At 40.4% G+C, this 72,089-nt stretch overlaps 2 protein-coding genes and 1 pseudogene across 2 annotated transcripts; 1 reads left to right on the top strand and 2 right to left on the bottom strand.

Moving 5' to 3' along the window:
• Nucleotides 1-4,975: 4,975 nt before the first annotated feature.
• Nucleotides 4,976-7,127, bottom strand: LOC130723625 (uncharacterized). Its single transcript, XM_057574734.1, has 4 exons — nt 6,652-7,127; nt 6,108-6,173; nt 5,737-5,916; nt 4,976-5,628 (listed from the first exon to the last, which is right to left on the bottom strand). Exons 1-3 carry the CDS (start codon nt 6,951-6,953, stop codon nt 5,787-5,789), a joined length of 498 nt encoding a protein of 165 aa, XP_057430717.1. The 5' UTR covers nt 6,954-7,127; the 3' UTR covers nt 4,976-5,628; nt 5,737-5,786.
• A 34,897-nt stretch (nt 7,128-42,024) lies between these two features.
• On the top strand, nt 42,025-44,018 carry LOC130726390 (zinc finger CCCH domain-containing protein 29-like; annotated as a pseudogene).
• Nucleotides 44,019-47,227: 3,209 nt separating this feature from the next.
• LOC130723504 (uncharacterized) lies at nt 47,228-48,917 on the bottom strand. Its single transcript, XM_057574576.1, has 2 exons — nt 47,743-48,917; nt 47,228-47,623 (listed from the first exon to the last, which is right to left on the bottom strand). The coding sequence occupies exons 1-2, from the start codon at nt 48,689-48,691 to the stop codon at nt 47,274-47,276; spliced, it is 1,299 nt and encodes a 432-aa protein (XP_057430559.1). The 5' UTR covers nt 48,692-48,917; the 3' UTR covers nt 47,228-47,273.
• Nucleotides 48,918-72,089: the final 23,172 nt, after the last annotated feature.

Raw genomic sequence — 72,089 nt, 5'->3', positions numbered from 1 at the left:
TAATCTGTTGTAATGAGTGTAGATGTGCTTATTCTCCACCGTGTGTTTTGTGTATTAACTGTTCATAATAATATCTTTAATTTTCAGCCGTTGATTTTACTTTTGTTTTACAATCAACAACGGTTACTTTCTAAAACCACTACGCATACACGTTCTCCATCACTTGTGTATTTTTGCTTCTGTCTCCTGTTTGCAAAAAAAACCCTTATCTTCTTCAATTCTCTCTCTCGTTCATCCCTCTTCTACCCAAAACCTCCAACCTTCAACTATGGTGAGATCTGAAAGAGCTGATTCCGATGAAAGGGCTGATTCCGCCGATGGAAAAGTATTCCCAAGGATGGTAGTGGGTCTTCCAACAGGGAAGTAGGTCTTGTTCTTCGTCCCAGATCGACAGAGGGTGCTCAAGCACAAATCCTAGATGCTGAGGATGTTGTTCCTTTGTCCCAAAGGAGTTGCGCAGTTACATGGGTCTTCCCTCCAGAAGAATTTCAAGTTCTTGTTGAATGGCGTTTCGACCTAGACAACATTGCTGCTAATGGGGTCGATCTTCGTCCTGAAGTACAGGCTCAAGGCTGGGAAGGATATTTCAATAAACTACATGGTCTAGTCTATGACAAACTGGTGAAGGAATTCTGGAAGCATGCTGATTGCAATGAGTATCAGGTTGTGTCTTTTGTTCTGGGTGCAGATACAAGTCGTGGCTACAGATTTCAGATGCAAGAGTCAAAAGTCAAGACAAGTACCAAGGAGAAGGTCAACAAGGCCTTATACTCTACATGGAGACCGGGCAAAACTGATTGCAAGACAAAGGATCTTCATCCTGACCTGAGAATCTGGCACAAGATCCTCCTGAACTGCATAAATCAAAGACCAAAGGGAAGCTCTCCAGATTACATCAATTTCACTCAGAAGGTGATGCTTTTCTTCATCAAGGAGCACACCAAGGTCTGTCTGCCTTATTTTCTATTCTCCTATCTGAAGGAGTGCATCAAAAAGTCTAGGACTACTGCTTCACCAAAGTCTGCCATCAAGTACATACCTTTTGGCAGATTACTATCTGACTTCTTCATTGAGAGCACACTGATATCTGCTCTGACCAAAGCTGGATGCACAGAAGACCTAACAACAATTGTTGGTGATGTCTTCACTCCTACACCCTTGAAGAGAATGGGATTGGTAGAAACAAAAGTTGAGATTAACCCTGCTACTGCAAAGTCAAGAGGAAGAAGAATCCCTATGAAGGACTACCCTCTCTGGTCAAAGCCTGATGATCCAGAGGCTATTAGGTTCTATCTTGATGATCTAAAGCAGCAAGGCTTTGTGATTGATGTGGATGAATTCTTCAGAAATCTTCTAGACCCTCCGGACTTTGAGTCTCCCAGGAAAAGGAAGACCAAAAGAAACAAGTGGAACCCTCTGAGACACAGGATCCCTCTGATGGTGATGATAATGATGATGATGAACCACCACCTGAGAAGAAGGCAAAGAAGCTCAGAATTGCAACGCAAGTCATTCATCTGGAACCTGCAATCTCTACCAGTCACCGGATCTGCAGTCAGAGCTTCAAGTAAGTTTATTGCTCTTTCTGATGATGATGATTTAAATCTGCTTGATGCAGTTCCTGTTGCTTCCAACCCTGAACCCACACAAATTGATCAACCTACTTCACACAATTCCCCACCTAGGGCTTCATTCTTTCAACCCTCCATTGAGAAAGAACTCCTCTGGAAAATGCTTCAAACCCCCAAGTCCACTACACCAACCTCACCCATTATCCTTCCATACACACCACAAACCTCTGAACCACATGCTTCTGAGACACAAGCTCTAGAGATACCAACCACTGAAAAATCTAACTCTAAGCCTCAACCCTCTGATAGAGAAATTATCTCTCCTATTCCCTCTGTCTCTTTTCCAATAAATGTTCCATTTTCCTCTCCTTCAAATAAATCTGAAGCTTCTCGCCAATTCTTTCAACTTGCCAGAGAAAGAGTTTTAGAACTTCCTGAACATTTCTTAAATGTTCCAAGTCCAAACCGCTACTCTGGACCAAGGCCAGAACCTCTGGATGCTCCTGATTTTCCAATCCATGCAGTCCCTTTGTCTTCAGTACAACTGCCACGTCCTCCTTCTCCTCCATCTCAAAATGAAAACTCTATCTCTGACCAATCTCCGAATCCTGAGACTGAAGTTTCTCGTCCAAACTCTGAGACCAATACCTATGAACCCCAAACTGTGCAAATTGGTTCCCCTCATGGTGTTTCTGAAGCTACAAGTAGCAATCATCCCTCTTCACCTGAAACCTATCTCTCCATTGTTCCCTATACCCAACTCAGACCAAACACACTGCTTGATTGCATCAACTTATTTAATCATGAAGCATCTTTAAGGGTTCGCAATGTGCATGGTCGCACTGACCTCAGTGAGAAACCAGACTTGGTTGTTGAAGACTGGGATCGTCTTTGCACTTGGATGCTTGACCAAGCGGCCGTGATGCTGGGTTTCCTTACTGCTGAAAGGGATCAAAGAGTTGAAGCTGCTAGTCAGCGTTTCAGAAGAAGAAAAGCACTGAATGAACAAAAGTTGAGAAATCAACTTCATGCCGCTATTGAAGAAGCTAGAAAGAAGAAAGAACAAGAAGAAGAAGCTGCAAGGTTTGAAGCAGAACAGCGTGAAGCTGCAAGGTTGCAAGCTCTGGAACAAGCAGCTAAATTACAAGCTAAAGCTGAGGCTATTAGAATTCAGGCACTTGGAATTATTCCATTTACTAATGTTGCTTCCACATCTGCTCAAGTTCCTCACTCTGATCAAGCTGTTCCATCTGCTCAAGCTCAGTCAGACTCAAGACTTGATCTCATTGAACAAAGACTTGATTCTCATGAAGCTCTTCTTCAGAGTCTTAAAGATATGTGCACAGAACTTCTGAAGAGGACACCCAAGCCTTAGTCTTTAGGAACTCTCTTTTATTCTGTTTTCCTACTTACTATGTTTTCGTGTTTAACTCTGGTTCTTTTATTAAATTATCGTTTTTCTTTCCTATATGCTTGCATATTATTTTTTGGTTCATCATTACTTAGTGTTCATTCATACGCATTAATACAATTTTTTGGTTCATCAACAAACAAGTTTTTTTATTAATAACACAATTCATACATTGCATTAAAACATTTAAAACGGAGGATTTTTCCTCAATGCTCTACATTGCCTACGCATCGCTGCTTTCTCAAGCTCCAGACGATGCTGCCTATGCTCTAAGTGGACCAAGCTCCGGCGCAGCTCCTGCCTCTCAGGACCCTCAGCCATAGTCTCCAGAGCCGCCTCTTCTGCTCTGATCTCCTCATAAAGGTCCAGCTCCTTCTAGAAGAATTCTTGCATTTCCTCCACGAATCTGAGGAGGCCTCTGAGGATGTTGTCCATTTCTAGACTCAGGCTCATGCCTAGTAGCTGGTTTGTCAGACTATAGACACTCGGGTCCTCTGGATGGCGCACATTGATGAAGAGATCTTTATCAAAGGCCTTCTTCCTCAATTGCTCGACGCATGCTATGAAATATGCCATTGCAATTTTGAATTCAAGTGAAAACGAGATGTGAAGATTGTTATGCTTTAACCGCTATTTATAAGCTAAGTTCAGTCTCCAAAAGTTAATGCTGAAGCAGTTTCTCGAGGATTGTTTATTGGTAATAGACACTTACCTTTAACTCTTTGGCCGGTGGTAAACGTTCCACTCCTTCATTTAATCTTCTGCATATGCATTAATTAAATGTGTTTTCTTTGATTTTTTATTTTTCTCCATCTTCTTAAACTTAGTCCATTTCTAAGGGGGAGTACCTTGTACTTCATGCTAAGTTTTTCACACCCCATGCTTTTTGCTTATGACAAAAAGGGGGAGTATACAACCAGTTTTTGATTTCTTTTTCTTTTGGAGAATTTAAGAGTTCCATTCTTTATGACCATAGATCTGTCCGTGGGCATTTGCAAGGAATACATCACTACTACAGAAAAGGCTTTTCGCCACGGTTCTGCACGACCTTTAGCCACGGTTTAACCGTGGCGATAGCAAGCGTGGCAATTGCTCTATTGCCACGGTTCAAGGTTGAACCGTGTCATTTGGTTAGCCTATTGCCACAAGTCATCAAGTGTAACCGTGGCAATAGAGTCCACCTATGGCCACGGTTAAGTGCTTAACCGTGGCAATAGGGTGGACTCTATGGCCACGGTTCTGGGCTGAACCGTGGCAATAGGTGGTTTCTGAAAGTTCTGCTTATTAGTAGAGGTTGTAAACCGCCGCAAATATGTTCTAGAGATTTTTACAGGACCTACGCCACAAGCCTTCCTCAGCGGTTTTAACAATTGCCATTCATCATACTTAATAAAACCACTAAATACTGCACATAGAGAACTTATAAACAAAACGACATTCAAATTATGATAAACAAACGACATCCAAAGGTGCACCACCATCTATAACATCCTCTATTTTCCATATCCTAGAAGAAAACCAAAGGAATTTGACAATTTTAGCATACAGATAGTTGTAATTCTCAACAATCTAGTAAAAAGAAAGTAACAAATATTGGAGTCCAATCCTAGCATGTAGTTCTTTTCAGCTTCCATTAAACATAACTGCAAATCATGGTTGAAGGGACCATAAAGTTTACAAAACAAATGCTTGTTCAAAAACAAGTAACTAGACATGCTGCAAAGTGTAAAAAGAGAACCCCATTTAATCAAATAGTTTTAACTTTTAAGTTTACATTCAAACTTCCGAAAAATCAAGCAAATCAATATGCAAACAAACCTAGGAACACAAACAAAGGACAACTTCATTCCCCTCCCCCATTACCATGTTCTAATGAACACATTAAATGAAGGGTGCAAAGTGCAAACCTTAGTGTATGTCTGAACATGATCTCTGTTATGCGGAGACGTCGATGACCAATCAGAATCACCTGATCCCCATGGATACTTTTTTATCGAAACAAGAGAAATAATATATAAAAAGCCATGAGAGAAAGCTTCTCATGGGAATAGAAGTTTACAATCTACAGCAAAAATCATAAAAGAGCAAAGAGAGAACAACAATACAAAAAGGAAACAGGAACCATAAAACAAGCAAGGTTCAGCAATAAAAAAAACAGTAATCAAAACAGCAAGAAAGCTGCACTAATTCAAAGTTGCTGTACAGCAGGAAATGCAAGGTAAAAAACTAGCAGCACATAACAGAAAACAGAACTCCTCTCAGCACAAAAGAGCAGCAGATAACAGCCAAACAACAACACATCAGCAGGTTTCCGCAAAAGAAGATGCAGCAGCAAGAATAGCAATCACAGCACCATAACAGCACAAATAACAACAAATTTATGCAGCAGCAAAAATGCCCACCAAACAGCAACTTCAGAACAGCAACAGCAGTGGTAACTTCTTAATTCCATCAGCCAAAAACCAGCAGAAGCAATATAGCAAACTCAGGCACATGCCAGCAATGAAAACCGCATCAAATCAGCATCCAAAATTCGAGCATAGAGCACCTAATTCCTCAACAAAGACCAAATTTCACATTGGCGAAAGCAACCTGATTTGGCAAGATAATCAGCCAAATGATTTGATCCCCATGGATACTTGTAATCTGGTATTGAAAAGGAGATTAGTGACATAGTTTGAAGCACTTATAAAGCTATAGTAGTAATCCATTGAAGGCATAAAGTAACTAATAAGCTGCATAAAATTCACATACTTGATCAAGAGTCCCAATTTCGTGAAGATGGTTAAATAACTCTTTTCCTTTTAAATCATATACACTTTTTCTGTGTTGGAGCTAGATACTACACTAGGATCAGCATCTGGCTCATCTTTTACGAGGAAAGCACCAGCATAAGGGGCTTGCCGTTCCTGACTTTCCTGTAGAGCTTTCATCCTAGATGTGTAGCGAAATATTAATTAGAAATTAGAATTTAGACAACCATACTTCCACTTCAGATATAACCAGTTAAATCACAAATACAGCATGCACTGATCAGAGACTACAATTATCATATGGTAAAGCTAGAAGCATGTAACGAGCAAATAAAGAGATTTAACTCAACATTCTTGACAAAAGAACCATACCTTAACAAGGATTGGCATGTAAAATCCTGGGAAAAGTGGTTTATGATGCAATGGTAATGCCAAAACCTGTTCCAGAGGAAAGGAGAAAAAAAAACATTCACAATATATAAGTGATCAAGTAAACTGAAAATATAGCAATATAGGAGATGAGATATCATTCATAAGCTACAATTATTCTGTTTACAAAACATAAAAAAACAAATAACAAGCGCTGAAAATACTGATCGATTATATATGTTCCTAGCAAAATTTCTAAGGCTAGGGTGCGGAGACTGCATAGCATAATGCATCACAAAGATACAAAAGTAGGACAACAACATTTACAACAAGCAATGAAGAGCAGAAACCACAAGGATAATAACATCTAAGCTAAGTGAAACAATTTTGATAAAAGGTCAAAAAAAGAGGAGAAGAAAACCAACGCATGTGTTAGAATAGAAAGAAAACCCAGAAACGAAGTCGCTGTGAAAACGGCAAAACCCACCAAATTGAAGACAATAACGAAATCGAAAAAGGATGATGAAGAGGAAGCAGAGAGGCGAACCTCGAGCTTGAATACCAGAGAATCTGCCCCACTCTTTGTTGTTGCTTATGCGGATGGCGAGGATTCGAGAAGCGGGAGGGGCGCAAGAGATTGAGAAGCAGAGATTGTACCTTCACTACTACAGCTCGGCAAACCCCGGCAAACCCCCAATCCCTCGAAGCCTGCAGGTTTCCCAAGAACAGCTTGCTCTGGAGCCCGATCTTGAGCCGACCCACCGCTCGGGTGATCTTCCGGATCCCGTTACACGTAGGCCTCGTGGTAGTTGACGGTGTACCAGTGCGCGGCGCACTTGGAGGCGGCATAAGGGGATCTCAGGTGAAACGGAGGAGTTTCCGATTGGGGCGGGTTACGTTGGTGGACCCGAACATCTCAGAGGATCTGGCCTGGTAGTATCGGATGTGAGAGAGGAAGAGAGGGAACAGAGAGAAAGGTTAGGGTTTTTCTTTTCAGAAGAAATTGGAGAGTGGGAGAGAACAAACGAGAGTACTGGGGTAAGTGGAAATCTATTGCCACGGTTCCTTAAAAGAATAATAAAATATTGTCCTCTTTTGCCACGGTTCCATTTATAACCGTGGCAACTGGCCTTTTGCCACGGTTCCGTCTATAACCGTGGCAATTGAGGCGTGGCAAAAGGTCATTTCTGTAGTAGTGCATTTTCACTTCTTCTGAAGTGATCATATGCTAAATTAGTTGACTCTGATACTTTTACCTTGCTCTTGCTCTGAATATTTATGCGCTCTGATATTCACATATTATCTATGTCATAAAATCTCACTTTGAACTCTTATATTATTTAGCTTAGAATCTAGATATTACTAATGTTTTCATTAAGTCTTAGATTCAGGGGGAGCTAAGCTCAGAATCAAGCTGTGACTTGGATTCAGAATGAGCAACATAAACCATTCACCTCAGGATAAGTTTACTTCTATTCTATAAACTCTTGATGAATTCAGTTTATTGTTTAAGAATTGTTCATCAAAATACTTGGTTTTGTCATCATAAAAAAGGGAGAGATTGTAAGATCAAGTTTTGATCTAGTAGTACAACTCTATGTTTTGATGATTACATGTTAACTATTATGTATGAACAATTATGGTACTCTAACGTTGTTTTCTGAGTGTTCTAATTTCAGGCCATGACTCTGGTCTTATTTCACATAATTCAGAAGCACAATGCTCAAAGAGTAACCTCCGCAACGCTTTCACACTTACTATGTTCAATATGAACAGTAGATCAAGCTTCAGAAGATCTGAAGATAGTAAAGCTCTGATATGGATTCAGCTCACTAGAAGCTCTTAAGGATCAGAAGCTCTGAAGTATCAGAAGCTCTGAAGGTCCAGAAGCTCTGAAGGTCCAGAAGCTGAGTAGTGAAGATTCTGAAGTCCAAGAGTAAGCTGGCTCTGAAGACCAAGTACTTCTCCTCTGAGTCCAGAAGCAGAAGGTACAAAGGTCACAGGATCCAAGCTTCCTTCTGACTCTGATCACCAAGCTTCACAAGTTCCAATATGAAGCATCACTCTGATCAGAAGTCAACTAGGATAAAGGTCATGTCACTATCCAAAGTACAAAAGCAATTGTACCATTCCTGACGATCTTACTTAACTTATTCAGCCACTGCAGAACCTGGAAAAACCAGATCTGCCCTCCAACGGTAGTATTCCATGAAAACTTCCAAACCTAATTCCTTGGAGTATATAAAGAGGCTGAAGATGAAAGATGCCGCTTGAAGAAACTTTGTTGAAGCTCACGCGAAAATCAAATATTCTCTCAAAGCAATCTTTCTTCACATTGTACTAATTGTGTTTACTATTAGCTTTCTAAGAAGCATTTCTTTGTAAACCCAAACTTTCAAACAATTGTTTGATTTTCCTTAAGGAGACCAAGGTTGGTCGGATCCTTGAGAAGACTAAGAGAGTAAATATTAGTGATAGCTAAGTCAGTGTATTGTTAGTCACTTTGCAGGTAGCAAGTGCAGTTGTAACAAACTCTGACTAGTGGATTGCCTTCATTCTAAGAAGGAAGAAATCACCTTAACGGGTGGACTGGATTAGCTTGAGGGATTTATCAAGTGAACCAGGATAAAATCATTGTGTGCTTTCCTCAACTCTTATCTTAGCAATTTTATCTTTGGTGTTTGAAGAGATTTGTTAAAATCTCAAGTAAGAAAGGTTTTAGATTGAAAATGCTATTCAAACCCCCCCTTTCTATCGTTTTTCATACCTTCAGACATTACCTTCCACACCAAATTGACCAACTCTATGGGAACCACGTTCCCCTACCAAGAGGTAACATCTGATCTTTCCAATCAAGATTTTGTCAATTCCCTGTTTGATGACTCTTATGATCCACAACGTCTACACCGTTCACCACAAACTCCAAAACCAAACCCTGAAAAACAACCATCTGGACCATTGAAACCTCCCTCTCCAATCACAAACCGTGAAGAACAACAAATTGTGAATCCCACTGATCACAATTCCCCACGATTCTCTCCTCTCCTCACTCTGGATTCCTCTGATGAGGAAAGACCTGGTGGAAATCCAACCAAACCCACTTCTCAGCTATTTCAACTTTTTCCCTAATCACCTTCTAATAAGTGTCATTTTTACGTATAATTGAATTCATTTTAGACACTTATTTAACTTGTGTGCTTCAATTTATACCATTTTTTAATCCTAATTTATTAGTTTAGTAATTATTTAGGCGTAGGATAGGTTTTATGATAATATCAATTCGAATCCCAACTTTTTAATGCAGAAAGTTAAAAGTTGTCAGAGCAAAATTGGAATCCCGCATTTGTTAACCGTCAGATCGAGCTAAAATTTCGATATGTGGTTCATACAACATGGAACTTCAATTTGAACAGTTGGATCGGGAAAAGATGCATGATTTGGTGAGAAAATGTGGTTTCAAAAGTGTTCAGGCCGTCGGGCGGCCATCAGAGGCCGCCCGCGGCCATCAGAGGCTGCCCGCGGCCATCAGAGGCCGCCCAAGGTGGTTCTAGAAACCCACCTGTGAAGAAACAGGGGGCGCTGGGCGGCCATCAGAGGGCGCTGTGCGCCCAGACCACGATTTTTCACTATAAAAGCCATTTTTAAGAAGATTGGGGAACATATAGATCAGAACCCATCACTTAGAAATTCAGAGAAACACTTGAGAGACAAGGAGAGAGGCTTAGGAGGCTAGAGAAGAAGCTCCGGAGGTCGGATTCGGCGGCGAGACATCGCAACGGTTTCGGTTCTTCTCATTCTTCTTCTCTATTTGTAAAGCTATCCATGAAAATGGATAGCTAATCTCTCTTTTGTTGGGATTTGATGTAGTTGTATGATACTTATGCTCTCTATGTGATTCTCTTCAATATAAAGCAAATTTCTAGTTGTTGAATTAGTGGTCTCTTGATCTTCATGTTATATCTTAGATTGATCACCTATGGTATTTTGTTTGATTCGACTTGTGAGCGAAAGCTACAACGTTTGAGTTCGAACTAGAGTTAATCACCTAATAATCCTAATTGATAGACATAGAGTTAGGTTTGTTAGTCACTAAACACCCAAACTTCATGATAACTTTCTTTCTTAATCATGTGAGACATCAATGTTTAGGATTAGAGAGTTATTGATATCCATCATGCGAGACATCGATGACGTAGGATTGAATTGGTGTAGATGAATCATATGCTTGAACATGGTATGTATTTGAATCACTAGAATGCAAAAAGGTCAAACAACTAAGTCTAATCCCAACAATTCCCCATACTTGTTGTCTATCCGTTAGTTTATTTGCTTTCCATTTAGTTTTATATTCAAACAATCAATCAATTTCATTGTGTAATCATCATTTAAGTTTGTTAACTATTGAACGGCGTAAGTATTACACCTCCTTGTGGATACGACAAAACCCTTTACTATACTACAATTGAGTCTTGAGAGATTCAAACGTAGAGTGGTAAAAAATATTTCAACAAATTGGCGTCGTTTCCGGGGAGGTGTGCCAATACTAATTGCATTGCGATATTTTTCATTCTTGAATGATTGTGAATATAGTGTATAGTTTTTGTTTTCAGTTTAATTTTCCTTGTTGTTATTTATCTCTTGTGTTAGCTTGTGCTTTCGTTTTCATTCAATCGGCTAGTCAAAGAGAAAAGAGAAACAAGAAGCTTCTGAGTCACTAACTTCCAAACATTCAACAACCATCTATAAGAGATCAGGTAATATGGTGTGATATTTGTTTTTGAAGTACGTTAGTGATTTTGTGAAGCTTTGATTAAATCTGTGCTTTAAGGTGCTTCACAAGTTTTGATAGATATATTGAGTGAGTTTAAAGGTTTTGGAAGCAATGAAAGTGATGAATTTGGAATTTAAGGGATTGACTTGTGAAAATGCATGAAAACTACCTGAAATTTGTATCATGTGAAATTTCTTTTCAAAATCTGCAATTGAGACTTGTAACAAGTCCAAACTTTGATGTTTAGCATGCATATGGATGATTGGTTTGTATGGTTTGAGTATTTTGAAAATTTGGGATATGAGGTTGTGAGTTTCAAGTGAAAAACTGGTCCCTCCTACCCATTTTCTGCTTAAACAATGACATTATTCATTCCAATCCTTTGAACAAGCTCTATTAAGCATTTTCATGTTGATTTGTAAATGTTAGAATAGTCTTATGTTCAACTTGGTGAGTTTTGAGGTCCCCTTGTGTGATAATTCTTGAGTTAGTGCGATTCTTGATCATGAGTGGTGATTTGAGGGAATTGTGTACTATAATGTATTCTAAGGTCTTAAACAAGTTTTAAATGATGTTAATGCATTACTTTGAGGCCTAGAATGAAAGAAATGTAAGATGTTCTAATAATGAGGTATTGAGTTGTGAAAATAGTGCAAATTGAACCTTTAATGGAACCTCAAGTGACTTTTGTGCTAGATGTGTTTGAATTGTCAATTTTTAGCTATGCACAAGATTCTTAGGGTATTTGTGTGTGTTTGAACTAAGTGGCATGTGCTATAAGTGAATATATCAAATTATGGCCTATCAAGTTGTGAAAAAACATGGAAACTTGTCTTTGAAGACTTGGATTGTAAATCTTTGATGAATTATGCTTGATTGTTAAATTTTAGGGCTTGAACAAGTTTTAAATGATATATGAATGTGAGTGAATCAATTGGCATGATCGGGAAGTGTAGAACTCAAAATTGGACCTATCCAGTTGTGGTTTTTGAGTTTTTCTGAGCTTTTACACTACACAGGACGCCCAACGCCCATCTGAAAGAGCTCAGCAGCCTCAAACTCTGATGTTGACCGCTCAGCGCTATCCAGAGGCCGCTCAGCGCCACCCTCTTCTCAGCAATCCACTCTTTTATTCAAATGAGCGTAACTTCTTCATTTCTTCTCGGATTTGAGCAAATGACCACTCTATGGAAAGCTCTTGAAGTGAATTTTCATATGGACTAGGTTTTATATTGCTTCAGTAATTTTATATTCTCCTTTACCCCTTGTAATCTAACAAGTTTGTTAGTGACTGTAAGACAGATTAACAAGAGAATCATACAGTTTGGCCTGAGGACCGTCCAATTCTCTTGGAGGGTGAGAGAGATCAAAGATCTTAGTAAAGAGCTTGGGTTCAAAGCGTTCACATCATGAGGGAGTCATTTTCACTTTGTTTTTAGTTTCTTTTTAATAGTATAGTTTATATATAGCACTTGTGTCCCGATTTCCATGATTCTCTGACTGTTTCAATACTTGCATGACTATTGTGAGAATTGCTTGATATCTGCTATAAAAATGAATGATTCCATGATTGAAATTGTGCTTGCACTCATTGATGTCATGACTTGACATGATTGCATGATTTAATTGGAATTCTTGAAGCATACATGAATATTACTTGAAAATCAGGGAGGTTTAAAACTTTTAAACTTGTGAAGGAGTGTTCCTATCCACCGTGAGTTGAGAGAAAATCACTACTCCACATGGTTGATTTTGTTTGAGTCTCTAATATCATTGGTTGCACGTAATTGATAGGAAAGGATCAAGGCATGTTTTGTTATATATATATAGCTATTTAGCCAAATGGCCTACCTATTTCAATTTAAATCCATTTATTAACCCCTTTGAGCCTGAAAGTTAAATGCTTAGTGTTTTGATCTTGATTATAACCCTAAGCCTAAAAGAAAAACAATGACTTTCCTAAGCTTGATAGGCTAAGAGAGCATTCATTAGTGAGGGTTTTATGCAATTTGGGGGGAGAAGGATTCTGTGCTAAGTTTCTATGTCATTTGAATTCAATCTCTTTATAAATATTGTCAAATGTGTATATCCTTCAAAATCAAAAAGGAAAAAAAAAGAAAAAAAAAGCAAAAAGGAAAAAAAGAGAATAAAGAAGAGATTGATGATAGAAAAGGGTTAAGTTCAATTGAAAATGCTTAATGAGAGTTGGTTTAAAACAAGTTGAGTGGAGTGAATATCAGGAAAGTAAAGTGTGATTGCTCTCTTGCCTTGTTGAGTTTCTTTGCATATCCTGAAAAACCAAACTCTTCGAAGCCTAGCCTCATTACAACCCTATAAACACCTTTGTGATCCTTGATTGAACATGTAGCTTTGATGATTGTGGAGACAGGTAACAATCTTGACTTCTGTGATTTAGTGATGCATATGAGCGAAACATTGACCTTTCCTGATTTATATGTTATATCTTGGCTTGATTGAGTGGTTCCCTGATCAAGAGTAATTGATTGTATGTCTATTGAGTTTCGGGTTGAATAAGTAGTTGTATTAATGTTATGCATTCTCTTGTGGGCATCATATTTCTGTTTTCGATCATTGTTTCAATCTGTGGGAGATCTTGCAAATTGAGCTTTGAAAATGTTTTAGTCATGCTTGTTTGATTATCCTCTTTACCTTTTGTTTGAGGAGAAACAAAGTGCTAAGTTGGGGGGAGTTGATAAGTGTCATTTTTACGTATATTGGAATTCATTTTAGACACTTATTTAACTTGTGTGCTTCAATTTATACCATTTTTTAATCCTAATTTATTATTTTAGTAATTATTTAGGTTTAGGATAGGTTTTATGATAATATCAATTCTAATCCCAACTTTTTGATGCAGAAAGTTAAAAGTTGTCAGAGCGAAATTGGAATCCCGCATTCGTTAACCGTCAGATCGAGCTAAAATTTGGATATGTGGTTCATAACACATGGAACTTCAATTTAAACGGTTGGATCGGGAAAAGATGCATGATTTGGTGAGAAGTGTTCAAGCAGCCGGGCGGCCATCAGAGGGCGTCGGGCGCCCAAGGCGGTTCCAGAAACCCACCTGTGAAGAAACAGAGGGCGTTGGGCGGCCATCAGAGGACGCTGGGCGCCCAGACCACGATTTTTCACTATAAAAGCCATTTTTAAGAAGATTGGGGAACATATAGATCAGAACCCATCACTTAGAAATTCAGAGAAACACTTGAGAGACAAGGAGATAGGCTTAGGAGGCTAGAGAAGAAGCTCCGGAGGTCGGATTCGGCGGCAAGACATCGCGACGGTTTCGGTTCTACTCATTCTTCTTCTCTATTTGTAAAACTATCCATAAAAATGGATAATCTAATCTCTCTTTTGTTGGGATTTGATGTAGTTGTATGATACTTATGCTCTCTATGTGATTCTCTTCAATATAAAGCATGTTTCTAGTAGTTGAATTAGTGGTTTTCTCTTGATCTTCATGTTATATCTTAGATTGATCACCTATGGTATTTTGTTTGATTCGACTTGTGAGCGAAAGGTACAACGTTTGAGTCTTAACTAGAGTTAATCACCTAATAATCCTAATTGTTAGACATAGAGTTAGGTTTGTTAGTCACTAAACACTCAAACTCCATGATAACTTTCTTTCTTAATCATGTGAGACATCAATGTTTAGGATTAGATAGTTATTGATATCCACTCATGCGAGACATCGATGACGTAGGATTGAATTGGTGGAGATGAATCATAGGCTTGAACATGTTATGTATTTTAATCACTAGAATGCAAAAAGGTCAAACAATGAAGTATAATCCCAACAATTCCTCATACTTGTTGTCTCTCTGTTAGTTTATTTGTTTTCCATTTAGTTTTATGTTCAAAGAATCAATCAATCTCATTGTGTAATCATCATTTAAGTTTGTTAACTATTGAACGGCGTAAGTATTACACCTCCTTGTAGATACGACAAAACCCTTTACTATACTACAATTGAGTCTTGAGAGATTCAAACGTAGAGTGGTAAAAAATCTTTCAACACCTTCCACACAGACTGTGCAACCTCTCCAAAGTACTACCCAAAATACTCAAACTCCAACACCGGAAAGAATCCAGCAAATTCTGTCAAGGCCTAGTACCGTTCTCACCCTTTCTCAAGTAAGAAAGAGGTGTCTTCAGACGCTTGTGTCCTCCGCCATCAAGCGTAGGCGTACTGCAAGAATCACCAAGGCTGATTTTAAGGATTTTCAACAGAAGCTGATTAAAAGAATTGAGAAGGCCCTAAATCATTAAATTTCAGTGTCTTCGAAAAGACATTCATATGTAGGCTACAAGTTCCAACTGCAAGCTAGCAAGGTCCCATATTGGGAACAATGGAAGATTTGTACAACTGAAGGCTATGTTTGCACCATGCCATTCTCCATGCTGAACCAAATTCTACTCTAATTGTCCTCTTGGGCAATTGGATATTTGTACTACTGCCAACCAATATTCCGGAAATCATTCTGCACCCAGAAAAGCTTCATGTGGTCAAGGGGAAGGCTAAGCTTCAGGAAGAAGGTAAATGTTCAGTACCTCTGAACAAGGATTCTGCTGCTGAACAGTCCATTATCTTCACTGATAATGATGGTGAAGATGAAGATCCAGGAAATAAAGAAGAGACTGATAATGAAGTTCATCAAGAGCACCCTCTGGCAACTCAATTTGTCAGCAGAGAGGATTTCGAGATTCATCGGAATCACATCAACAATCTCTTCGATGATCTCACCTCCAAGATTGAGCAGATCCTGAATCGTTTTGGCTAATGGCCACTCCCTATCTCTCTCTCTCTTTACGCAGTTTAATTATTGAACAATTGCACTATGTTACTTCTTGCTTTGAATAGTCATGTTTAATGTTTAAGTTGTTATCTATGTTATGCATGTCTTATTCTACATGATTAGCTTAGGCTCTAGTACCGCTTCTGGATATTAATTAGACCGCTTTTCAATAATGCCAAAGGGGGAGAAACTGTATAGAAAAATAAAGGGAAGAAACGTACAATTTTTTTTTAACTTTGAATATCTCCCTTTTAAATAAAGTTATTTAACTCAGGGGGAGCAAAGAAAAGAAAGTCAATTAGAATATAAATCTCAAAATCTATCTTTTTGAAAACGTTGCTTACCTAAGGGGGAGTTTACAATTTCCATGAAGAACAGTAGTCTAATACCCTTTATTCTTTTCTATAAAACTTGTAATTATCAAAAAGGGGGAGATTGTTAAGTTCAAACGCATCATAACATTTTTAAAATCTTATTTTGATTATAACAATTTTATAGAAGAAGTTTCGCTGGAAATTAAACTCACTATAACATTTTAATTTCAGGAGAAACTCAAGAAAATGTTATATACTTCAACATTCCATCATTTCAAAAAGGAAAAAGCGTCAGAAGTTGCAAACCAGTTCTGTGAGGTGAACAAACTCTTACTCAAGATCCAAGTCTCTGATCGTTCAATGCCCATGTCATCAGTCAGATTTATCGAAGACAAATTTTGAGGGCCAAAGTTAAAGTCTAATGGCAACCAGTTGCCCAACATTCAATTCAAAAGGCAACCAATTGAATCATATTCAAACCAGATCACGTGAAGACTATTTGCTTCAGCTAAAGGCACGCTGACTAACGAGGAAAAGTACAAGTCGTCAACATCAAATTTCCAAATTGTCTCATGTCTGAAAAGTAGCCCAAAGTCTATCACCACCTACTAGCTGACAAACATCTTCTTTATGGCTAAAGGATAGACTTGCTTCTGAGTCTGCATTAAATGAAGCTGTAAGATCAAGTTTTGATCGTGTAGTACAACTCTATGTTTTGATGATTACAAGTTAACGTTTAAGTATGAACAATTATGGTACTCTAACGTGTTTTCTGAGTGTGCTCTTAACAGGCTCTGACCTTGACATAATCTCACACAAATCAGAAGCACTTTGCTTAAAGAGTAACCCTAGCAACGCTTTCGCAATCTCTATGTTCAATCTGAACAGTAGAAAAGCTTCATAAGATCTGAAGTTAATCATGCTCTGATATGGACTCAGCTCACTTGAAGTTCTGAAGATCCAGACGTTCTGATAACCCAGACACTCTAAAGGATCAGAAGCTCTGATGGTTTAAAAGACTCTGAAGATCCAGAAGCTGGAAAGTGAAGACTCTGAAGTCCAGAAGCAAACTGGCTCTCAAGACCAAGTACTTCTCCTCTGAGTTCAGAATCAAAAGATACAACGGTCAGAGGATCCATGCTTCCTTCTAACTCTGATCAACAAGCTTCACATGTTCCAACACAAAGCTTTCCTCCGATCAGAAGTCAACAAGGTTAAAGGTCGCGTCACTATCCAAAGTACAAAAGCAGTGTACTATTCTGACGACCTAACCTAACATTCTCAGCCATAGCAGAAGCTGGAAAACCCAGAACTGCCCTCCAACGGTAGCATTCCCATGCATGTTCAAACCCTAATCCTTGGAGGTATATATAGAGGCTGAAGACTGAAAGATGCCGCCTAAGAAACATACACACAAGCAATATTCAAATCTTCTTAGCAATCTTTCTTCTTCGAACTCATTGTGTTTACTATAAGCTTTTAAGAAGCAAATTCTTTGTAAACAATATTCTTTAAACAGTTGTTTAGTTTACCTTTAGGAGATCAAGGTTGATCGGATCCTAGAGAAGACTAAGAGAGTGAATCTTAGTGTGAGCTAAGTCAGTGTATTGTTAGTCACTTGTAGGTTTCAACTGCAGTTGTAACAAATCTCTGATTAGTGAATTGCCTTCATTCTAAGAAGGAAGAAATCACCTTCGCGGGTGGACTAGACTGTAACACCCCGATTTCGGTGGCGTCACTTTAGTAACCAAAAGAAATACTTAAGCGGAAAAAACGTGAATTATTTTTTTTCGACAATATAACTAAAGACAGAAAGCAATAAACTTCCCAACAAAAGATAAAAGAAACTACTATACAACTATATATACATGCCTCGCTAAATACAACCACGTCACGAGTAACCTCCAGTGACGGGTGACAGAAAGAGAGTAACGCCCGAAGGCAATATGTACAGTCCAAGGTAAAAATACTGTGTCCGCAACACTAAACCTCAAAATCTGAGAACAAGTTGGCCCAGCGGCCTAAGGAAAAGACCCCCTAAATCCAACCAGCTCTCTGTGATCTCCATAGGAAACCACACAAAAAGCTACCGGTAGGAAACTACCCTGTCCCCAAAACTGAAGCATGACGGTCAGAGCATCGACACTACTCCTACACTAATCCCTACCCGAGGAGCCCACACTAGCACTCGATCCTACATGCTAGCGCGGTCGTCATCCGAATCTGCATCCAGGACGACTAAGTCGACATACTCAACACTGCCCTCTCTGTCCACCCTAATGCGCTCCTGCACTGGCCTCTCGGGCTCGGGGCCCGGAACGAGATCCGCGACGACAGCAGCAGCAGTAGACGGACTAGACTCCGTCGAAGCCCCACCTACTGGCACCTCCTCAGAGGGGTCCTCATCATCCGAAGGGGATGGTGGCGGTGGAGGTCCTCCCAAGCCGGGTCCACAGTGTACACCTGGAGGCAGGTTGAAGCTCACTATGTGCCTCCTCATCACCCCCTCCGTCAAGCGTCCGAATCGGTCTACACGGTCCTCCATGACCCGACCGGTGTAGGTCACACGGTGGCCCTCGGGATCGACCACCCATGCACCTGGGTCGTCTTGATCAAGCATCTCGTACCTGGTCCCCCCCGAGGGGCTGACCATGGTAAACCAATCCCCCATACTCATCTGACAAATGGCGTAGTCCGCCCAAACACACACAGCAGACGCGAGGGTCAACTCCAAAGAATTATATAATTAATAAAACCAGATATAATTATAGGATAATAAATACTTGCCTCTCAGGCTTATAAGTTTTGGGATAGCTTCCTAGGGTTGCATGTATCACAATGAATATAAAGAACCATAAAAACAAGTAGCATGCCTCAAATATGATAAACAGGTACCAATCACACTCAGCAACTAAGTCAGCATGTATGTTGCATGAAATGCAATGCTGGGTAACAAAATGCATTCCGGAAGAAGGATGGACATCAACGAGGCGGCCCTAACACCAGCCACGGTGGGTACCTTCCTGCTCGCGTGTCTCTTACACCACACAAAAGTAGTCAGATCAGCAGTGAACCCGTAGGTCTGCCATTCCGTCTGCTACTGAGGACCACCGTAGTGTCCTAAATATGGAAATCCGGGTCTTATGACCATTTTGGAATCCACCGAGGTCCGGTATCACGCCGTGTATTAACCTCAAAATGAGTGCATGAATGCAAGTGATTAGCCAAACAACGTCTCCGACCTCACCCGACACGTCGCCACGTGTTCTAGATAACTTAAAGTCTCTAAAAGAATACCCTAAGGTAAATGTCGATTCTGCGACAAAATACAATTAATCATAAACAAAAGAGTGCAACCACTCACGACAACTCTTCGAGTCATCAATGCTCTCACGAAGTCTCACGCTTCTGTGGAGTCTCACACATTCACAAAGTCTCACGCTTCAGTGAAGTTTTATGCTTTCACAAGGTCTCACGCCTCAGTGAATTTACACACTTGCACGAAGTCTCACGCTTCAATGAAGTTTCATGCTGTTCACGAGGTCTCACGCCTCAGTGAAGATCCATGCTTTCCACAAGGTCTCACGCCTCAGTGGAGTATCACGCATTCACAAGGTCTCACACCTCCGTGAAGCTTCTCGGCTCATCCCTTGGATGGCTAAACAAACTGCTCCCAGAGCGAATGAGTATCAACATACCCAGAACTCGCAATCTTCTCAACACTTGGATCCGACGACACTTCTCGTTCTCCAAAACTAAACTTCAATCCAAAGCTTGCATCCGAGATTGTTATCTTTATTTAAAGGTTTAGAGGTTGTTTAATATCTTATGAATTTTCTTTGTAAAAATAGCTCCTTTTTAGTCTTATCGTATTCCCTATGAGTTTCAAAGTTCCCATAATCCCAAGTAATTCCCTGAGAAGGTCTCGATCCATTGGAGCATGACAAGGTCCGAACTCCGTTCGTCCTTTTAAAACTCTCTCAAAATCTCATAAAAATTTGGCATGACCTGCCCGTAAACCTCACTCTTCAGAATCTCAGGTACAAGTGGAATAGCATAAATAAAACAGCTCAGTCAAAAGCATAAACAGCATATTCCAACACATCCTAAGTTAACCATGTAGCACATAGCATGTGAATCATTTAGCACACAATATCATGGCATCAATTACTCAACAAGGTCGGCCGAAGCCTCAGAGAACAATTCAGACATTTAGCAATTAAGTGCATAACACATAAATCAAGTCGAACTTGTCGACACCTAAAGCATTATCTAGTAATTCAGAGAGTAGCCCTCACCGGTGGGTCTTCCAGCTTCTTCCTCAAAATGTTCTTCAAGCTCTTCTCCTTGATCTCTGGGAATCTCCTCAAACGAACCTTAAGCAAAAATCACAGAAATCAACACCAAGAGTCAGAAACTCAGCAATCAAAGAGTCCTAGGGTTACACGGTACACTACTACCTCCGTGGTACGACAATCTAACGCGTTAAGACAAGTTTTCGAAAAATCGGATTCTCCCCCCCCTTGATATAGCTCTCGGCCACTTCCTTTAATTGGGAGGGTCGATTTTTCTTCGATCAAACTTGGTTCCTAGGTTAACATAAGCCGTAACTAAGACGGTTCTAGGCTCGGAAAAATTTTCGGATCGAAAACTGATATAGGGATAGTTTTGTCATTATTTTTAGCTCAAAATTTCAAAATTGGATTTTTGAAAAACAAATTGGATGGGGACGTCCACAACGACGTTTATGACGACAAATCCTACTAGCACTAAGCCAAGTCGATAGATTAGAGCGTAAAGGTTGCGACTTTGCCGAAAAATGGGTATTTAAGGTAGAAATTGATCCCGGCGGCATTTCGTCGACATTCGACAAAATCTAATCCGCAGAACACGCTCAGGAGCATGCAGGGAAGAAGTTTAGACACTGAAATCAGCGTATTTGAACAGTTTTTCAAAAACCTCAAAATTTTGAACTCAGAAAGTCGTAGGAGAAGTGGACAGAAACGACGATTCGAAGGAGAGTATAGTTTACCTACCTCGAGGTCTTCGATTAGTGACGATCGGTGAAGCAAACGGGCAAGAAACGACGAAGATCCGGATCTCTCTCTCTCTCTAGGTGCTCGCGGGTTTGGGGAGGGGAAATGGGTATTTTTTTGCAAAAAATCTAATTTTCAAGCTATTTATAGGTTTTGGAAAAAGCGGAAAAAGATTTTTTTGCGATTCCGATTTTTCCTGCGCGTTCCTCTGCGCATTCTAAGATAGGTTCTGGCGACAGAATTCTAGAACTCAAAACAGGATTCTTGGAATTAAACCAAAAGATCCAAAATCGGCATAAGTCGGTGTAAGTCGGATTATCCCGAAAAACTACTTTTTGCAGTGATCGTCGGATGAGAAAACTTCCTTCTGAAGAAAGATTAGGAATGATGAGAGAAATAGGAGAACGCGGGTGGAATCTTCTTTGCAGCTCCGAATAGAAAAAGTCTTCATCGTCTGTCGATCTTAGGTTTTCTCGAACTATCAGGGATTCCGTTTCGGCAAACTTCCGAGAATTGGAATTTGACGTTCGTACTTTCCAGGATTTCGCATCGAAATGATTGTTTAAGGACGGAAAAGAGAAGTTCTAACATTTCTCTGAGGATTTTTGGAATTAGTTTCCATCGTGTCCTAAAGCGTAAATTAACTATTCACTAATACCTTTGACCTAGGATTAAGCGTATGTTAGTCGTGCTATAACGCTTTCGGTTTTTCGATAAATTCTTGGACTTTTCCTGAACCTTTTTCCTTCCCAAATTTATCTTAATCAAATAACTCTTTTATTTTATTCACTTATCCAAAGCGTTAAAACTTGGGCCTTACATTACTACCCTCCAAAAAGAAAGTTTCGACCTCGAAACTTAAGGGTCAGTAAAAAGTTCTGGATACTGTTCCTTGATCTTTTCCTTCAGCTCCCACGTCGCATCGCCGGTGTCCTTGTTCCAAATAACCTTCACTAACTCGATCTCTTTTCCCCTCAACTGCTTTATCCTTGTGTCACCAATGCTGATTGGCGGTGTCTCGAAAGACAAGTTATCCTTCAACTCAATGTCATCCAGCTCGATGACGTGCGTCGGATCAGCAATATACTTCCGCAGTTGTGACACATGGAATACATCGTGAACGTTTGATAGAAAAGGCGGTAGTGCGATCTGATAAGCTACCGGTCCTACACGACGAGTAATCTGATAAGGTCCAATGAACTTTGGCGTCAGTTTTCTTGACTTGATTGCTCGACCAACTCCTGTAGTCTGGGTAACTCGCAGAAACACATGATCTCCTTCTTCGAATTCCAGGGTTCTGCGCCTTTGATCTGCATAGCTCTTCTGTCTACTCTGAGAAGCCTTCATCTTCTCTCTGATCTGTTTAATCTTCTCAGTTGTCTGTTGCAGAAGTTCCGGTCCTACTAACAAATTCTCTCCATCTTGATACCAACATAAAGGTGTTCTACACTTGCGGCCATACAATGCCTCATACGGTGCCATACCTATGGTCGTATGAAAACTGTTGTTATATGTGAATTCAATCAGTGGCAATAGGGTATCCCAACTGCCCTTGTTGTCTAACACGCAAGCTCGTAGCAAATCCTCCAATGATTGGATAGTTCTCTCAGTTTGCCCATCAGTCTGTGGATGATAAGCAGAACTTAATCTCAGCCTCGTTCCCAAAGCCTCATGAAGAGCTCCTCACAAATGTGAAGTAAACTTCGGGTCTCTATCGGAAACGATACTTGTTGGCACTCCATGAAGTTGCACAATCTCAGCTATATAAATTTCTGATAGCTTATCCACGTTGTACGTAGTTCTCACAGGTATGAAATGAGCCGACTTAGTCAATCGATCCACGACTACCCAAATCGAATCATATCCTTTTTGAGTTCTTGGTAATGCCACGACAAAATCCATCGATATGCTATCCCATTTCCATTGAGGTACATCCAAGCTTTGTAGCATACCCGCAGATTTCTGATGTTCCACCTTCGCCTTTTGACAGGTTAAACATGCAGCTACATATTCTGCCACTTGTCTTTTCATTCCTGGCCACCAAAAATTCACCTTCAAGTCCTGATGCATCTTTTTCATTCCAGGGTGAATGCTCAACTTACTTTTGTGACCTTCGTCCATTATCAACCTCCTTAAGTCAGGGTTGTTAGGTACGCAAACTCTACCCTTACACCGTAGGATATTGTCACTTCCTACCTTGAATTCCGGGTCCTTACCCTGAATTACCAAATTCCTTTTTCCGAGTAAAAATTCATCTTGTAACTGTTGGTCTCGGATTTCTTCCATCAATCCATTGGTAATCCTGATCATCCCGAACCTCAGTTCTCCCTCGGATACTCTTACGTCCAAACTCAAATCTCGGAATTGTTCCAGCAGTTGCAGCTCCTTCACCATCATTGACGAGATATGCATCTTCCTGCTCAATGCATCAGCAACAACATTAGCTTTTCCAGGATGGTAATGTAAGGTAAAATCGTAATCCTTGAGAAACTCCATCCAACGTCGTTGTCTCATGTTCAACTCCTTCTGGTCGAACAAGTACTTCAAGCTCTTGTGATCACTAAATATGGTGAAATTGCATCCATATAAGTGATGTCTCCAGATCTTCAACGAAAACACAATGGCAGCAAGTTCTAAGTCATGAGTCGGATAGTTCTTCTCATGAGTCTTCAGTTGTCGTGAAGCATAAGCCACCACCTTCCGATGCTGCATCAGCACACATCCCAAACCTTGATGCGAAGCATCACAGTACACTTCATACGGTTCCTCTGGTTGCGGTAAGACGAGTACAGGTGACGTCGTCAAACGTTCCTTCATTGTCTGAAAGCTAGTTTCGCACGCTTCGGTCCATGCAAAAGGTTGATCCTTTCTCGTAAGTTGAGTCAAGGGTCCAACGATCTTGGCGAAATTCTCAATGAAGCGACGATAGTATCCCGCCAAACCGACAAAACTCCTGATCTCAGTCACGGTCTTTGGCCGTTCCCATGACAACACCGTCTCTACCTTTGCTGGATCCACAGCTATACCTTCTTTAGAGATCACATGGCCCAAGAATTTTACCTCTTCAAGCCAAAATTCACACTTAGAAGGGTTGGCGTACAGCTTTGTCTCTCTCAACACTTGTAAAACCTGACGCAAGTGCCCTTCATGATCTTCAGCGTTCTTTGAGTAGATCAGAATGTCGTCGATAAACACCACGACGAATCGATCCAAGAACCGATGGAATGTCCTGTTCATGTAATCCATGAAGATAGCAGGTGCGTTTCTCACCCCAAATGGCATCACTAGATACTCATAGTGTCCATAACGAGTCCGGAATGCCGTCTTCTGGATATCCTCAGTCTTTACTCTGATCTGATGGTAACCCGACTTCAGGTCTATCTTTGAGAATATCGCAGCTCCTCGTAGTTGATCCATCAAATCATCAATTCTAGGTAGCGGATACCTATTCTTGACGGTCACTTTGTTCAGTTGTCGATAGTCGACACAAAGTCTAGATTTCCCATCCTTCTTTTTCACCAATAAGACGGGTGCTCCCCAAGGTGAAACGCTTGGTCGGATGAATCCCTTCGACAGAAGATCCTCAAGTTGAGACTTCAACTCCACCAATTCCGCAGGTGCCATCCGATATGGTGCAATCGAAATCGGTCCTGTTCCCGGTACGATGTCAATAGCAAATTCAATGTCGCGTACAGGCGGCAAACCAGGTACATCGCCAGGAAAAACATCCGCGAAGTCTCTCACAACTAGAATATTACTCACTTCCGGATTCCCTTTGCTCTCCAAATTTAACAAAACTGAATACTCTTGAGATCCTTCATTCAGAGAGACGCTGATCTGATTGGCGGATAAATACTCGGAAAGATCCGAGTCGGGAAATACCACTCTCTTTCGGCTGCAGTCCAGAAGACAATGATAGTGGGACAACCAGTCCATCCCTAGGATAACATCTAGGTTCTTGAGAGTTAGGCACACTAGGTTAGCATGGTAAACTTTATCCCTATAGGTCACTGGGCAATACATGCATGCAGTATTGGCAAGCAGAGTTTTGGCAGGTGTGGTAACTATAAGATCGAAACTCAAAGTAGTAACGGGAAGTTTTAATCTAGCAGCACATTCCCTAGAGATAAAAGAGTGCGTTGCTCCGGAATCGAAAAGTACAGTTAGGAGATTACCGTCAATCTCGCAGTCTCCCCTGATCAGACCATCAACCCCTTCAGCTTCTTCACCATCCATGGTGTAGACTCTTGCCTTGGCAGCAGGACGCTTCCCACGAGCAGTGTTAACAGCTGGTTCTGTCTTGGGTGCTCTGCATTGAGCAGCAGTATGCCCCAACTTGTTACAGTTAAAGCATTTGGGCCTCATGTCAGTACAAGCATTGGCATAGTGCCCAGGCTGCCCACATCTGTAACAGGTCATCTCCCTGTTCACAGTCTGACCTCCAGAACCTCCAGCAGTACCCACCATGGGCCTATAAGATCCTGAAGCAATTCCTCTACCTGCAGGACGTTGATACGGCCTCCTGCTCTGAAATCTCCCTCTGCCTTGAAAATTTTGAGAGCCCGACCTCATCGGCCCTTCTGTTCCAACACGGTTCAGTCTCCTGTTCTTCATTATCTCCACCTCAGTGGCTTTCTCAACCAAAGTCTGAAAACGAGTGATTCCCAACGGTTTCACCGAGTCTTCAATATCGGGCCTCAGCCCATTCACAAAGCGCTTGCACATGTAGGGTTCATCGACCCCATTGCGGAAGAATCGAAAGTGCTTGGCCAACGATTCCAGCTTGGCAGCATATTCCGGGATGGACATGCTACCCTGACGAAGTGTCAGGAATTGCGACTCACACTCGTCCCGAGCACTATCTGGAAAATACTTCTCCAGAAAAGCAGCACGAAACGAAACCCAATTCACTTCCAAGTTGTTTGCTTCCATCATTCCTCTGGCGCCTCTCCACCAGTACTCAGCATCACCCAACAGTAGAAAGGTTGCCATTCCCACCTTGGCCCCCTCAGCAGTCTGTAATACACCGAAGATCTTTTCAATCTCCTGGATCCAGAGATCCGCTTTGTCCGGGTCAGTACCCCCCGAGAACTTAGGTGGATCCTGTCTTCTGAAATCATTCAGGCCTCTGTTCTGGTCTATTGTCACTTCCCTCTGGCGTTGGTGCTGATCACGTGCCTCCTCAGCAGCACGCCTCATAGCATTATCGTTTGCCTGTGCAGTCACAGCTTGGGCCATAGTGGCCATCATCTCAGCTAGTTGGTTAGCGTTCACCATGTTCTGCTAAATTAACAAACAGTTAGTGCTCATCATAAGATAGCATCTAATATAACTATACAATATGATTAAGCAATAACTTCAAACAATTCTAAGCGAAAAATCGCTTGGCAGACAATCAATTTTTACTCTTTGCAGAGTCACACAACCTAGCACAGAAGACCTATTCCCCAAGACTCCCAAAAGACTCGACTAAGCTCTGATACCACAATGTAACACCCCGATTTCGGTGGCGTCACTTTAGTAACCAAAAGAAATACTTAAGCGGAAAAAACGTGAATTATTTTTTTTCGACAATATAACTAAAGACAGAAAGCAATAAACTTCCCAACAAAAGATAAAAGAAACTACTATACAACTATATATACATGCCTCGCTAAATACAACCACGTCACGAGTAACCTCCAGTGACGGGTGACAGAAAGAGAGTAACGCCCGAAGGCAATATGTACAGTCCAAGGTAAAAATACTGTGTCCGCAACACTAAACCTCAAAATCTGAGAACAAGTTGGCCCAGCGGCCTAAGGAAAAGACCCCCTAAATCCAACCAGCTCTCTGTGATCTCCATAGGAAACCACACAAAAAGCTACCGGTAGGAAACTACCCTGTCCCCAAAACTGAAGCATGACGGTCAGAGCATCGACACTACTCCTACACTAATCCCTACCCGAGGAGCCCACACTAGCACTCGATCCTACATGCTAGTGCGGTCGTCATCCGAATCTGCATCCAGGACGACTAAGTCGACATACTCAACACTGCCCTCTCTGTCCACCCTAATGCGCTCCTGCACTGGCCTCTCGGGCTCGGGGCCCGGAACGAGATCCGCGACGACAGCAGCAGCAGTAGACGGACTAGACTCCGTCGAAGCCCCACCTACTGGCACCTCCTCAGAGGGGTCCTCATCATCCGAAGGGGATGGTGGCGGTGGAGGTCCTCCCAAGCCGGGTCCACAGTGTACACCTGGAGGCAGGTTGAAGCTCACTATGTGCCTCCTCATCACCCCCTCCGTCAAGCGTCCGAATCAGTCGACACGGTCCTCCATGACCCGACCGGTGTAGGTCGCACGGTGGCCCTCGGGATCGACCACCCATGCACCTGGGTCGTCTTGATCAAGCATCTCGTACCTGGTCTGTAACACCCCGATTTCGGTGGCGTCACTTTAGTAACCAAAATAAACTTAATGCGGAAAACGTAAATATTTATTTTTTTTTTTTTTTATAATAACTAAGACAAGACTGAATTGAATAAAACCCAAATGCGAAAGGTAACAGAACTAATACACAATACATATAACATTCCCCGCTGTAAGTAGCGACCTCGTCACGAGTAACCTCCAGTGACGGAAAGTAGAAAAATGTAACGCCCGTAGGCAAAATGTACAATCCCCTAAGTGATAGGTCAAGTGTCAGCAACACAAGCCCTCAAAAATAAGAATAAGTCAGAGCTAGGACACTAACACCCAACCTTAATAGACTCTAATCACCCATCCCCCATACTTCCATCATCGACTCCCATCTGGTCATGCATGAAGTCCGGGTCCACGTCGAAGGCTCAATAGTAGTCATTTCGCTCCGGGTCTTCCCCGAACGACGAGGAATCACGGAAGAATCCACCAACGACATCTGACAAAAAGGGCATACATAGCCCCCCAAACACAGGTAGCACGTGCAAGGGTCAACTTACGGAATATAGGATAGAGAATACAAGACACCAGATAAAGTATAAGGGGTATATATATATATGTTGTCTACATACATATAAGTTCTGCATTGTCTACCCTAAGGTTTAAACATAGCATGTTATCAAATCTCTAGTACAATTCCATCATCAAAGCACATAACGATATCTATCAACATCTACTCATCAAAACACATAACGATGTTTATCAACATCAACTCATCAAAACACATAACGATGTTTATCAACATCAACTCATCAAAACACATAACGATACAATTAGAGTGCATGATATGTCAATGCAACGTCACTCTTGACGGTTCCAGAAAGAATAGGCTGGGCACGTTTGAGTTGGTCCTAACACTGGCATTGTGTCGACCATAACCCCGGAGTGTCACTTACAACCTTGACATAGCCGGATCAGTGCTAACCCTGCGGGTCGACTTTTCCCTCCGCTATGCCCGACAATCAACAGGTCGATCCTAACCTCACGGTCGATCATATCCCCCGTCGATGTCCGAATTACCCGAAGGTATAAACTGTACCCGAAGGTATAAACTGTACCCGAAGGTATAAACTGTACCCGAAGGCATAAACTGTACCCGAAGGCATAAACGGTACCCGAAGGTATAAACGGTACCCGAAGGTATAAACTGTACCCGAAGGCATAAACGGTACCCGAAGGTATAAACTGTACCCGAAGGCATAAACGGTACCCGAAGGTATAAACTGTACCCGAAGGTATAAACTGTACCCGAAGGCATAAACTGTACCCGAAGGCATAAACGGTACCCGAAGGTATAAACTGTACCCGAAGGCATAAACTGTACCCGAAGGCATAAACTGTACCCGAAGGTATAAACGGTATCTCATGATGATCTCCAAGTCATCCGACTCATCTCTATCCGATGGTCAACACTGCTCAACGAGCAAAGAGCATCAACATGCTCGGAAACTACCCGTTTCCTGGCTTATCTCTCAGATAGCCCAACAACACAACTGCTCCCAGAGCACAAGAGTATCAACATACTCAAAACCTCTCAACTTCCTCAACACTTGGATCCGACGACACTTCTCGTTTTCCAAAAACTAAGATTTGCATCCCAAGCTTCCCCGAACGAGTCTATTATCATTATTTGAAGATTTAGAGGTTGTTTAATGTCTTATGAGTTTTCTTTACAAAATAGTATCCTTTTAGTCTTATCGCAAATCCTATCAGTTCTCGGGATCTCCAAATCCCCAAATGACTCCAGAGAATGTCTCGATCCATAAACACCATAACAAGGCCCGAATCTCATTCGTCCTATCGAACTTTCTCAAAACTCTCAAAATAAAATCGGCATGACCTGCCCGCTATTCTCCTTATTCAGAAACTCAGATTTCATTGCTAAAGCATAAATAACTCAGCACCATCAATCAACATGTCATATATCCACATAATAAGTAATAACCACATAGCACTTAGCATATAAGGCATGCACCACACATCCTAGATTACCCACATAGCACATAGCATATAATTCAATCTCAAAAACAGTCAGTAGATGAGTCATCTACATTGTCAGCCGAAGCCTCAGAAAACATTTTCCCAATCATACACAAACAAGTGCATAAACAGTAAATCAAGTCGAATGCGTCGACACCTAAAGCATTAGCTAGTAAGGTAAGTTGCCCTTACCTCTAGTTATTCCAGCGTTCTCCTCAAACGTTCCTTCACAATGAGCTCCTTGATCTTCAGGAAATTCTTCAAAAGAACCTTTAAAGTAAAACCACAGAATTCTATCAAAATCTATCGGAAACTAAGCTATCAATGCTCACTAAGGTTACACGAAGTAGTTCATACTCCGAGGTACGATAATCTAGCGCGAAAGGACAAGTTTTCGGAAAAGGAATTTTCCCCCTCCTCCCCTATAGGGCTCGGCCACTTTTCACAATTGTGGGGCTCGATTTTTCTTCGATCAAACTTGGTTCCTATGCTTTCATTAGCCGTAACTAAGGGTATTCTGAACTCGGAAAAATTATCGGATCAAAAACTGTCGCAGGGGTATTTTGGTCATGATTTTTAACTTAGAAATTTCAAAACTGAAATCCCAAAAACCAAATTTTGCAGGGACGTTACTAACGACGTTTATGACAACTAATCCTACTAACACTAAGATAAGGCGATAGTTTTTAGCCTAAAGGTTGAAGCTTTACCTCAAAAACTCCAAAAATGGGTATTTAAGGCTAAAATTGATTCCGGCGGAATTCCGGCGACATAACGGAAAATCTAATCCGGCAGAAGTGATCTTGGGCACATATAGAAGAGGTTTAGAATCAGAAATGAAAGATTCAGGATAGTTTTGCAAAAACCCATAAACTATCCACTCAGAAAACTCTACAGAAAAGCTATGGAAAAAGCAATCAGAGGTAAGGATTAGCGACTATACCTCGAAGCCTTGAAGCAGCAACTGATTAATCGACGATCAAGCAAGAGATGAAGAAAAACTCTTCTTCCTTCCTCTTCAATGGAGCTCGCGGGTTTGGGAGAGAAATGGAGGAGTTCTTGTAAATTTTCTCACCTTTCTTGCTATATGTAGAAGATGGAAATTCGCGGCGAAATGAAAGTTTCGCGAATCTGATTTTTCCGGCGTCATTCTTCATGAATTCTAAGATATGTTTTGGCGAAAGAATTCCAAAACTAAAATGAGGTCTCCTTATATTTTTGGCAACAAATGCATAGTCGGTGTAAAACTATTTTACCCGATAAGTTGCTTTTTGCACCGAATGTCGGAATAGAAAACTTCCTTCGGAAGAAAGATTGAAATCATCAAGAGAAATGGGTGTACGTGTGTGGAATATTCATTTGAAGCTCTGAATAGATAAAGTCTTCATTGTCGAGAAATTCTAGGGTTTTGAAATACCAGGGATCCGGTTTCGGCAAACTTCCAATGATTGGAATCGGACGTTCGTAGATCCTAGAGTTTCGCCTCGAAACGATTTTGATATATGGAAAAAGAGAAGTTCTAACATTTCTCTGAAGATTTTTGGAATTAACTTCCGTCGTGCCTAAAAGTGAAAATTAGCTATATACTAGGGTTTCTGACCTAGGTTTAAGCGTAAAACGTTCGTGCTATAACTTTTATCGATCATAATGCAATCCTTGAACTTTTCCTGAACTTTCTCCTTCATAAATATATTTCATTTAATAAACTTTCGTTCAGGTTTCCCTTCACATTACATCAAGCCTAATCGTAAATGGAAATCTCTTCCACTTATTCTAAGCTTAAAATCTTGGGTCTTACATTACTACCCTCCAAAAAGAAAGTTTCGTCCTCGAAACTTAAGGGTCAGTAATAGTTCTGGATATTATTCCTTGATCTTTTCCTCTAACTCTCACATAACACCGTCCGTGTCCTTATTCCAAATAATTTTCACTAAAACACTCTGCTTTCTCTTCGATTGTTTCACTCTTCTAGTCCCAATGTTGACCAACGGCGTCTCAACAGACATATCATCTTTCAACTTGCCGAGGTCTAACTACAATCCTCAATGATACCACCACTAAAACTCTTACTCGAATATGATCTCCAGCTTCTGAAGTCAATCTTTACCCTAAGATTCTCATTCCACATAGCAAAATTCACTCGCTAATCTCTAGCTCGTATCACCAAAATCCATAACAAGTTTCATTCACTCTTAGACTTTAAGCAACTTGTCCAAATATGACAACCTCAAGTGTTCATCTTAATACTAACACTTCCCTTTTCTGTAACTTGATCACCATCTCGTCAATCAACTTCTTAATCTCTCTATCAAATTCTAACCAACTTCGAGTCCTAGAAACTTAAGACAACAGTTCATAGACTTAAAACCTGAACCTTCACCAAGTTTGGACCTCTAATGTCCGTTAATTCTTCAATGCTTCCTAAATGAATATCCATTTCTTCAAACTATATCTCCTTCGCAAGAGAACTTATACTTAATGCGAACTTTTCCTCCCAGCTCGACTAATCCTCGATCCAATCAAGTTAATCTTACCAATCCTTCTATCAAAGTCCATAGCCAGCTCTGATTCCGAATATCACCCCCTCAATATTAAGTTGATCAAGCCAATACATCGAAGGTGAAATTTAGAAAAACCCACTGGAACAGTCAATGAGTTCCTATCATCCAATAGTCACAAATATCCTGACCTCACATCCTCAACGATTCCGCTACGGAACTACACGCCCTCGACATCATACGTATACTATCCATAAGAAATCTCTATGAGATTCATTCTTCAGCTTCTAGCTTCCTTTTAAACGCATCGGTAGAAGACTACTTTCTAAGCTTAGCGGGTCATTCTAAACCTCGTATAACTTCTATAGCTAAAATACGAGCTACGGTCAAATAAGGTATTAATAGGCATAATAACTATAAGATCAAAGCTTAGACAGTATAAGTAAGTTAGGTGTGTTTGCACACGCTACGAGAGTAATGGAATATATTATACTGAAATGAGAAAGAATGGTTAGAAGGTTACCGTCGTTCTTGCACCCTCCTCTGGCTAACTTCTTCGATCCTCCTCCGTCCATGATATAAACTCTTCCCCTAGTAGTGAGGCGCTTTCCCCTTGCAGTGTTAACAGATGGCTCCTTCTTGGGCGCCTTACAATCCACAGCTCGATGTCCCACTCGGTTGCAATTAAAGCATCTTGGACCAGTCACTGGGCACTTGTCAGCAAAATGTCCAGTCTTCCCACACCTGAAACATGTCACGTCCGTGTTGCCGACTTGATTCCCTGCACCTCCAGTAGCAAGGGTCATCGGTTTGTACTGTCCTAGGGTATAACCTTCCCCCATAGGGCGCTGATAAGGCTTCTTCATCTGAAACCTTCCTTTTCCAAGATTGTCCTGGGAATTCGACCTCATCGGTCCCCCAGTTCCAGCTCCATTCATCCTTCTATTTTTCATCAGCTCCACCTCTGTGGCCTTCTCCACTAAGGCTTGAAACCGCATAATACCCAACGGCCTCACAGAATCTTCGATGTCTGCTCTCAGCCCATTCAGAAACCGCTTACACATGTAGCGTTCATCAACATGGTTGTTGAAAAACTGGAAGTGCTTAGCCAATGATTCCAGCTTGGAAGCATACTCAGGTACGGTCATGCTCCCTTGACCCAGGGTCAGAAATTGTGCCTCCCGCTCGTCTCGAGCGCTAGTTGGAAAGTACTTCTCTAGAAACGCAGTACGAAAGGAGTTCCAATTCACCTCTTCGTGGTTAGCCCTCATAATTCCTCTGGTACCCTTCCACCAGTACTCAGCGTCGCCCAGCAGCAGATAAGTTGCCAGGCCCACCTTAGCCCCTTCAGCAGTCTGCAGTACTTCGAAAATCTTCTCAATTCCTTGGATCCACAAATCCGCATTGTCCGGGTCAGTCCCACCCGTGAACTTGGGTGGATCCTGCCTTCTGAAATCATTCAGTCCTCTGTTCTGGTCCAGGGCTACTTCTCTCTGAAGCCGGTGTAGCTCGCGTGTATCCTCAGTAGCACGCCTATGAGCATTGTCATTCGTCTGTACAGTCATTGCTTGGACCAAAGTGGCCACCATCTCAGCAAGTTGTTTAGAGTTCACCATGTTCTGTTAAGTTAAGCAAACAGTTAGTACTCATCATAAGATAGCATTTCCATAACTATACAATATGATTAAGCAATAACTTCAATCAATTTTTAAGCGAAAAATCGCTTGCAGACAATCAATTTTTTTACTCTTTGCAGAGTCACACAACCTAGCACAGAAGACCTATTCCCCAACAACTCCCGAAAGACTCGACCGTGCTCTGATACCACAATGTAACACCCCGATTTCGGTGGCGTCACTTTAGTAACCAAAATAAACTTAATGCGGAAAACGTAAATATATAGTTTTTTTTTTTTTTATAATAACTAAGACAAGACTGAATTGAATAAAACCCAAATGCGAAAGGTAACAGAACTAATACACAATACATATAACATTCCCCGCTGTAAGTAGCGACCTCGTCACGAGTAACCTCCAGTGACGGAAAGTAGAAAAATGTAACGCCCGTAGGCAAAATGTACAATCCCCTAAGTGATAGGTCAAGTGTCAGCAACACAAGCCCTCAAAAATAAGAATAAGTCAGAGCTAGGACACTAACACCCAACCTTAATAGACTCTAATCACCCATCCCCCATACTTCCATCATCGACTCCCATCTGGTCATGCATGAAGTCCGGGTCCACGTCGAAGGCTCAATAGTAGTCATTTCGCTCCGGGTCTTCCCCGAACGACGAGGAATCACGGAAGAATCCACCAACGACATCTGACAAAAAGGGCAGACATAGCCCCCCAAACACAGGTAGCACGTGCAAGGCTCAACTTACGGAATATAGGATAGAGAATACAAGACACCAGATAAAGTATAAGGGGTATATATATATATGTTGTCTACATACATATAAGTTCTGCATTGTCTACCCTAAGGTTTAAACATAGCATGTTATCAAATCTCTAGTACAATTCCATCATCAAAGCACATAACGATATCTATCAACATCTACTCATCAAAACACATAACGATGTTTATCAACATCAACTCATCAAAACACATAACGATGTTTATCAACATCAACTCATCAAAACACATAACGATATAATTAGAGTGCATGATATGTCAATGCAACGTCACTCTTGACGGTTCCAGAAAGAATAGGCTGGGCACGTTTGAGTTGGTCCTAACACTGGCATTGTGTCGACCATAACCCCGGAGTGTCACTTACAACCTTGACATAGCCGGATCAGTCCTAACCCTGCGGGTCGACTTTTCCCTCCGCTATGCCCGACAATCAACAGGTCGATCCTAACCTCACGGTCGATCATATCCCCCGTCGATGTCCGAATTACCCGAAGGTATAAACTGTACCCGAAGGTATAAACTGTACCCGAAGGTATAAACTGTACCCGAAGGCATAAACTGTACCCGAAGGCATAAACGGTACCCGAAGGTATAAACGGTACCCGAAGGTATAAACTGTACCCGAAGGCATAAACGGTACCCGAAGGTATAAACTGTACCCGAAGGCATAAACGGTACCCGAAGGTATAAACTGTACCCGAAGGTATAAACTGTACCCGAAGGCATAAACTGTACCCGAAGGCATAAACGGTACCCGAAGGTATAAACTGTACCCGAAGGCATAAACTGTACCCGAAGGCATAAACTGTACCCGAAGGTATAAACGGTATCTCATGATGATCTCCAAGTCATCCGACTCATCTCTATCCGATGGTCAACACTGCTCAACGAGCAAAGAGCATCAACATGCTCGGAAACTACCCGTTTCCCGGCTTATCTCTCAGATAGCCCAACAACACAACTGCTCCCAGAGCACAAGAGTATCAACATACTCAAAACCTCTCAACTTCCTCAACACTTGGATCCGACGACACTTCTCGTTTTCCAAAAACTAAGATTTGCATCCCAAGCTTCCCCGAACGAGTCTATTATCATTATTTGAAGATTTAGAGGTTGTTTAATGTCTTATGAGTTTTCTTTACAAAATAGTATCCTTTTAGTCTTATCGCAAATCCTATCAGTTCTCGGGATCTCCAAATCCCCAAATGACTCCAGAGAATGTCTCGATCCATAAACACCATAACAAGGCCCGAATCTCATTCGTCCTATCGAACTTTCTCAAAACTCTCAAAATAAAATCGGCATGACCTGCCCGCTATTCTCACTATTCAGAAACTCAGATTTCATTGCTAAAGCATAAATAACTCAGCACCATCAATCAACATGTCATATATCCACATAATAAGTAATAACCACATAGCACTTAGCATATAAGGCATGCACCACACATCCTAGATTACCCACATAGCACATAGCATATAATTCAATCTCAAAAACAGTCAGTAGATGAATCATCTACATTGTCAGCCGAAGCCTCAGAAAACATTTTCCCAATCATACACAAACAAGTGCATAAACAGTAAATCAAGTCGAATGCGTCGACACCTAAAGCATTAGCTAGTAAGGTAAGTTGCCCTTACCTCTAGTTATTCCAGCGTTCTCCTCAAACGTTCCTTCACAATGAGCTCCTTGATCTTCAGGAAATTCTTCAAAAGAACCTTTAAAGTAAAACCACATAATTCTATCAAAATCTATCGGAAACTAAGCTATCAATGCTCACTAAGGTTACACGAAGTAGTTCATACTCCGAGGTACGATAATCTAGCGCGAAAGGACAAGTTTTCGGAAAAGGAATTTTCCCCCTCCTCCCCTATAGGGCTCGGCCACTTTTCACAATTGTGGGGCTCGATTTTTCTTCGATCAAACTTGGTTCCTATGCTTTCATTAGCCGTAACTAAGGGTATTCTGAACTCGGAAAAATTATCGGATCAAAAACTGTCGCAGGGGTATTTTGGTCATGATTTTTAACTTAGAAATTTCAAAACTGAAATCCCAAAAACCAAATTTTGCAGGGACGTTACTAACGACGTTTATGACAACTAATCCTACTAACACTAAGCTAAGGCGATAGTTTTTAGCCTAAAGGTTGAAGCTTTACCTCAAAAACTCCAAAAATGGGTATTTAAGGCTAAAATTGATTCCGGCGGAATTCCGGCGACATAACGGAAAATCTAATCCGGCAGAAGTGATCTTGGGCACATATAGAAGAGGTTTAGAATCAGAAATGAAAGATTCAGGATAGTTTTGCAAAAACCCATAAACTATCCACTCAGAAAACTCTACAGAAAAGCTATGGAAAAAGCAATCAGAGGTAAGGATTAGCGACTATACCTCGAAGCCTTGAAGCAGCAACTGATTAATCGACGATCAAGCAAGAGATGAAGAAAAACTCTTCTTCCTTCCTCTTCAATGGAGCTCGCGGGTTTGGGAGAGAAATGGAGGAGTTCTTGTAAATTTTCTCACCTTTCTTGCTATATGTAGAAGATGGAAATTCGCGGCGAAATGAAAGTTTCGCGAATCTGATTTTTCCGGCGTCATTCTTCATGAATTCTAAGATATGTTTTGGCGAAAGAATTCCAAAACTAAAATGAGGTCTCCTTATATTTTTGGCAACAAATGCATAGTCGGTGTAAAACTATTTTACCCGATAAGTTGCTTTTTGCACCGAATGTCGGAATAGAAAACTTCCTTCGGAAGAAAGATTGAAATCATCAAGAGAAATGGGTGTACGCGTATGGAATATTCATTTGAAGCTCTGAATAGATAAAGTCTTCATTGTCGAGAAATTCTAGGGTTTTGAAATACCAGGGATCCGGTTTCGGCAAACTTCCGATGATTGGAATCGGACGTTCGTAGATCCTAGAGTTTCGCCTCGAAACGATTTTGATATATGGAAAAAGAGAAGTTCTAACATTTCTCTGAAGATTTTTGGAATTAACTTCCGTCGTGCCTAAAAGTGAAAATTAGCTATATACTAGGGTTTCTGATCTAGGTTTAAGCGTAAAACGTTCGTGCTATAACTTTTATCGATCATAATGCAATCCTTGAACTTTTCCTGAACTTTCTCCTTCATAAATATATTTCATTTAATAAACTTTCGTTCAGGTTTCCCTTCACATTACATCAAGCCTAATCGTAAATGGAAATCTCTTCCACTTATTCTAAGCTTAAAATCTTGGGTCTTACATGATCCCCCCCGAGGGGCTGACCATGGTAAACCAATCCCCCATACTCATCTGACAAATGGCGTAGTCCGCCCAAACACACACAGCAGACGCGAGGGTCAACTCCAAAGAATTATATAATTAATAAAACCAGATATAATTATAGGATAATAAATACTTGCCTCTCAGGCTTATAAGTTTTGGGATAGCTTCCTAGGGTTGCATGTATCACAATGAATATAAAGAACCATAAAAACAAGTAGCATGCCTCAAATATGATAAACAGGTATCAATCACACTCAGCAACTAAGTCAGCATGTATGTTGCATGAAATGCAATGCTGGGTAACAAAATGCATTCCGGAAGAAGGATGGACATCAACGAGGCGGCCCTAACACCAGCCACGGTGGGTACCTTCCTGCTCGCGTGTCTCTTACACCACACAAAAGTAGTCAGATCAGCAGTGAACCCGTAGGTCTGCCATTCCGTCTGCTACTGAGGACCACCGTAGTGTCCTAAATATGGAAATCCGGGTCTTATGACCATTTTGGAATCCACCGAGGTCCGGTATCACGCCGTGTATTAACCTCAAAATGAGTGCATGAATGCAAGTGATTAGCCAAACAACGTCTCCGACCTCACCCGACACGTCGCCACGTGTTCTAGATAACTTAAAGTCTCTAAAAGAATACCCTAAGGTAAATGTCGATTCTGCGACAAAATACAATTAATCATAAACAAAAGAGTGCAACCACTCACGACAACTCTTCGAGTCATCAATGCTCTCACGAAGTCTCACGCTTCTGTGGAGTCTCACACATTCACAAAGTCTCACGCTTCAGTGAAGTTTTATGCTTTCACAAGGTCTCACGCCTCAGTGAATTTACACACTTGCACGAAGTCTCACGCTTCAATGAAGTTTCATGCTGTTCACGAGGTCTCACGCCTCAGTGAAGATCCATGCTTTCCACAAGGTCTCACGCCTCAGTGGAGTATCACGCATTCACAAGGTCTCACACCTCCGTGAAGCTTCTCGGCTCATCCCTTGGATGGCTAAACAAACTGCTCCCAGAGCGAATGAGTATCAACATACCCAGAACTCGCAATCTTCTCAACACTTGGATCCGACGACACTTCTCGTTCTCCAAAACTAAACTTCAATCCAAAGCTTGCATCCGAGATTGTTATCTTTATTTAAAGGTTTAGAGGTTGTTTAATATCTTATGAATTTTCTTTGTAAAAATAGCTCCTTTTTAGTCTTATCGTATTCCCTATGAGTTTCAAAGTTCCCATAATCCCAAGTAATTCCCTGAGAAGGTCTCGATCCATTGGAGCATGACAAGGTCCGAACTCCGTTCGTCCTTTTAAGACTCTCTCAAAATCTCATAAAAATTTGGCATGACCTGCCCGTAAACCTCACTCTTCAGAATCTCAGGTACAAGTGGAATAGCATAAATAAAACAGCTCAGTCAAAAGCATAAACAGCATATTCCAACACATCCTAAGTTAACCATGTAGCACATAGCATGTGAATCATTTAGCACACAATATCATGGCATCAATTACTCAACAAGGTCGGCCGAAGCCTCAGAGAACAATTCAGACATTTAGCAATTAAGTGCATAACACATAAATCAAGTCGAACTTATCGACACCTAAAGCATTATCTAGTAATTCAGAGAGTAGCCCTCACCGGTGGGTCTTCCAGCTTCTTCCTCAAAATGTTCTTCAAGCTCTTCTCCTTGATCTCTGGGAATCTCCTCAAACGAACCTTAAGCAAAAATCACAGAAATCAACACCAAGAGTCAGAAACTCAGCAATCAAAGAGTCCTAGGGTTACACGGTACACTACTACCTCCGTGGTACGACAATCTAACGCGTTAAGACAAGTTTTCGAAAAATCGGATTCTCCCCCCCCTTGATATAGCTCTCGGCCACTTCCTTTAATTGGGAGGGTCGATTTTTCTTCGATCAAACTTGGTTCCTAGGTTAACATAAGCCGTAACTAAGACGGTTCTAGGCTCGGAAAAATTTTCGGATCGAAAACTGATATAGGGGTAGTTTGGTCATTATTTTTAGCTCAAAATTTCAAAATTGGATTTTTGAAAAACAAATTGGATGGGGACGTCCACAACGACGTTTATGACGACAAATCCTACTAGCACTAAGCCAAGTCGATAGATTAGAGTGTAAAGGTTGCGACTTTGCCGAAAAATGGGTATTTAAGGTAGAAATTGATCCCGGCGGCATTTCGTCGACATTCGACAAAATCTAATCCGCAGAACACGCTCAGGAGCATGCAGGGAAGAAGTTTAGACACTGAAATCAGCGTATTTGAACAGTTTTTCAAAAACCTCAAAATTTTGAACTCAGAAAGTCGTAGGAGAAGTGGACAGAAACGACGATTCGAAGGAGAGTATAGTTTACCTACCTCGAGGTCTTCGATTAGTGACGATCGGTGAAGCAAACGGGCAAGAAACGACGAAGATCCGGATCTCTCTCTCTCTCTAGGTGCTCGCGGGTTTGGGGAGGGGAAATGGGTATTTTTTTGCAAAAAATCTAATTTTCAAGCTATTTATAGGTTTTGGAAAAAGCGGAAAAAGATTTTTTTGCGATTCCGATTTTTCCTGCGCGTTCCTCTGCGCATTCTAAGATAGGTTCTGGCGACAGAATTCTAGAACTCAAAACAGGATTCTTGGAATTAAACCAAAAGATCCAAAATCGGCATAAGTCGGTGTAAGTCGGATTATCCCGAAAAACTACTTTTTGCAGTGATCGTCGGATGAGAAAACTTCCTTCTGAAGAAAGATTAGGAATGATGAGAGAAATAGGAGAACGCGGGTGGAATCTTCTTTGCAGCTCCGAATAGAAAAAGTCTTCATCGTCTGTCGATCTTAGGTTTTCTCGAACTATCAGGGATTCCGTTTCGGCAAACTTCCGAGAATTGGAATTTGACGTTCGTACTTTCCAGGATTTCGCATCGAAATGATTGTTTAAGGACGGAAAAGAGAAGTTCTAACATTTCTCTGAGGATTTTTGGAATTAGTTTCCATCGTGTCCTAAAGCGTAAATTAACTATTCACTAATACCTTTGACCTAGGATTAAGCGTATGTTAGTCGTGCTATAACTCTTTCGGTTTTTCGATAAATTCTTGGACTTTTCCTGAACCTTTTTCCTTCCCAAATTTATCTTAATCAAATAACTCTTTTATTTTATTCACTTATCCAAAGCGTTAAAACTTGGGCCTTACATAGACTAGCTTGAGTGATTCATCAAGTGAACCAGGATAAAATCCTTGTGTGCTTTTCTCATCTCTTATCTTAAGCACTTTACTTGTATCTCGAAAGATTTGTTAAAATCTTAAGTGAGAAGTTTTATTCTGAAAACGCTATTCAAACCCCCCCCCTTTCTATTGTTTTTCATACCTTCAATTGGTATCAGAGCGCAAGTTCTGATTACCACACCTAACAATGTTCAGTGATCCGGGCCGCCGTGAAAAACAAATGGCTACCACCAGTGAAACGCAAAAAGATGGTGACAATGCAAAGCCTCCTATGTTCGATGGTCAAAGGTTCGAATACTGGAAAGACAGAATCGAAAGTTTCTTTCTGGGCTTTGACGCAGATCTCTGGGATATCATTGTGGATGGCTACGAGCGTCCAGTTGATGCTGATGGCAAGAAGATCTCCGGATCAGAGATGACATCTGAACAAAAGAAGCTTCACTCACAGCACTATAAAGCTAGAGCTATTCTTCTTAGTGTTATTTCCTATGAAGAGTACCAGAAGATTACAGATCGTGAGTTTGCCAAGGGTATCTTTGAATCCTTGAAAATGTCCCATGAAGGAAACAAGAAGGTGAAAGAATCAAAGGCGCTGTCCTTGATCCAGAAGGTGAAGGAAACTTACAGATCGTGAGTTTGTTGGGACGATCCCCCACCCCCAATTGATCATGATGTCTTTGTAAATGCTTCTTTTGTGAATTTATAAGATATGACGTACTTTTCCTAAAAAATAAGGAAAAAATTAATGTCTCTTACTTATAGATTAAAAACAAATATTATTGTATAATAAAATAATGGAATGATAGAGAAATTGAATTTTTTAATATAATATACAATATATGATAGAAAATAATGATGAGATAAAAAAAAAAAGAATGAGAGAGAGTGCAATCTTAACCAAATAACAAAAACAACCACTCCTTCCAAAGTGAAAGAGAGCGTGTTTTTTAACAAGGCTAGTAGTAATAGGTAGTTAGGTACAAACTAGTTGCTAATTATAGAAATCAATTAATACAACAGTGGCTTCGTTAAATTAAATGTATAATAATGTGACTATTTAAAAGTTAGAACTGATAACTGTACTACAAAATCATTTTATAGAGTTTGTTGCAATTTGCAATTGTTAATTAGTTCTCAACATCCGTCTCTTTTATAGCCTTATTATCTGATTTGTTGTTCTATTGTTTCCTGTTATATTAAACTGAGATTTTTAAGGTAAGTATTTTGCTTTAAATATGAGACATCATCGTTTCTGATACAATAGCAAATTGTACTTGCTCTCTCACCTTGTAATTTTACCATGAATAAACCCTGTCAAACTTGTTTGATCATGGAGGATGAGCATGTATTGCATCAAAAAAAATCTGCTTTGCTTGAATTTGCAGCCACAGATGATGTGGTAGCATTCAAAGATGCAGTTGAAAAAGATGGTCATGATGTTGATGAGGTGGGGTTGTGGTATGGAAGAAGGGTTGGTTCAAAGAAATTTGGCTATGAAGAGAGAACCCCTCTTATGATTGCTGCTATGTTTGGATGCAAGGGTGTGTTATCTTATATTCTTGAAACATGCCATGTTGATGTTAACAAGGCATGTGGGTCAGATTGTGCTACTGCACTTCACTGTGCTGTTGTTGGGGGTTTTGCAAAATCCCCTGAAATTGTCAAGCTTTTGCTTGATGCATCTGCAGATGTTAATGCTGTTGATTCCAATGTTTAAAGACCCTATGATTTGACTTTCTCTTTGTCCAATTCTAGGAATAGGGTTCTACAAGCCATGCTAGAAGGTGCAAATTGTATTGATGAGGGTTTGGAAGAAGTGAAGAAAGAGCAAACTAGGGTTTCAAAAGATTACCCTGCTGATCCCTCTTTTCCTGACATAAGGAATGGGATATATGGAACTGATGAGTTTAGAATGTTCACATTCAAGGTGAAACCTTGTTCAAGGGCTTATTCTCATGATTGGACTGAGTGCCCCTTTGTTCATCCTGGTGAAAACGCGAGGCGTCGCGATCCAAGGAAGTATCATTATAGCTGTGTCCCTTGCCCTGAGTTCAAGAAAGGACCCTGCATCAAAGGGGATTCTTGTGAATATGCACATGGTGTGTTTGAGAGTTGGCTTCACCCAGCTCAGTATAGAACCCGGTTATGCAAGGATGAAACTGGATGCACACGAAATGTTTGCTTTTTTGCCCACAAGAAGGAGGAGCTTCGCCCCTTGTATGCTTCTACTGGTTCTGCATTGCCTTGTTCAATGGACTCTTTCTCAACGCCGTCTTTGACTCCATCTGGATCACCTTCTCATGCGGGTGGAACAGTGTGGAAGAGTCAAAATGCAATCCCTACCCTTCAGCTTTCAAGAAACAGATTGAAATCTGCATTGAATGCTAGAGATAGTGATTTAGACATTGAGTTGCTTAAACTTGAAAATCGCAGGCTTATGCAACAGCTAATGCTAGAAGACATGGTTGGTCTTTCATCATCCCCTTCCAAATGGGAAAATTCCATGCCTAATAGTCCAGTTTTTGGTTCCTATATGCAATCTTCAACTGAAATCCAGGTGCATCAGAATGTGAACCAGAAACTACAAGGCTATTCTTCCAACTTTTCCCCTTCGAAAGTGATTGGATCATCACCATTTAGGGTCTTCAATTCTGAGCTTCCTTCTCCTATCACCCCTTTAGATGTGGACCCTTTTACATTCTCTGATTGGGGTTCCCCTGATGGCAAATTAGACTGGACCATCCGCGTTGACGAAAATTATGATGAGCCAGATGTATCTTGGGTTAATTCACTTTTGAAGGATGCTACACCAATGGAATCTGGTCAGTATAGTGTTGAAGAGAAGGTGCAATATTGTCAAAATGGAACAGATGCAGTTTCAGCAGTGTATATGAAGCAGGAGCAGATGGTGGTATGAATCTAATGTTAACTCTGCCATTGGATCCTCCATGCAACTCTAGATTAGTTTATTTATTTCAGAATTTTTATTTTTTTAAATTTTATAGAAACTCATTATACTTAGGTGACACTTTTAAGAAATTATGTACCGAAGAAGTTGAGCAGAATGCAAGTTTTCTGCTCCAGTAACTACATGTTACTATTATTGTCAGGGTATTTGGTTCCATTTTTTCTGTGTTATTAGATATGTCCTATTGAGTTGTAAATTTCCATAAATGTAGTGAGACTGGAGGTCCTGATAACTCCATAAATGCTAATTTTCAATTTGCACAGCACACGTTGATGGCTTATTCATCCTATTCTGGTTTTGGTAGGACATTCTGCTGTGTATGTGTTACAAATATTACCCCTTTTATTTATCTTTTGATGACTGTATACTATTTCACTCTCAATATGAGTCATACATATAATGTTTATATGGTTGAGTGGGATACGCATGCAACTTGGAACTTTTTTTTTAATTTTTTAGTTCAATTAATTAATGCCTTTGGGATTCTTACATCAAGTTGCTCTTTGTTTTGGCTTAAAGGGACGCATGGCTTTTAGGTAGATTGTTATACTCACCAAGATATTATTTGGAGTTCGTGTGTGTTTGGTTTGCAGTTCACACTTTTAGGTAGATTGTTATACTCACCAAGATATTATTTGGAGTTCGTGTGAACAGTTTGCAGTTCACACCAATGTTTAGAAAACCGGACCGGTCATTGAACCGGTGAAGGTACTGGTTTAAGGTTTAAAGGTCCAACCGAGGTCGAACCAGGGTCGAACCGTTATTAATAAAATAATATTTAAAGTATCATTTAACACTAATACTTATCTTATTACTCTTAAATTTAGACCCAAATTGAAATTAATTACATGTAACACTTAAAATGCCTATAAAAAACATGTAATAATATTATAGAGAATATCAAGAAAACATAATAATGTTAAAGTTTTACAAAGTTAATAAATATTATATGTTTTAGGGTGTATTTAAAAAAATAAAAATGAAACAGGTTATTTTTCTATTTTGAAACAAACAACCGTATATATATTGGAAACAGGTTGGTAGCCTCCTAAACTTAATTTGGACAAGAAAAAAAACTGGCAACGTATATATGAGAGAGGAAAGATTGACCTTTGACAGTGAACTTTTCTGAAAAGATGACTTGTGCCACACGGAAATCTAGACTGGGAGAGAGAAAAGTTAATGGGACAGAGAAAAAAAGCATATTTTAGACCTAAACCGGTTTAACCGTTGGACAACGGTTTTGACCGATTTTACCGGTTTCAGACCTGTTTGAACGGTCCAATTCCGGTCTCATGTTCCAGCGGTTTCTGCAGTGTTCCGGACCGTTGTCATGCCCGGTTCCCGGTTGAACCGATCGAACCGGCCAGTCCGGTCCGATTTTCAGAACATTGGTTCACACACATTATAAGACAATTTTGACGACAAAACACGAAGGTCAAGGGAGTGAACGTGGAATGTGCCATTTGCTTATGTTGAGTTGAACCTATTTTGAAGTAGATAATCCAAACACACAATTGGTGCTAACATTTGTCTTTAAGAATCAGGATAGGTTTGGTTGCTATTCATGGTCATTTTTTTCGATTGTTTCTTTTTTTCTTTTTGCCCTTATTCTTAATCTATATTGCCATATGTACCTGTGATGATTCTGATACTACTTTCGGCCATAAATGTTTGTTTTCATTGGTTGTTTGGGTCTAAATGGGGGAGTTTATGGAGCACTAAGAAAAGCATGTCCCAAAAGCTTCACTTAGTGGATTTGGCTTATATCAACATTTCTGCGGTGTAAAACCTGAATATGGAGTGATCCTTGACCTATAAAAATGACTTTGATTCTTGATAGGTAGCTAGCTAGCTATGCGCATATTGAAAATTGTTTTTTTTTTTTAATCGGAATGATAAATTTGGTAGAAGGTTGCATCCTTAATGGGCTTCTAAAGTTGCATCTCTTATGGGTCTCAAGTAACTAGTTAATTATAATGTTATTACTATTTCTATAGTTTGTCATTTAGATCCATGTTCTAGAATATTCTATTACTTAGGATTGTACCACATGTAAGGTCACCATTAATTCCTTAGAGTAGACAATTAATATAAGTTGTATTGCTTTCCTTATGAAATGATAACAAGAAATATGGCAAAAGCCTCTTTTATCTTTTTCTCTTAATTTTTCTTTCATTTTCTTACTTTGATTTTACTTGGTAGAATTTCTCTCTACCAAAATTGCACCCTTAAACACTGTTATTATGGCCAATAACAGTGAATATGCGGTGTACAAAAAAAAGTCTCACAATATATCAATGAATAGATGAGGGTTATATTAAAATTTCATTTGTATTTAAAGGTTTTGTAAATTTTATGTATGTAGATCTATTCCCTTAATATGGTACCCAGTAACTCCTCCACCACCAATATCACCACCAGCTATAGGCTCTAGCTACTTGTCCCCCATACTTCTTCATTTCCTTTTTTATTTCTTCGTTCTCTTGCTGCATTTTGATGTCCATCTTTCTCATGAGCTCATTGAGAATTGTAACATCTTTGTTGTTTGATCTTATTGGTACCATCGTGGCTTCCAAAGCTCTTCATATTAGATGGGCATGGAAAGGTTTACTAGAGCCCAATAATGGGCGCCAAATGTCCTTGCATGAGTTACAATGCACAATGATAGGCTGGGGGAGAGGGGTGATGAAACCTTAAACACTGTTATTATGGCCCTAAAGAAAATCGGATCTTGCTAATGTTAGGCTAAAGGGGGTGAGGAAAATGAATCACTAGCACAATGGTGCATATTTAAGTGCATCCTTGTAACTTAGTCAATGTGCAATGTAACTTCATCAATGTGCATTGTAACTTCATCAATGTGCATTGTTACTCATGCACAATGATAGGCTAAGGGGGATGAGGAAATAATCAAAACAATTTTACACAAACCACTGGAGCATGTGACATGTAATTGTGGGGTTAATTATGGCCAAGATTTTATTCCCAATGTCATGTTTCGGAATTCTGATTGTTTGCACTGGCAGCTATTTCAACAGACAATCTCTATTATTGAATTATTATTTCCTTAGAACATTAAAAATATTATAAATGGTCAACCTAATAATTTGCTGGCCTTGAAGATCCAATTGCCATGTATTTCTCCATAACATAATTATTAAGGCACATACACCCATGAGTGTTTGGTCCAAAAGCATCTTCTATCTTGTCTCTTTGATCAATTTGCTTTTTAAATTTGCTCAAATCTCACAGCACTAAATTTCAACAAAAAGACAAGATAAAGAATCTTCCCGGATGCACTATGTGATAAGAACAGAATAACAACAGAAAAATCTTAAGAAGATGAATTAAAATCTTTTTACACTTCATTAATTTACTCAATTTTTCCTCATGTTACAAAATCTTGAAGTTGCAAACTTGTGAGTGGGAATGCCCAACAAGTTCAACCATCAGCTCATTTAACAATTGATCAAAAATTTCTGACTCAAATTCTGCACTCAAACTTTCTAATTCACATTGCTCATTCATCCATCCATGTATCTGATTTGATCGAGCTAAATCATCTTCAACTAGCCTGCAAATTTCACCCCTAATACCTGTATACTCCTTTGGTCCTCCAAATTTGGTGTTCTCAGTTGCCTTGACCTTCCTTTCATCAATCACCAAATTATCATCAGAACGAAGATGAAAATTCTGATCATTTTCAAGCTCTGCTGACAATTTCCTTCTTGAATTCAAACCAACTGCAAAAGCATATAAATTTAGCATCACTTTATAGAAAATTTAAAACTTGAACATAATTTCTTGAGCTAGCATGATATATTAGCAAAAAAGTTGAATAGAAATTATCAAAGAATCAAACCTTTTCCGCAAGCTTCACGCTCAAAATCAAGGACAGAAACTGGACTTGAATCTTGTGATTTGCATTCGACTTCTATCTTGTTTTCTGTTTGACAATTTGTTTTCTTCTTCTTTCTCTTCTTCTTTCCACCAATCACAACTTCCTTGCAATTGATCAAGTGCTGTGACTGTGACAATTTCAATGCTTCTGAATCAAAACATTTATTTTCAGATGAATCCTTGGACACATGCAGAGTGTTGGTGATATCTTGAAGTTTACCATCATTTCTAACATTTCCACAAGACACATCACACACCCTTCTGCTCATTTGCCCCTTCTTCTTATCACACACTTTTTCTCTCTTATTTTCCTTCAACTCACCCCTCTTTGTTGGCACTTTCTGCTTCAGTTCTGGATAGCCAATTTCATTTTTTCTCCCAGTGGACTTGAATGCTCTGCTCTCACCTCCATTTTCAAAGCTAAACACCAAAAACTTTTCATTTTCAATCAAAAGAAAAGTTGGCACCTCCCTAAATGACAATGTGGACTTAACCTTCTTTTGCAGACCCTGCATTCCATTGCAATCTCCCAAGTAATCCTGATCCATAGAATTCATTGATCGGCTACGCGAAAGTGAACCTGGTTTTGATGAACAGGGCATCTCTGATGATGCTATTGATTCCAAACCCATCAACCTTGCCACTATCCCAGGAGTAGTAGTAGAAGCAGCACCAGCCTCAGCATTCAAGTCTTGAGCTTTTCCACTTCCCATTGAATTTGAGGCACGAAGTTCTCTAGTTTGATCTGATGACTGTGTTGGAACGCCACGAGAACAAAGAATCTTGCGAAAAATGCTTATGAGACACCCTGCATTGGTGGTGCTTTTGGAATTGTGCATAGTTATGGTGGATGATGATGATGATGATGATGTGGATGTGGATGCATGATAGGAGGAAGTTGAGAGCTTCATGTTTTGAATGATGATCTAGCAAACAAATGAAACAAATAAAGAGAGAGTAACATTAGAAAATAAGAATTTAATTGGGGTGTTGCAATCTCAAACTTCCATTTATTCATGTGTTATACTACAATTCAATTGATTTTGAAGTTAATATCAATTTTGGAGAGAAGTTTTTTTTTTTCCTTGTCTTTAACATATGTAAACCTGTTTGAAAAACGGTAATTATCTCTCTTAACAAATGACTTTGTAACATCTAAGTAACATACCACTAGATGAACATAGACACGTTGTGAATACCTTACAAGTTGCAGAATTATTATTGATTATAAAGAAATAAAGTTTATTCAAAAGTGCTATGGGTTTCAATGATATATAAAGGCATGGTTTCCAAAGAGATAAAGGGGCAATGGGAACAATGAAAAGTAAGATTTGAATTTTGCTACATGAGGGAGAAAAGGGTGGCGGGCTTTGCATTTGAATGTGAGAAACTGAGAAAAAGGTCAAGTTAAAGAGATGGGTGATACTACTCTCTGCTTTCACACATTGTGACATAGTTCAGTGACATGTCCTCACGCGCGGTGTAAAGTCGTTGTTTGTGCTAAATTTGTGCTATGTTTCCCCATTTTAAGCAGACAAGAAGCAGGCTCTTGGGGCGCGTTAAGGTGTCATTTCTGTTACTACATGCTTTAGGCTATGTTTGGTTGGGTGAAAGGAAAGTGGAAGGAAAGAAAACACGGAAACCGAGGATAATTTACTCCTCAGTTTCCGTGTTTTCTTTCCTTCCTATTTTCCTTCCACCCAACCAAACAAAGCCTTAAAGAAAAGGAAAAGAGTGATGAACAACGGTGAATGGGATTGGATTGGATGCAGGGTTTTGAGCATTAGACCATTTATAATGGTTTGTTTAATTTACTTACTCTTAACACCACTTTTTCTTTTCCCAACACTCCACGTCATCTTCTCTCCCCAATTCAACACTCATTCAACTTTTACTCACTCCAATGGTTTTTCATTAAACACGAACACCCTACCCCCACCACTTTTTTATTTCATATTTTTATTTAATTTTATATTTTTATTTTTATGATTTACATAAAATTACAATTATCGATTTAAATTAAATTAAAACAATAAACACTTAACAATTTAATATTTTTTTAAATATAGACAATAATTTATTTTATTTCCTTAACTTATTTTATTTTATTTTTAAGATACATTTCAAAACAAATGCTAATAGAAAGATAATAAAAATAATGAGAAATTTGATTTTTTTTTCTGTGTCCAAATCAAACGAACTAAGTCTCTATTTATAGAGGAAAAAAAATCATGAATTTTGGTTAAAAAAAAATTTCCAGAAAATTTTTTTTGCAATGAAATAATTGAGTTCAAAATATTAAGATAATAAAAATCCGGACAACGAACCAGAACGCGCCACGTGGCACCCTTACGTACCCCCTCTCAACATTGTTGAGAACTCTCAACACTTCTCTCCTCCACCTCATCTTTAACAAACCTCAACCAACCACTACACACCCTCAACAAAATTCAACCCCCTTCTCAACAAACCATTGTATTTGGTCTTATGATGATGACTTTTGACAGAAAGTGAGGCGTGGGTACGTGAAAGATGAGGATTGGAGCATTATGAATGAATGGTCTAAAGTCTAAACTGAGAAACTGATTTGTGTTATTTGTCATTTTATGAGATCTGTTTCCTTTGTTTTAGTCAGGTTTCTGGTAATGTGTCAGTGGGATGTGGGAATTCTTTCGAAGCTACTGACTTTTTTGTGGTTATTCCAACCAGTGTTATTAAACTCGGCTCGGTGATCGACTCGGTCAGGGCACTGGGTCAATGGGTCACTGGTCGGACCACTGGGTCAATGGTTCAACCGTTTGACTCGGTTTATGTTAAAAAATTATAAATTCATTGTATAAACTAACATGAATATTAAACATCACATATTAATAACAATAAAATATTTATGATGTTATACTTTACAAATATAATTGTATAATATTTAATAGTTAAATACATAATTAATATTTTTACAGTATATACATAATTAAGTTTTGTTTATTATTTTGAAAGTATATACATAATTAACTTAAAACAATAACTGTGATATATTTTTATACACTATCCTAATTGGTTTGCTCCAAAATGCTCATCTGCAGCCAAAAAAAAATTACAGCCCAATTGTCTACCTATTAAAGAGAGATAACGGTGTAAAATAAAAGCAAACAGAGCCCATATGGGCCTCCACTCCAAATATAACACTCATTGCAACCCTAATTCAACAAATTGATAGTGTGCCGCCAGCAATGAGAGAGAGGTAAATTTCTTTCCAGTTTCCATGGTCTCACAGTGTTTAACAACTCCCTTCTTCATCTCTCCTCCATTAGATTCGTTCTTTTTTCTTCTCTTTTTCTTTCTATTTGATTTGAAGCCATCAACTACTAGTATTTCCCTTTCTCAAAAAAGGACGAACTCAAGAAAAGAAGGAGTGGGATTGAGAGGAAAGCCGTAAGGAGAGTGATGGCAAAAGAAAACCTTTGATCCCTTTCTCAACTTACACAGGAAATCAGCGTGCATAGCTTTTTCTTCCTCCAAAACGGTTTTGACGTTAAAAAAACAAGAACTTGACTTGCATCCGATCGAACCGAGACAGGCCGAGTCACCAGTTTTTTACTAAACCGGCCGAGTCAAAACGGTTCGTACCGAGTCGGATACATGCCCGATCCGATGTATGGCTCGAACCGGCCACGGGTCCGGTTCACGGTCCAACCGGTCGAACCGGCCGGTCCGTGCCGAGTTTAATAACACTGGTTCCAACAACTCAGTTTAATCACTACCTTCATTTCTTTAACACTATGCTAGATATTGGTCTATAAACAAAGAAAATGGTTAGCAATTTAGCATACTTATGTGGGATATACTAAAAATATGGGTCTCACTTATAATTTAGGGGAACTCACATGAGAGAACACTCACATGAATTTCACCCAATGAATATGAGAACATGAAAATGAGAATGTTAAAATAACTGATGATACGTGTTAGCTCATCTCATAATCTTTTGAATTTTAAGAAGAAAAAAATAATGAAATGAAAAGAAGAGAATCACAAGAAAATGAGAATAAATAAGTGTGGGAGTGTGTTATCTTGTCGATAATATGTATTCTTCTTCACTTTTTGCACTAGTTCTAATTAGGGCTTAGCTAGTTAATTGGAGTCTACAATATTTTCAAATTTTTTTATTGCTAGTATTTCACTAAATTAGGTAATTTCATCATTAATTAGCTAGTTTCTAAACTTTTTAGTGTTTTTTTGGTAAGTTATTATCGACGCTCAAGTGTAAAGGGTTCCAGAGGCGAGGTTGGGTTCTGCTGGGTGGAGGCTGGAAGGGTGGAGTGCGGCTGGTTACTGTGTGAGTTTTGGTCGTCATTGTTTGACTCTGTGTAGGTCGTTGCAGCTACGGTCGCCTTCTGGCTACGACGGGGTTTCTACACAGGTTTGGCTGGGTGATTAAGACCGCTGCTATGGGTTTTAAGGTTGTTTGGAACCTGTGCTAGAGATGTCGTGTCTTTCTTTTTGTTTCTGCCGTAGGTTTTGGGTCTTAGCCCTTTAGCGCTGTTGTGTTTTATCTGTTGGGGATTTTGATCTGCTCTTTTAGAATTGGTCTTTGTTTGTAGGTATCGAGCGGTTGTTAGGTTCCCTTTTTGGTTGAATCCTCGTTTTTCGATTTCAATGGAGCCTTTTCTATAGGGTTAGATGTTTGGGGGTTTTGCCAGATGTTTTAGCATGCCCTTGTGCGTGTGGGTTTTTTAGAGGTTTTTGTTGTATGGGCTAAGACGTGTCAGGTTTTATGTTGTTTCGGTTACTGTCCCCATGTCGAGAGGGGTTATTTCTCAACATTTCCTATATTTATAATATATATTTCTCTTTCAAAAACAAACAATTGAAAGTAGCATGCTCACACACCGAATAATTGTTTGTTCACACCTCAAAGATGAGGTGGAAAGTGAGGTGGAGGAGGAGAGAGATATGAAGAAAAAGTAAGAGAGAGAAAGTATAAGATGTGATAGATGATAAGAGAAGAGAGATAAAAATATAAATAGGTCACTACTAAAAAAAAGCAAATTAGCGAGGGACAAAATCTGTCGCTAAATAAGGAAAATTTCGTCGTTAAAAATTTACCGACGGAACTCCGTCTGTCGTGAAAAGTGGCGTCGCTAAATATTTAACGCAGGATTCTTAAATCCGTCGCTGATAGGGACGGAAATAGGACGTCGTAATTTATATAATTCCGTCGCTATATTGTTTGTCGTATTAGCTCTTTTTTCCGTCGCTATTTGCGACCGAACAGTCCGTCGCTAAAGGATCACATTCCGTCGCTAACTACCTGCCATTTTTGTTTCCATTCCTTCGCTAGTTCCCTCGCTAATTTAGCGACGGAATTGTTCCCTTGCTAATTTAGCGACGGAATTGTTCCCTTGCTATTTCCTGAATTCCTATAAGAAATTCTTCTGTCACGTGCTTATCACAATCCAATCTATTATCCATCAATTTCTTATTTTCAGGCACATCCATGTTTCTAATACAAACACAATAAACAACCAATAAGTTGCAGTTCAGTAAATGAATCCTCAATTTACAAGCATATTCAAGCTTAACTCAAAACATTCATCAATAAGCAAGTAAATTGCAAAAATATGCATTATAAATTTATGGCAAGCATAGGTAATCTTGAAGACCAGCATGCTATATTCAAGCATTATTTTGTTTGATAGATGAAAACTTATTTGTTTATTATAAATAGCTACACACTTGAACATGTTACAAAGATGATACCTGAAGAATTAACATCTAACCCGAAAATGAAAAATTGAAGCAGACTAGCCCAACTGCAGCACCTTATTCACCTGCATTCAAAGAGTGGAAGTCATTTTATGTTATGAAGCTTAAAAAAAAAACAGAAGCACTACATCCACAAAGATAAGTGAATAACAATATATTTTCCTTTTCTCTTGGGATAATAATAATTTTTTATGGGACTAGGAAACAAAAAGTTCCTCAAGGTGCTGAAACAATATAATATGGATAGAGGGATTATGAGAACACTTTATTGCTCTTTTTTGAAGAGTAACTAGTTTGAGGTGTTGATATTGCATTTACTGAAATTTTTGGCAAATGCTTTTATTTGGTACATGTTTGAAAATTCTTCCACGATTGATTCTATAATTATCAAAATTCTAGGGAGACACTTATGTGAGTAGCTTCTGTGTGACATAATTGATTCCGGGGAAAGAGAAGTAGATCCAAACACACTATCAATCTAAGTATGATAAAAGCTTTATAAGTACCTACCTCAAGAGTAGTTACTGCGAACTCAAGAGCAACATTATACTCTGATGATCCATTCTGCCCTCCAACAGAAGAGAAAAATGATGAGAAGGGAAATAACAAATAACAAATAAGAATAGTTTGAATGCCACTTAGTTATAGTTATAAGGAAAAATAACCAGAAGCAATTATGGAAATACCTTCATCATAGGTACAAGATTGGCGATGTTACGTATCATGAATACTTCTCCAGGTTGGAATCCTGATATGTTAGAGGGGCATACCCTAGAGTCTGCACAAGCAATTACAAAAAAATGTACTTGGATTTATCAGTCAAGAGTTAAGACCAATGTCTCAGTTGAATTACAACATGGAGCAGTAAAACATACAGGAGCCAAAGAAATTAAGCTAAAATGTAATGTAAAAGGGGGAATAGTTCTGTAACAAATAATTGAATGGACAACACAAATCCTCTGGTTATCAGCACCTTTGGATATTAAGCTTTAGCAAGAGTTTGAAAATGCTCCAACTCTTTTCTGTCTAAAAGAAAAATAGCTTATTAAGATACTAGACTAAAAACAAGTAACTGATTTTTGCAAGCTAAAACTCCGAAAAATGTGCAACACAACTCTTACATATATTTTTGGTTCTTGAAACTTAGAATTCTCTGTTTCATCAAGCTAAATAAATTCTGGTGGCCATCAATTTCAGTCATATTCCCTATGTCAAGACCTTTGTTTTCTCGATCAAGCATGAGACAATTAGTTGGAGCCTCTGGTTGATTTTACCTATGACAAATGATAAAATTGTAATCAAATTTCACTTTTTCACTCAAATCATTCAGCTAAATTTATAATTTGACAGGTACTGCTTAAAGAAAAGTGCAGACAGCAATACTTTGATCGTCAGTATTGTAAGAAAATATAGACTTGTTATAATATTCCAAGTACATAACTTCACCATTTTATGGAATGAAAAAAATAAGCTATTATGTGGAAGTTGCATATGGTATGCCATTAATCTAAATTACCATGAAAATAATTGATATGTGTTGGTCAATCTGCAAGTGTACAGAATCTACCGGGTTTTAATTTATCGAACCACAGGGAATTGGTATGCGAATTCAGTTTAAGCCTCAAGTTCACGGTAGGAAAGCGAGTAAAATTCAGTTTTAAGGTTGATTGTTTAGGTGATTAATTAACAAGCAATTGAAATATAAGTGTGTGAAGAACAATGGTGAGCATGCCTTGGGTTCTTGCTTAAATAATTCAGTTTTAGTCAACCTATTCTATCCACAAAACTCCGAGTCTCTCCTTGATGCTCTAGCCTAATCAATTATCTATCGATGTCTCGCATAGACAATCCTCTCAAGCCAAAAGATAGGCACAATTCCTTGACAATCTAATCATTTTCTAAAGGCACTAAGCAAGCAATTCAGGCCAACAAACCCCAACCCTTCCTCTATTCCTAGTAGCAAGCATAGAAGGGGTAATCCCACAACAAGTCCCTAATCTATAACAAATTTCGTTCTATTATGGAAAAGCATAAAGCTAGTACGCGTTCAAGCTTAAAAGATGAAGCAAAGATATGGGATTCAAGGGTTTACTTAGATTATTCATGAATACAATAAGGAATTATAACTAAAACATCCAAAGTCTTACAAAGAACCCAAAGCAAGAAGGGTTTTAGCCAAGCATGGCTATGAAATCCATACAAGAAAGTAAAGATAAAACCTGGAACATAGAACTTGGAGGAAGCTCCTCAAGCTCCAAAGACAAAACCTTACTTCTAACTTATTTGGAAATGTGAAAAATGACAAGAGATCCCAAGAGAAATGACAAAAAACCAATGTATAGGCAAACTAGGTGAGTCTGGGCGCTCAGGCGCCAATAAAGCATGCCTGAGCGCCAATTTAAAATGAGAAACAGTAGCTTCTGGAGGTAATTGGCGCCTATGCGCCAATTAAGCATGCTTGGACTCCAATTCCATTTCCCTGGAACAGAAACATCAGCTCTAATCGGCGCTCAGGCGCCATTGGAGCACGCCTACGCGCCCATTGCTCGCTAGAAAACCTCTTTATCTTCTACTTTACTCCTCTTTAAGCCTCCCTTCAATTCTCCAAGCCTCTTGGCCTTCTTTCTTCAGTAGCTTCATACCTGATTACTTAGGAAACAACCAAGGAAAATATCTAGGAGCTCCAAGAGTTTATTAGCACAATGAACCCTCAATTCAAGTAGAAAAGATATGCAAGTCCTAAACTTACTTAAAATGCAAGAAAAGTCCCTATAAAACTACAAAATTACTAAAACAAAGTAAAAACACAGAGAAAGATAAAAATGCATGAGAATGCATGAAACACTACATGAGACTCAACAAGAAGACTCAAAACAAACAAAGAAATGACTCTAAAAACACTACTAAAATAGGGTCATCACACCAATATACTCAACGACAGCTCGCCCTCGAGCGTGAACACAACTCGCTTGCCCCCAAGTGCAATAAATGCTCCCAAAACAAGTGCTCAACAAGGAATACTGTTGCGTTCTAAGGTAAGCTTAAGTAGGAAAGGTACAAAAAGCAAACCCTAGCAGAGCACTAAAATAACAAAGATGTAATAAAAGAGAATATTCTTATTAATGGTCAAAAAAAATCTGCGGTACAAGCTGATGACCTTCCCTTTTATAGAGGGGTATGGTCATGACATGGACTTTTCCTACATTTGGGTCTGACAACCAGGGCCCAAATCCACATGCCCCCAAGACATGAGGCTCAAGTAGATTGAGTCGAAATGTCTTCAGTATACTATTTCATCGCCTGCCTCCATTACTTGTTGGGTGTTTTTTGGTGAAGTCGTTTGTAAATGTATTGGTTATTTTACATCGCCACGTTTGTTGTTATATCACCACTTTCCGTACTTGTTGATATGCCGCCATTTTTTATGTCTGTTGATATGCCGCCATTTTCTATGTTTGTTGATATGTCCCCATTTTCTATGCTTGTTGATATGTCGCCATTTTTTGCCCAATTCGTTTTCTCAACCGTCAATCAAGTCTATTCCATGTGGACTGGGCGGGACATAAAGACATCTATGCTCGTCCAAAACAAGCAATCAGCTGGACGAAGGAAGACATGGCGGGAATTGACGAAATACCGAGGATTCTCGCCCCCTTTAAGTGGTCTCGTAAGCCAGCTGGAAGATTCTCTTGGATTTGTCTTATGTGCATAGGGATTTGGGCCCTGGTTGTCAGGCCCAAATGTAGGAAAAGTCCATGTCATGACCATACCCCTCTATAAAAGGGAAGGTCATCACCTTGTACCGCAGATTTTTTTTGACTATTAATGAGAATATTCTCTTTTATTACATCTTTGCTATTTTAGTGCTCTGCTAGGGTTTGCTTTTTGTACCTTTCCTACTTAAGCTTAACTTAGAACGCAACATTGGTGCCGTCTGTGGCTCTAACCTAGATCTACAAGTGACGTAGAAGGTGAGATTTACGATTCATGGAAACTCGTTCGTGCGGTGTGGGTCGCCGTGACCATCGCCGGAGAGGTGATGGTCGTCATGGCGGACGCGGGGGCGGTCGAGACAACAATCGTGCAGTACTTCAAGAACAAGAGCAGAAGGCTTCCTCGGACGATGTTCACTCGGTGGCGTAGTCACCCACTGAAGGTATGAAAAACGGTAGAAAGGGGGGGGTTTGAATAACGTTTTCAAGATAAAGCTTCCACCTTAAATATTTTGACAAATCTTTCGAGAACTTAAGTGCTAAAGATAAGAGATAGAAAAGCACACAAGGATTTTATCCTGGTTCACTTGATAAATCACTCAAGCTACTCCAGTCCACCCGTTAAGGTGATTTCTTCCTTCTTAGAATGAAGGCAATCCACTAATCAGGTAAGAGTTACAACTGCACTTGAAACCTACAAGTGACTAACAATTACACTGACTTAGCTCACACTAAGATTCACTCTCTTAGTCTTCTCTAGGATCCGATCAACCTTGATCTCCTAAAGGAACTAAACAAACTGTTTATCAAAGAATTGTTTACAAGAGATTTGCTTCTAAAAAGCTAAGAGTAAACTCAATGAATTTCAGATGAAAGAAAGCTTAGAAGAATTTGAATTTGTCTTGCGCGTATGTAAATGCTTCTAGCCGCTTCTTTCAGTCTTCAGCCTCTTTATATACTCCAAGGATTAGGGTTGAGCGTTGCATGGGAAATGCTACCGTTGGAGGGCAGTTCTGGAAAATCCAGCTTCTACTGTGTCTGAGACTGTTAGGTAGGTCGTCAGGAAGGTACAGTTGCTTTTGTACTTGGATAGCGACTTGACCTTTAAACCTAGGAGACTTCTGATCAGGAGAAAGCTTCATGTTGGAACTTGTGAAGCCGGTTGATCAGAGTCAGAGGGAAAGCCCAGATCCTCTGACCATTGTTTCTTCTGATTCTGAACTCAGAGGGAAGTACATGGTCTTCAGAGTATCTTGCTTCTGGACATCAGAATTTCACTAATCAGCTTCTGGATCTTCAGAGTCTTCTACACCATCAGAATATCTGAGCCTTCAGTGTTTCTTGGTTATCAGACTTTCTGGATCTTCAGAACTTCTAGTGACTGAGTCCACATCAGAGTTTGTATAACTTCAGAGCTTCTGAAGCTTTTCCACTGTTCATACTGAACATGGTGAATGCGAAAGCGTTGCTTGGGTCGCTCTTTATACACAGTGCTTCTGCCTCATGTAAAGGATTGGCCAAGATAGATTCATCTGGGTCAACTAGACGTTCAGGTCTAGGGCCAGGATATCTCCTAGGGCTTGGACAAGTGAGATAATATTCTTCTAAGGTAGACACCTTTTCTTTTCTAACTTCCATGAATTTTCGAAGGGATTCAGAGTTGTTGGAAGGAGAAGAATCAGCAACATTTGTTGGGAAGGATACAGGTGTAAGGGCTGTGGAAGAGTCTGTATCCGTGGTTCTGCGAGCCAGACGTTCTGATGCTCTTGGGATAGAGTGATCAGAGGTTCTGGGTCCAGGTTCTGTTTGGTTAGGCTCTGGTTGCTCATGGATGATGGGTTCAGAAGTTAATGGGTTGTACTGGATGGTAATGGGAGAGGTTGGTTCATCTGGCCTAGAGGGTTGGTTCTGGAGCAAATTCCAGAGAGGTGCTTCAGTAGGAGAAGGTTGAAAAAATGAAGACCTTGGGGAATGTGGTGGAGAGGTGGTTTGTGCAGCTGGTTGGGACTCAGGAATAGGAGTGAGTGGATTTGAAGATTGTTTGAGCATCGCTGATATGGGGAGTGCATCAAATAAATTCAAATCATCATCAGAAGCAACTGCAGACTTACTTGATTGTGCTGATGATCTTGTCACTCTGGCAGGAGTTTCAATCCTTCTGATCACTTCAGCAGCTGGTTCCACCCGAGTAGGCTTCACCACAATTCTGACCTGCTTCTTCTTCTTCTTAGGAGAAGGATGACCATCCTCATTATCACCATCATCACCATCATCGAGCTTGCTGGTTTCATCATGTTTTCTCTTGGATTGACCAGTCTTCTTCCCTTTGGTCAGAGGGACATCTGATTCCTCAGAAGATTCTTCTAGGATCATCTTCCTCTGAACTTTCTTCTTGATAGGAGAAGGAAACTCTGGAGCTGGCGGCAGTCTGCTGAAGAATTCATCGAGATCAATTTCATAGCCTTGAGCCCTTAGGTCTTCAACATAGCACCTAATGGCTTCAGGATTGTCTGCCTGTGTCCACAGAGGGTAGTCATTCAGAGGCACTCTTCTACTTCTGATTTCAGAAGATGTGTCTTCATGGGCAGGATCAATCTTCTTCTTGACTAGGCCCATTTTCTTTAGAGAATTCGCAGTGAAGACATCACTGACAATGGTGGTCAGATCCTCTGTGCATCCAGCATTTACCAGATCTTGAATGAGGCCACTCTCAATGAAGAGATCAGACAACAGTCTCCCAAAGGGAATATACTTGATTGCTGACTTGATGGAGGCAGTGGTTCGAGACTTCCGGATACACTCCTTCAAGTAGGAGAACAGGAAGTAGGGAAGGCAGATCTTCTTCTTGTCTTGGATGAAGAACAACATCGCCTTCTGGTTGAAGTTGATGTAGTCTGGGGAACTGCCCTTTGGTCTCTGGTGTATGCAGTTGAGCAGAATCTTGTGCCAGATCCTGAGCTTGGGATGAAGGTCCATCACTTTGTAATTAGTCTTGCCCGGTTTGTAATTGGTGTACAGGGCCTTGTTGGTCTCATCCTTCGTCTTGGGTTTCAGCTTCGATTCAGTGAATTGGAAACGATACCCAAGAGCAGTTTCTGCACCCAGCAGATTCACGAAAGACTTCTCTGTAATGATGATCTTTCTTCCAAGAATGTGAGATACCACCTGAGTATCATCGCAGTCGGCGTGCTTCCAGAATTCCTTAATCAGTTTGTCATACACCGGTCCTCGAAGCCTGTTGAAGTAATTTCCCCAACCTTGAACTTTGACTTCAGGACGAAGATCATACCCATTTGTAGCAAGGTTGTCGAGGTCGAATCTCCATTCTGCCAGTACTTGAAGTTCCTCAGGAGCATATACGCAGTGAACGGCACAACCCCGTTCTGCAATCGGAATAATCTGCTCTTGAGCTTGACCTTGATCTTGATTCGGATTCTCAGGACCCCTTTGACCTGTTGCTAGACCAACTACCATATGAGGAAACTGGGTTGCATCTGCAGTAGCTCTTCTGGTTTGACTCACCATTTTTGGAGCGGTTGAAGGTTTAGGTAGAAGATGAAGGTTGAAAGATGAAGAGAGATCGAGAGAGAAATCGAGGGTAAGCGGTTTTGAAATAGCAAGAGAGAGAGAGAGTAAAAACCGAAAGTGAAGGAGATCGTGTGTGTATAGTGGGTTTTGACAAATAACCGTTGTTGATTCAAAAAGCAATTTAAAATCAACGGTTGAAAATTAAAGATAGATAGTAACAGTAAATACACATATCACACACAGGAGAGAAGCACATCTACACGCAACATGACAGACTGTCACACGGGCACAAGGAACTATGCATCAGAAATACTGACACACGTGTTGCTGTCTCAGCTTCAGAGTCAGTACCAATGGGTACACACACTCTGATTGAGTTACCTTCTGGACTAGACATCTTCTGATCAAGAAGTATCATAGTCAGAGGTTCTGATCCATCTTCACTCTGGACAAAAGTCCATGTTCAGATTTTTCAGAATAAAATTAAATCTATCCTCTGCTAAGGGCTTTGTAAAGATATCTGCCCATTGATGGTCAGTATCAATAAACTTCAGAAGAAGTACGTGTAAGATCAAGTTTTGATCTAGTAGTACAACTCTATGTTTTGATGATTACAAGTTAACCTTTTGATATGAACAATTGTGGTACTCTAACGTGTTTTTCTGAGTGTGCTATTTACAGGCTCTGACCCTGACTCAATTTCACACAAATCAGAAGCACTGTGTATAAAGGGTAACCCAAGCAACGCTTTCGCATTCACCATGTTCAGTATGAACAGTGGAAAAGCTTCAGAAGATCTGAAGCTATACAAACTCTGATGAGGACTCAGTCGCTAGAAGCTCTGATGATCCAGAAGTTCTGACAACCAAGAAACACTGAAGGTTCAGATGTTCCGATGGTGTAGAAGACTCTGAAGATCCAGAAGCTGAATAGTGGAAACTCTGAAGTCCAGAAGCAAGAAACTCTGAAGGCCATGTTCTTCCCTCTGAGTTCAGAATCAGAAGATACAATGGTCAGAGGATCTGTGCTATCCCTCTGACTCTGATCAACCGGCTTCACAAGTTCCAATACGAAGCATTCCTCTGATCAGAAGTCTCCTAGGTTAAAAGGTCAAGTCGCTATCCAAGTACAAAAGCAAGTGTACCTTCCTGACGACCTACCTAACGTTCTCAGCCACAGCAGAAGCTGGATTTTCCAGAACTGCCCTCCAACGGTAGCATTTCCCATGCAACGCTCAACCCTAATCCTTGGAGTATATATAGAGGCTGAAGATTGAAAGAAGCGGCTAGAAGAAAAAAAATATACAAGAAGCAATACACACGCGCAAGATATATTCTAAGCTTTCTTTCATCTTGTAATTTATTTTAGTTTACACTCAGCTTATTCAGAAGCAAACCCTTGTAAACACCAACCTCAAACAGTTGTTTGATTTTCCTTTAGGAGATCAAGGTTGATCGGATCCTAGAGAAGACTAAGAGAGTGAATCTTAGTGTGAGCTAAGTCAGTGTAATTGTTAGTCACTTGTAGGTTTCAAGTGCAGTTGTAACTCTTACCTGATTAGTGGATTGCCTTCATTCTAAGAAGGAAGAAATCACCTTAACGGGTGGACTGGAGTAGCTTGAGTGATTTATCAAGTGAACCAGGATAAAATCCTTGTGTGCTTTTCTATCTCTATCTTTTGCACTTAGTTCTCGAAAAGATTTGTTAAAATCTTTAAGGTGGTAGTTTTGTACTGAAAACGTTATTCAAACCCCCCCTTTCTACCGTTTTTCATACCTTCAATTGGTATCAGAGCGCAAGTTCTGATTACCACACCTAACAGTGTTCAGTGATCCGGGCCGGTGTGAAAAACAATGGCTGCCACCACCAGTGAAACTCAAAGAGATGGTTACAACGCAAAGCCTCCTATGTTCGATGGTCAAAGGTTCGAATATTGGAAAGATAGACTGGAAAGTTTCTTTCTGGGTTTCGATGCAGATCTCTGGGATATTATTGTGGATGGCTATGAGCGTCCAGTTGATGCAGATGGCAAAAAGATCCCAAGGTCAGAGATGTCTGCAGATCAAAAGAAGCTGTACTCACAACATCATAAAGCAAGAGCAATTCTTCTAAGTGCTATCTCCTATGAGGAGTACCAGAAGATTACAGATCGTGAGTTTGCTAAAGGCATTTTTGATTCTCTGAAGATGTCTCATGAAGGAAACAAGAAAGTCAAAGAATCAAAGGCATTGTCTTTGATCCAAAAGTATGAATCCTTCATCATGGAGCCAAATGAGTCCATTGAAGAAATGTTCTCCAGATTTCAACTGCTTATAGCTGGCATACGTCCTCTCAACAAGAGCTACACAACAAAAGATCACGTCATAAGGGTCATCAGGTGTCTTCCTGAAAGTTGGATGCCTTTGGTGACTTCAATAGAGCTCACGAGAGATGTTGAGAATATGAGTTTAGAAGAACTCATCAGCATTTTGAAATGCCATGAGCTGAAGCGCTCAGAGATGCAAGATCTGAGGAAAAAGTCCATAGCCTTGAAATCCAAATCTGAAAAGGCTAAGGTTGAGAAGTCAAAGGCTCTTCAAGCTGAAGAAGAAGAATCTGAAGAAGCATCAGAAGATTCTGATGAAGATGAGCTGACTCTGATCTCCAAGAGACTCAACCGCATCTGGAAGCACAGGCAGAGCAAGTTCAAAGGCTCTGGAAAGGCAAGGGGAAAGTCTGAATCCTCAGGTCAGAAGAAGTCATCAATCAAGGAAGTCACTTGCTTTGAGTGCAAAGAATCAGGGCACTACAAAAGTGACTGTCCAAAATTGAAGAAGGACAAGAAGCCAAAGAAGCACTTCAAGACCAAGAAGAGTCTGATGGTGACATTCGATGAATCAGAGTCAGAGGATGTTGACTCTGATGGTGAAGTCCAAGGACTCATGGCTATTGTCAAAGACAAAGGAACAGAGTCAAAGGAAGCTGTTGACTCTGACTCAGAATCAGAAGGAGATCCAGACTCTGACGATGAAAATGAGGTATTTGCTTCCTTCTCTACCTCTGAACTGAAACATGCTTTGTCTGATATCATGGATAAGTATAACTCCTTGTTGTCTAAGCATAAGAAGCTGAAAAAGAACTTATCTGCTGTTTCTAAAACTCCTTCTGAACATGAGAAAATCATATCTGATTTGAAAAATGATAACCATGCTTTAGTTAATTCTAACTCTGTGCTTAAGAATCAAATTGCAAAGTTAGAAGAAGTTATTGCCTGCGATGCCTCTGATAGTAAGCATGAATCTAAGTATGAAAAATCTTTTCAAAGATTCCTGGCTAAAAGCGTAGATAGAAGCTTAATGGCTTCAATGATCTATGGTGTAAGCAGAAATGGAATGCATGGCATTGGCTATTCTAAACCAATTAGAAATGAGCCTTCTGTGTCTAAAGCTAAATCCTTGTATGAATGCTTTGTTCCCTCTGGTACCATATTGCCTGATCCTGTACCTGCTGAAGTTGCTAAAAACCCTCTTAAAAAGGGATCTTTCTCTATGACTAAATATCATGCAAATATTCCTTTAAAATATCATGTTGAGACACCCAAGGTGATCAGAACCTTTGGGGTAACTAACAAAAGAGGACCCAGAAAGTGGGTACCTAAGGACAAGATTATCTATGTTGCAGATATCCTTGATAGCTCCACTGAAACACCAATCATGGTATCTGGACAGTGGATGCTCGCGTCACATGACGGGAGAAAAGCGTATGTTCCGAGAGCTGAAACTTAAGCCTGGAGGCGAAGTTGGCTTTGGAGGAAATGAAAAGGGTAAAATTATTGGTACTGGTACTATTTGTGTAGATAGTAGTCCATGCATTGATAATGTTTTATTGGTAGACGGCTTAACACATAACTTATTGTCTATAAGTCAATTAGCTGACAAGGGTTATGATGTTATATTCAATCAAAAGTCCTGCCGGGCTGTAAGTCAGATCGATGGCTCTGTTCTGTTTAACAGCAAGAGGAAGAACAACATTTATAAGATCAGATTATCTGAGTTGGAGGCTCAGAATGTGAAGTGCCTTCTGTCTGTTAATGAAGAGCAGTGGGTATGGCATAGACGGTTAGGGCATGCCAGTATGAGAAAGATTTCTCAGCTGAGCAAGCTAAACCTTGTCAGGGGCTTACCCAATCTGAAGTTCGCTTCAGACGCTCTTTGTGAAGCATGTCAGAAAGGCAAATTCACAAAAGTCCCTTTCAAGGCAAAGAATGTTGTCTCAACCTCAAGGCCGTTAGAACTTCTGCATATCGACCTGTTTGGACCAGTGAAAACTGAGTCTATAGGTGGCAAGAGATATGGGATGGTTATCGTTGATGACTATAGCCGCTGGACATGGGTAAAGTTTCTAACCCGCAAGGATGAGTCTCATGCTGTGTTCTCTACCTTCATTGCTCAAGTGCAAAACGAGAAGGCTTGTAGAATTGTGCGTGTCAGAAGTGACCATGGTGGAGAGTTTGAGAATGACAAGTTTGAGAGTCTGTTTGATTCCTATGGAATTACACATGATTTCTCTTGTCCCAGAACTCCTCAACAAAATGGTGTTGTTGAGAGGAAGAACAGAACTCTTCAGGAGATGGCTAGAACCATGCTCCAAGAAACTGGCATGGCTAAGCACTTTTGGGCAGAGGCAGTAAATACAGCATGTTACATTCAGAACAGAATCTCTGTGAGACCAATTCTGAATAAGACTCCTTATGAATTGTGGAAGAACATAAAACCCAACATTTCTTATTTTCATCCTTTTGGCTGTGTTTGTTATGTTCTCAATACTAAGGATAGATTGCATAAGTTTGATGCTAAATCTTCTAAGTGTCTATTACTTGGTTATTCTGATAGATCTAAAGGTTTTAGATTTTATAATACTGATGCTAAGACTATTGAAGAATCTATTCATGTTAGATTTGATGATAAGCTTGACTCTGACCAGTCAAAGCTAGTTGAAAAGTTTGCAGATTTAAGCATTAATGTTTCTGACAAAGGCAAAGCTCCAGAGGAAGTTGAGCCAGAGGAAGATGAACCAGAGGAAGAAGCTGGTCCCTCTAACTCACAAACTCTGAAGAAGAGCAGAATCACTGCAGCTCATCCTAAGGAATTGATTCTGGGCAACAAAGATGAACCAGTCAGAACCAGATCCGCCTTCAGACCCTCTGAAGAGACCTTGCTGAGTCTGAAAGGATTGGTGTCCTTAATTGAACCCAAGTCCATAGATGAAGCTCTTCAGGACAAGGATTGGATTCTGGCCATGGAAGAAGAATTGAATCAATTCTCCAAGAACGATGTTTGGAGCTTAGTGAAGAAGCCTGAGAATGTCCATGTTATTGGAACGAAATGGGTATTCAGAAACAAGCTAAATGAGAAAGGAGATGTAGTCAGAAACAAGGCAAGGCTAGTTGCTCAAGGCTACAGCCAGCAGGAAGGAATAGACTACACTGAAACATTTGCTCCAGTAGCAAGACTGGAGGCAATCAGACTATTGATTTCTTTCTCAGTAAATCACAACATAGTTCTACATCAGATGGACGTAAAGAGTGCCTTCCTAAATGGTTATATCTCAGAGGAAGTCTATGTTCATCAACCCCCAGGTTTTGAAGATGAAAAGAAACCAGACCATGTGTTCAAATTGAAGAAATCACTCTACGGTCTGAAGCAAGCTCCCAGAGCATGGTATGAGAGACTTAGCTCATTCCTTCTGGAGAATGAGTTTGTAAGGGGTAAAGTAGATACAACTCTCTTTTGCAAGACTTATAAAGATGATATCTTAATTGTGCAAATTTATGTTGATGATATTATATTTGGTTCTGCTAATCAATCTCTATGCAAAGAATTTTCTGAGATGATGCAGGCTGAATTTGAGATGAGTATGATGGGAGAATTAAAGTACTTTCTGGGAATACAAGTTGATCAAACACCAGAAGGAACATATATCCATCAGAGCAAGTACACTAAAGAACTTCTGAAGAAGTTCAATATGCTGGAATCTACAGTGGCCAAGACTCCAATGCATCCAACATGCATTCTGGAAAAAGAAGATATAAGTGGTAAAGTATGTCAGAAGCTCTATCGTGGCATGATAGGTTCACTTCTGTACTTAACTGCATCTAGGCCAGACATATTATTTAGTGTTCATTTATGTGCTCGTTTCCAATCAGATCCAAGGGAAACCCACTTAACTGCTGTTAAGAGGATCCTAAGGTATCTGAAAGGCACCACTAACCTTGGCTTGATGTATAAGAAAACATCAGAGTATAAGCTTTCAGGTTATTGTGATGCTGATTATGCTGGAGATAGAACAGAGAGAAAAAGTACTTCTGGAAATTGTCAATTTCTGGGAAGCAATCTAGTCTCATGGGCAAGCAAGAGGCAATCAACCATTGCTCTATCAACTGCAGAGGCAGAATATATCTCAGCAGCAATATGCAGCACTCAGATGCTCTGGATGAAACATCAGCTGGAGGATTATCAGATCCTTGAGAGCAATATCCCAATCTATTGTGATAACACTGCTGCAATTTCGTTGAGCAAGAATCCTATCTTGCATTCAAGGGCAAAGCACATTGAGGTAAAGTATCACTTCATTAGAGATTATGTGCAGAAGGGCGTACTTCTTCTGAAGTTTGTTGATACTGACCATCAATGGGCAGATATCTTTACAAAGCCCTTAGCTGAAGATAGATTTAATTTTATTCTGAAAAATCTAAACATGGACTTTTGTCCAGAGTGAAGATAGATCAGAACCTCTGACTATGATACTTCTTGATCAGAAGATGTCTAGTCCAGAAGGTAACTCAATCAGAGTGTGTGTGCCCACTGGTACTGACTCTGAAGCTGAGACAACAACACGTGCGTCAGAACTTCTGATGCATAGTTCCTTGTGCCCGTGTGACAGTCTGTTGTGATTGCGTGTAGATATGCTTATCTTCTGTGTGTGATTGTGTATTTTACTGTTACTGTCTATCTTTAATTTTCAACCGTTGATCTTAAAGTGCTTTTTGAATCAACAACGGGTATTTGATAAAACCCACTATACACACACGTTCTCTCTCACTTCCGGTTTTCACTCTCGCACTCCCTGCTTTTCAAAACCGCCTCCTTCGTGATTTCTCTCTCGATCTCTCTTCATCCTTCAAACTTCATCTTCTACCTCAAACCTTCAACCTCTTCAAAATGGTGAGACAAACCAGAAGATCTACTGCCGATGCACCTCAGTTCCCTCACATGGTAGTCGGTTTGGCAACGGGTCAACGGGGCTCTGAGAACCCAGCACAAGAACAAGCTCAAGCTCAAGAGGAGATTGTTCCTATTGCAGAACGGGGCTGTGCCGTTCACTGTGTATTTCCTCCTGAGGAACTCCAAGTCCTGGCAGAATGGAGATTCAACCTCGACAACTTGGCTGCAAATGGGTTTGATCTCCGTCCTGAAGTCCAAGCTCAAGGTTGGGGAAACTACTTCAATCGACTTCGAGGACCGGTGTATGAGAAGCTAGTAAAGGAATTCTGGAAGCACGCTGATTGTGATGACACTCAGGTGGTTTCTTACATACTGGGTAGGACGATCATCATCACGGAGAAGTCATTCGTGAATCTGCTAGGTGCAGAAACTGCTCATGGGTATCGGTTCTCACTGACGGAATCGAAGCTGAAACCCAGAACCAAGGACATCGTCAACAAGGCCCTGTACACCACCTTCAAACCGGGCAAGACGAGCTACAAAGTGATGGACCTTCAACCCAAACTCAGGGTCTGGCACAAGATCCTGCTCAACTGCATCAATCAACGACCAAAGGGCAGTTCTCCAGACTACATCAACTTCAATCAGAAGGCGATGCTGTTCTTCATTCAAGACAAGGAGAAGATCTGCCTTCCCTACTTCCTGTTCTCCTATTTGAAGGAATGCATCCGGAAGTCTCGCACCACCTCCTCCATCAAGTCAGCCATCAAATATATCCCTTTTGGGAGGCTGATCTCAGACTTTCTCATTGAAAGCAACTTGGTGCAAGATTTGATCAATGCTGGTTGCACAGAGGACTTGAGCACAATTGTTAGCGATGTCTTCACTGCCAACTCTCTGAAGAAGATGGGTTTGGTCCAGAAGAAGATTGCTCCTGCTCATGAGGACACATCTTCTGAGATCAGAGGAAGAAGAATGCCTCTGAATGACTACCCTCTGTGGACTCAAGCAGACCATCCTGAAGCCATCAGATGCTATGTTGAAGACCTCAGGGCTCAAGGATTCGAGATTGACCTTGATGATTTCGTCAGCAGACTTCCACCAGCTCCAGAGTTTCCTTCTCCTCCCAAGAAGAAAACCAAGAGGAAGATGGTTCTGGACGAATCCTCAGAGGAATCTGATGTCCCTCTGGTCAAGAAGGCGAAGAGCAAGCCTGATGATGATGATGGTGATGATAGTGAGGATGGTCCTCCAAAGAAGAAGCAGAAGAAAGTCAGAATTGTGGTGAAGCCTACTCGGGTGGAACCAGCTGCTGCAGAGGTCAGAAGGACTGAACCTCCTGCCAGAGTGACTCGATCATCAGCACATACAAGTAAGCCTGCACTTACCTCTGATGATGATTTGAATTTATTTGATGCACTCCCAATTTCTGCCTTACTCCAACACTCTTCAAATCCCCTCACTCCTATTCATGAATCCCAGCCAGCCGCACAAACCACCTCTCCACCACATTCCCCAAGATCTTCATTCTTTCAACCTTCTCCTACTGAAGCACCACTCTGGAATTTGCTTCAGAACCAATCCTCTAGGTCAGAAGATCCAACCTCTCTCCTTACCATTCCATATGACCCATTACCTTCTGAACCCATCATCCCCAATCAACCAGAACCCAAACCAACAGATCCACAACCCAGAACGTCTGATCACTCTGCTCCCAGAGCATCAGCACGTCCTGCTGTCAGAACCACGGATACAGACTCTTCATCAGCCTTCACACCTGTATCCTTCCCCATCAATGTCTTTGACTCTCCTCCCTCCAATACCTCTGAATCACTTAGGAAATTCATGGAGGTTAGGAAAGAGAAGGTATCTGCCTTGGAAGAATATTACCTTACCTGTCCAAGCCCTAGGCAATATCCTGGCCCTAGACCTGAACGTCTAGTTGACCCAGATGAACCTATCTTGGCCAATCCTATCCAAGAGGCAGACCCCTTAGTCCAACAGGCTCACCCTGTCCCTGACCAACAAGAGCAAATTCAACCAGACCCTGAACCTGAACCATCAGTATCTAACCAATCCTCGGTTAGATCACCTCACCCTCTGGTTGAAACTTCAGACCCTCACCGTGGAACCTCTGAACCCAATGCTCCCATAATTAACATTGGTTCTCCACAAGGTGCCTCTGAAGCTCATAGCAGCAATCACCCAGCCTCTCCTGCACCCAACCTCTCCATCATTCCCTATACTCACCTTCAACCCACATCTCTCTCTGAGTGCATCAATATTTTCAATCATGAAGCCTCCTTGAGGCTCCGCAATGTGCACGGTCAGACTGACCTCAGTGAGAATGCTGAAAATGTGGCTGATGAGTGGAACGAGTTGAGCACTTGGCTAGTGGCTCAGTTTCCCGTTATGCTGCAGCTCCTGCATGCAGAGGGAAGTCAGAGCATTGAGGCTGCAAAGCAAAGGTTTGCTAGGAGGGTGGCTCTTCATGAACTCGAACAGAGAACCAAGCTTCTTGAAGCCATTGAAGAAGCCAAGAGACAGAAAGAACAAGAAGAAGAAGCTGCCCGTCAAGCAGCAGCTCAGGCTGAACAAGCCAGACTTGAGGCAGAACGTCTTGAAGCTGAGGCTGAGGCAGAGCGACTTGCACCAGTTCTGTTTACTCCTGCTGCTTCTGCTTCCATTCCAGAACCTCAAGCTGCTCAGAACGTTCCTTCAAGCTCTACTCCGACAAGCTCATCCAGACTCGACATCATGGAACAACGTCTTGACACTCATGAATCCATGCTGATTGAGATGAAGCACATGATGATGGAACTTCTGCGCCGTACTGCCAAATCTTAGTTTTTTAGGATCTCTTCTTTTTCTTCCTTTTCCTTTTTATTTAACGTTGTTTTATTTCAACTCTGCGTATTTACTTACTTTAATTTGTTCATTTGTGATTCTATATGCATATATCTATATATATTTGTGGCACATATGTTTGCAAAACCTGTTTTATTCATAATTGTTCTATGTTTACATCATAACTCTTTCCATCATACATTATTCCCTATATCTAGAATGGAGGATCCTTCCTCATTCTTCTGCATTCTTGGCGCTGCTCCACTCTTTCCTTCTCCAGACGATCCAATGCATACTCTATGTTGCCAAGTTTGATGCTTAGATCATCTTTTTCTAGACTATCTTCTGTCGTCTTGAGTCTCTTTTCCACAGTCTCCTTCTCTTCCAGCAGATTCAGCTCCCGCTGGCAAAGCTCCTGAATCTCTTCCACGAAGCAGAGGAACTCCTTCAGATCTTTCTCCATCTCTGGACCAAGATCTTCTTCAAGCAGTGTCTTCGTCAGCTCTTGTATGGTCTTTGTACCATCGGGATGCCTAATATTGAGGAACATATCTTCCTCAAACACCTTCCTTCTGAGCTCTTCTAATGCCATTCTGTATGATGCCATTTTTTTCTGAATATTATTCGAGGTGTGAAGCTTACCTTTCTCTCCAACGTTTTTATAGGCTTCACTTTCTCTCTGAAAGTTAATGCTCTTACAGTTTCTCGAGGTTAAGTACTTGGTAACTGACCCTTCTATTTCCTCACTTGACCGGTGGTAAACGTTCATCCCTTGCATTAACTCTTCTATTTATTATCGCCTCACTCTGATTCTTACATCGTCTTCATTTTCTTTCAACTTAGACCTTCTCTAAGGGGGAAGTACCTTGTACTTCAAGCTAAGTTTTTCACACCCCAAGCTTTTTGCTTATGACAAAAAGGGGGAGTAAACCCAGTTTTTGATGTAAGATGTGTTAGTGTGACTTATTTTTCTTTTGGAGATTTTAAGAGTTCCACCTTCATGACCATAGATGTGTCACTGGGCAAATACAAGGAATACATTTCACTTCTTCTGAAGTGATTCTAAGTTGACTCTGATACCCAAGACTCTGATACCTTGTCCATGACTCTGATCACTTATGCGCTCTGATTATTCGTTTTTCATCTATGTCATAAGCTTTTCACTCTGAACTCTTATATGATTTAGCTCAGAATCTAGACTTTACTAACGTTTTCATCAAGTATTAGATTCAGGGGGAGCTAAGCTCAGAATCAAG

This window comes from Lotus japonicus, chromosome 6 (assembly GCF_012489685.1).
Source record: "Lotus japonicus ecotype B-129 chromosome 6, LjGifu_v1.2".
NCBI lineage: Eukaryota > Viridiplantae > Streptophyta > Magnoliopsida > Fabales > Fabaceae > Lotus > Lotus japonicus.
This window is presented reverse-complemented; position numbering and strand designations above follow the sequence as displayed.

Coding starts and splice junctions, on each gene's coding strand:
- LOC130723625 (XM_057574734.1), bottom strand. CDS start 6,953: ATGCCGCCTCCAAGTGCGCCGCGCACTGGTACACCGTCAACTACCACG. Junction 6,174..6,651: donor CTCTGGTATTCAAGCTCGAG/GTTCGCCTCTCT, acceptor CCTCTGGAACAG/GTTTTGGCATTACCATTGCA. Junction 5,917..6,107: donor ACATGCCAATCCTTGTTAAG/GTATGGTTCTTT, acceptor CTACACATCTAG/GATGAAAGCTCTACAGGAAA.
- LOC130723504 (XM_057574576.1), bottom strand. CDS start 48,691: ATGAAGCTCTCAACTTCCTCCTATCATGCATCCACATCCACATCATCA. Junction 47,624..47,742: donor GCGTGAAGCTTGCGGAAAAG/GTTTGATTCTTT, acceptor ATGCTTTTGCAG/TTGGTTTGAATTCAAGAAGG.